Source organism: Anabrus simplex, chromosome 4 (genome assembly GCF_040414725.1).
Source record: "Anabrus simplex isolate iqAnaSimp1 chromosome 4, ASM4041472v1, whole genome shotgun sequence".
Classification (NCBI taxonomy): domain Eukaryota; kingdom Metazoa; phylum Arthropoda; class Insecta; order Orthoptera; family Tettigoniidae; genus Anabrus; species Anabrus simplex.
In genome coordinates, this window is record NC_090268.1 from 448,038,154 (window position 1) to 448,110,242 (window position 72,089).

The 72,089-nt window shown below is 41.4% G+C and overlaps 1 pseudogene; it reads right to left on the minus strand.

Moving 5' to 3' along the window:
• Positions 1-22,750: 22,750 nt before the first annotated feature.
• Positions 22,751-43,817, minus strand: LOC137500520 (lactosylceramide 4-alpha-galactosyltransferase-like; annotated as a pseudogene).
• Positions 43,818-72,089: the final 28,272 nt, after the last annotated feature.

A 72,089-nucleotide genomic window follows, 5' to 3' on the forward strand; every position in this document is an offset into this window, starting at 1 on the left:
ACAAGAGCAATTGTCCATAAATAAGTTTTTGAGAGTTTCGGTGGTAATACAGAAAACACTAAATCACACTTACAATATGAAGATGAAGTTGGAATTCAAGAGGACAAATTGGGGTAAATTTTCGTTTATAGGAAGGGGAGTTAGGGATTGTAATAACTTGCCAAGGGAAATGTTCAATACATTTCTTATTTCTTTGCAATCATTTAAGAAAAGGCTAGGAAAACAACAGGCAGGTAATCTGCCATCTTGGCACCTGCCCTAAATGCAGATCAGTAATGATTGATTGATTGATTGATTGATTGATTGATTGATTGATCGATCGATCGATTGATTGATTGATTGATTGATTGATTGATTGATTTATTGATTGATTGATTGATTGATAGGTAGATAGATAGATAGATAGATAGATAGATAGATAGATAGATAGATAGATAGATAGATAGATAGATAGATAGATAGATAGATAGATAGATATTGATGCCGATCATGTCGCGTTGTATAGTGAATGGGAAGCACTGTGGGATCACGGTCCGGTCACGTCACTGCTAAGTGTAAACGGATCATAAATACAGTCTGATCTATCCCACTAGTTTAACACAGGAAGGCGCGAATACCAGTATTTCTTCAAGTGCAGTCATCGACGCACAATGTTCGCCGTCAGAGTGGCTGTAGCATTGTGTTATTGGCACATGTATGAGTGTGAGAAATTTAGTTATTTCGTAAAATGAGTAAACTTGCCTGTTCACTTCCGTTTGTACAATTCGTATTTTGTATCGAACTGTGAAATGAATTAATCATGTTATGCTTATAGATTTTTTAAAAGTTCTTTTAAATTGTACTTGTTTTCTCCCGTTTGTGCAAGTTATATATTTTTGTAGAACTGAAACTTCAGAATCCCCCCGAATTATTCAACTTCTGTGTATCATTTTGCAAATCTCGGCAAGGTGACTCGGAGCCAGAAGAAATACGATTCCGTGAAATGCTGTCTAGAAGGGATTTAAGATAAAAGTGCCTGTCGGGTGGATATGCTCAGATTACTTTCGGATCTGTGGCTTTACAACTTTATACCTTATTTCATAAAATGATTAAAGCCTTGGAGGATAGTGGATTCCTTGTAATAATAAATGTGATGGAAAATCACAAAGCAAACCTCATCATGTTTAGACATTAGAACAACCTCAAATATCCAAATGAAAATATCCCAATCAACCAAGAAACAGAAAATCAAATCCTAATTTTCGGGTATTTGGTTCTTGCTGTTGAAGAGAGGACGGAGTGTGACATTTGTGTCAGCAACATCTCATTGCCTAGAGCTTCGATACCACTAAATGAAACTAATTATGCATTAAGACTGAGGAGGACTTCGATAACCAAAACCTCGTTTTGTTTCTCTGATGAAACATCTGCAGGAGCTTGTTGAATCTGTTGTGCCCTGCTATTGGAACTCCTTCAAACTAACGTACGTAATACGATGACTTGCAACTTCTTCCCTTTCAGAATGTGTTTGGTTTCAATATGAGGTCAAAGAATATCAGCAAACTGTTAATGATATTTGTACCGGGCGGTACACCCCTACGCCCCAGTTTTAAATCTTGCGCCAATCAATCCTCCTCTACAGGAGAAACTCTGAACATTAAAAACTGGATTAATTCATAAGTTTCTCAGAAGATGTCACTACAGTAAAATTCGTGATTACAAAGTTGTCAATACTATGCGGATTTCAACGTGTTTTGTTCTCTGATGATAAAGAAGTGTGGACATTCTCTTCTAGATGTCTCTACTAAAAAAAATATGATCATGCACCCTGGTGCGAAGTGAATGAAATTTCTTGAAGAAATTTGTATTCATATGTTTTTGTCCTTGCTAAATTTCGTTCTTTCATTGATGGGTTGGCAATATTAATCCTTTCTTTCCGCCAGTTTTGAACCTAGCCAATTCAGAATTTCTTTAATTTTTGACCAATCATGTCTTTCTTCTTCGAATTTGATGTGTAACTTTCAGCGAGCCAATAAAATCTTGTGGGTGTGTCTTAATTATTCATGAAAGGTCTCGAACTTTCCCCGAGGGGATAAAAACTGCTGATTTTCTCGGCTCTTCGCCACTTCATCAACATCTAGTTTAGTGTTTGGACATGTAGCAGGAGGTGGGAAGCGCCTCTTTCTTCAGGCAGCAGCTCATCAGTAAGGTAATGGCCATTTAACATCTTTATTTCTTGCTAGCTCAGCAGTTCAGCCCGCAGGGAGGGTCCGAAACCTTTTACAAATGTAGCATATCCTTTCAACTTGTAAATTTCTTTCAGTCTATGTAAAAACTGCAGATATCTGTAACTGTAAATCGGAGATAGAGAGTGCTTTACCCTCTTGACCTCCCCTTCATTTTGTCTTGAGGTGACTACGTTTTGGTAACTGATTTTCTTCTCTTCCTTAATGTGTTAACATTTTTCTTATACGAGTCACGTCCATAGTTTGGGAATAGTCCCTGTTTCTTCGGCCTAGTGCCTCTTTGGTTTTAAAAAGGTTTCCTTTAGGAGAGCAAGTACACACCTCCATTCATCTTGGTGTTTTGTTCCATTTACTTAACATATTATTTTTCGGCTAAGAACCAGTATGTTGGGTAGAAGATACCCCTGCTTCATTGTAAGTTGTGCCTTGATGGCAATCATGTGTAATAGTCTGACATTGTCTTTAATAGGCATGAAAAATTGAGAAGGGGTCAGCTCTTTCTGGTGTTTGAAAAGCGCCTCTGGGAGGCTTGAGGTTAAAAATTGGGAGTAAGTGCTCCATGCATTGTGGGAATTTCTGCCCTTTTCTAAAATATGTGCTTGTGAGCTGAGAGCGCAGAAATTGTAAAACACCGGGCTCGAAGCCCAGATTGTTAATTTGTTGGCTTTTCCTGGTCTTCTACCTGATTTGTTGTCTTGTTGTTGTTTGTTAAAGGTTGGAATTCTATGTGAAAATTGTTTAGTTTTGCTGTTATCGGAAATATAACCTTTAATGGAATTTTAATTCATATTTCGGCCTTGTAGTTAGACTCATTCCAGCCCGCACCTTCTTTCACCTTTGCTGTTCCACAGATACTTCGGAGCAAGTGGTTGCAGAGCGTGGTTGAATGGGTCTCATTTAAGCCCCTTTTGACGGCTAAACATTGCTTTTATTTTGAACTCTAACTATTGTCTCAGTCGCTGGAATTTTTCCGATTTTCTAAATTTATAAACTTCTGTCGTCATGTCCGGCCGTCGCGAAGTCCTCCACCCCGGCTATTTGTGCAAGGAGGAATTAATTTATGATTATGAATGAACTATTAGAAATGTTCAGTCTGGAGCCACGGTTGCGGTAGACACAAACAAGCTTAAGGATTCCCTTGATTTGCCGATTACCATCCCAACCTTGGGAGAGAAAGATATTGATGACGCTCTCTCCACGATCACTGACAATACTACTGAGCTAGCATCTGTAGTTAGTTTTTTGAAGTAAGTGATCCATCTTCTAATCAACTTAAAAGAGTACAGGCTAGAAAGTACCATTTTTATAATAGGGTGAGCGATGTATTGTCTCTCAAGTTAAATGAACTTCAGGGTAAGGAGGAGAGTAAACTTGTAGAACATCTTTCTAGAATGTCCAGTAAGGTCAGTCAATTGTTATCTGGGTCTGTTCCTCCAAAAGGGAAGAAAGTAGTACATCTGCGGCTACTCAACGAACATCTGTCCAATTAGAAACCGAGTCCGGTCATTGCATATCCATTCCACCATTTATTTGAATAATGCAGTCTCGCCTTTACCTACTATGTCACCTGGGTTCAGTAGTTTGCCTCATCATTTAGCGATGTTGCTTAGGGGTACTTCTAAGTTTTCCGTTAACTCTACCACTGATGTCATTTCATTCTTAAGGTTTTTAGTTGAATTTCAAGATCATGCTGTAGTGTTTTCACTCTCTTCCTCTCAAATTCTTCAAATCATTTACCCCTACTCCATAGGTGTCCTCTCGGACAAGATCGTTAGGGCAATTGCTGAACAATCAACTATTGAATATTTTCATGCACACCTTCTGGCAAATTTTATTCCGGCTCGAGCAAGGTCGTCATTAATGCTAAAGTATTATTATAGAGTACAGCGACTGGATGAAAATCTGGCCGACTTCGTCCAAGACATTCAATTCTATACTAGGGTATTTGCCCTTCATTTCCCTGAAGACCAAATTGTGCAGGCCATTGTGGAAGGAATTTCACAACCCTATAGATCATACTTGTGTTTTGCGTCACGCCCGCACACGTTTGTTGAGTTAGAGGCTATGGCCGTCTCAGCCGAAAGCGTCAGGTATGCAGACACATTACGTGTTGCGAAGGAGTCCCCTCCATCTTCAAGTAATTTGCTGCCTCCACCCCGCCGACCCTTCCCTGCTCGCAAATGTTACGCTTGCGGGTCGACAGATCTTCTCCGGAACAAGTGCCCCTTGATCAAATCCAATGCGACAAGGAATGGAGCAGGGTCATCCCAAGGCTCGTTTTAACATATAGCCAAGAATTGCCCGAATGCTAATAGCACCCCTTACTGCTCAACTTCTGGCGCAACTTCCACCAACGCCAATAAGCAAAAGTGACTAGCGAGATCGGCTGAGTCGGCGTGCTCGTCTTATTCAGGCTCAGCCACCGTTACACCCGACGAAAGCTCAGGGAAATGTCAGGGCTCGTCTAATTTATCATTTGAAGGTCCCAAGGAATGTCTTAGGATTGCGGCGGATACCCCCGCACCTGTACCATTTCTCAAAATTGAATTGAATAATGAACCTGTTACAGCTCTATTAGTTTCTGGGAGTGTGTGCTCCATTATTTCGGCTGAATGGTACTCTAGATTAAAGTCTGTCTGTAGACTTTCTGATTATTGTTCGTCTTTGGTTCGATGCGTTTCGGCTAACTCCTCTCCATTAGAAATTCTAGGTCTCCTGTATGCCAAAATTAGAATTGCTAAATTTACTTGGAAAGTTAAACTGTTTGTGGCTAAGAACTTGTCTTGCCCCATTATATTGGGAGCGGACTTCATGTCGTTTTCTGGTCTAGTGCTCGACATGTGGAGCAAGTCGTGCAATTTCAAATTTGCTAGTAATTTCAAAATCCACTTACTTAAATGTGATTCTGTGTCATGTTCATCTGTTTCGCCTACCCAGGGTGAGATATAGTTAGACCTTAGACATCTACCTGAGCAGCAGGCTGAGAGTATTCGTAAGCTGTGTCAGTCGTTTCCAGGCTTTTTTCTGATACTCTTGGTGTTACTGATCTTATAGAATACAAGATTGAGGTTAAGGATTCGATTCCAGTCCGATTTCCACCTTATAGGTTATCTCCACCTAATTGAAGGCTCTGAAGGAGATCATATATCAGATGCTGAAAGATGCTATAATTCGACCCTCGCTAAGTCGGCGTATTCATCGCCTATTTTTCTAGTTCCGAAACCACAAGGTGGCTTCAGGCCTGTGATTGACTATAGGGCTTTAAATCGGAAGGTGGTGTTACAATCCGTGCCTCTTCCCTACCTTCACTCCTGTTTTTCATGGTTTTGAAAAGCTACGTTTTTCACCATCTTAGACCTTAATCAGGCGTATAACCAGATACCTGTAGCTGAAGAATCCAAACATCTTACAGCTTTCGCCACGGATTGGAACTTGTATGAGTACAACCGCGTGCCTTTCTTGCTCCCCACGGGAGCAGCTGTGCTTACGAGACTGCTAGATAGGGTTTTCTCTGACATCAAGTTTGAATATTTATACCATTATCTTGATGATGTCGTCGTGTTTTCTGATACCTTTGAAGAACATCTAGATCATCTGCGAGAAGTTCTCAATCGCCTTCGTAAGGCTGGGTTAACTGTCAAGTTGTCCAAGGTTGCCTTTGCTAAGCCCTCTATGTCATTCCTAGGGCATATTGTTTCGCCCGATGGTGTCGCAGTAGATCATTCTAGAACAAAGGCCTTCCGTGATTTTAAACCTCCCAAGGATATCAAAGGCATTGCCAGATTCATTGGAATGGTGAATTTCTTCAGGAAATTTATTCCTTACTTCGCTAACAGAGCGGCGCCCTTGAACATACTTCGTAGGAAAGGCGTCCAATTTGTGTGGGGGCCTTCTCAACAGGCCGCTTTCGAAGACCTCAAATTAGCTCTTTGTAACGCCCCTGTCCTTGCTATGCCCGATTTCTCGAAGAAATTCATCGTCCAAACCGACGCGTCGTCGTCGGCGGTGGCGGCACTTCTTCTTCAAGAGACTGAACTAAGGAGGCGACCCATCGCCTATGCGTCTAGGACTTTATCGTCTCAAGAAGCCAAGTATTCCATCTATGAACTTGAAGGTTTGGCAGTTTTATTTGCGCTAGAAAAGTTCCGCCTCTATCTGGAACATGTCAAGTTCGACTTGGAAACGGATAACCAAGAGTTAAGCTGGGTTTTAGCTGGGCCGCGTCGTACTGGTAGAATAGCCCGCTGGGCCATCAGATTTTCTGCCTTCCAATTTGATGTCAGTCATATAAGAGGAACGGAAAATGTTGTGGCCGATGGACTAAACCGTATGTTTTCTAATGATGTAGAGCCCTCTGAACAGGAAGACAGTTCTTCACTTTCCGAGCCCATACCTCCTGGGGTAAATACCATTCTAACTGATGCTCCCATGCTGTTTCGGGATATTGAAAAATACCAACGTGAAGATCAGACGCTGGCCTCGGTCATGGAAACCCTTTCTTCTGGGGAACATGTAGTCCCTTAAGTGCTGAAGAATGGTGTTTTATGTTGCCCGTCGAGGCATGATAAGAAAATGAAAGTTGTGGTTCTAGCCGTTCTTGAACCATGATCTTCAAGTACTACCATGATACCCCACTAGCGGGCATTTAGGCATCTTTAAAACCCGAGAAAAGATCAGAGAAATGTTCATTTGGAAAGGTATGAACGGTGCAATTCGTGAATTGGTAAAGGCTTGAAAATTTTTCTGCTTAGTAAACCCACCATGTCCACTAAGCAAGGGTTATTGTCTTCTCGTCAAGCGTCGCGCCCCATGGAACGCCTCTATATCGATTACGTATGACCCTTTCCCCAATCAAAGGGGAACTCCAACAAATTCATCCTTGTGTGTGTAAATGGGTTCACTGGTTTTCCCTGGTTATTCCCGACTTAGCTGGGTACCGCTCAGTCCACCATTTCTTGTTTAAATTCCATCTTTGCTTCTTTTGGTCCGTGTCAATACATCGTTTCTGATAACGCTAAAGCTTTTACCTCTAATTTCTTCCGTAAATTCTGTTTTGATCTATCGATCTCACATGTAACAACATCAGCGTATTATCCTCAAACATCGCTGGCTGAGCGGGTAAATCGTAATCTGAGATCGGCTCTTATTGCCTATCATCATGATGATCATTCTAGGTGGGATACGTCCCTGCATTGGTTAGCCTTCGCTTTGAACTCGGCGGTTCACGAATCCCATAAGTTCACTCCGGCTTCTTTGATGTTTAAGTTTGTACCCAACACGCCGCTCTCTAACCATTGGTCTCTTAGTGATATTCTACCGGAGACAATAGATCCAGATAATATTAGAGATCTTTGGAAGAAGGCTAAGGCCAATCTTAAAGTTTCTCATGAAACGGTTAGGGAAAAATATGATCGTGGACGGAGGCCCACCAATTTAAAAGTAGGAGATCAAGTCATGATTAAAAACTTTGTTCCCGCGGGCAAGCTTGCCCCCAGATTTCATGGGCCGTGCAACGTTTTTGATTTCTTAACTCCACTAACATTATTAGTGAGCAATCCAGCCACCGAGAGGATCTTTAGGGTTCACCTGTCTCAGGTGAAACCTGTGTAATGTCATTGTTAACTTAGCCATCTACGTTGTACAATAGGGGGAAAATTATATTATTTTAAAAGTCCTTCTGCCCCAATTTATTTTAATTGTTATAGAAATAGGCATTTCATGTGCGACCTTCCCCTCTGGTCACCCTGCTTTCCGATCCCTTATGGCCATTACCAAGCTCCCGTTTCCTGCTAAACCATACCAGTGGCAATAAAAATATCTCCACGACGCTGGCCCCTTAGCCTCACCGACAAGGTCGTACCCTAAAATCATAGGTCAACAACTTTCTGCCGCCGAGATTTTACTGATTCAGTGCCCCGCAGCCGTTCGTCGCCTTACCGCCACCGTGCTGGTGTAAGGGCCCACTCCACTCCCGTGATGTCTTCCTGTGTACGGCGGGCCGGAGCCTATCTCCCGGCAAAGGCTGATATGCTGCGCACCAACCGCCAGCTTATCTGGGGACTGTAAATACTCTTCGCATCTGCGGCGTCCTTCATCACGACCATCCCTCTCATAGTAGCGGGAGAGGTGTATCTCTGGGTACTCGAGGGGTCCGGGCGGACTCGACTGGACATTGGCAGCGGCGGCAAGTCTGAACGTCAAAATTAGGAACATGTATTTGGCAGTATACAACAAGAAAGACACTGTAAGTCTTGAATTTATCTAGTTATCCACAAAAAAGACTTTGAAATATTTTGTTTTCCTTCTTCAAAATTCTTCTTCTATTCAACGTTAAAAGACATTTCATCCATTAATGTTTCTTCCATGTACTTCAACCAATCTGTTTGCAAGGAAGTAGAAATTTTCTTCAATTGATGATTAAAGTTTGGTAAAACAAAAAATTATCTTCTGTGTCACCCTTTGGAAGGACTTTTTTTTTGGGGGGGGGGGGCTGTACCGGGGGTACACCCCTACGCCGCAGTTTTAAATCTTGCGCCAATAAATCCTTCTCTACAGGAAAAACTCTGAACTTTAAAAACTGGATTAACTCATAAGATTTTCAGATGATGTCACTACAGTAAAATTCGTGATTACAAAGTTGTCAATACTGTGTGGATTTCAACGTGTTGTCTTTTCTATTGATCATGAAGTGTGGACATTCTCTCATAGATGTCTCTACTAAAAACTGTGATCATGCACCCTGGTACAAAGTGAATGAACTTTCTTGAAGAAATCTTGTATTCATAAGTTTTTGTCCTTGCTAAATTTTGTTCTTTCATTGATGGGTTGGCAATATTAAACCTTTTATTCCGCCAGTTTTGAACTTAGCCAATCCACAATTTCTTTATTTTTTGACCAATCATGTCTTTCTTCTTCGATTTTGATGTGTAACTTTAAGCGAGCCAATAAAATCTTGTGGGTGTGTCTTAATTATTCATGAAAGGTCTCGAACTTTCCCCGAGGGGATAAAAACTGCTGATTTTCTCGGCTCTTCGCCACTTCATCAACATCTAGTTTAGTGTTTGGACATGTAGCAGGAGGCGGGAAGCGCCTCTTTCTTCAAGCAGCAGCTCATCAGTAAGGTAATGGCCATTTAACATCTTTATTTCTTGCTAGCTCAGCAGTGTAGCCCGCAGGGAGGGTCCGAAACCTTTTACAAATGTAGCATATCCTTTCAACTTGTAAATTTCTTTCAGTCTATGTAAAAACTGCAGATATCGTTAACTGTAAATCGGGGATAGAGAGTGCTTTACCCTCTTGACCTCCCCTTCATTTTGTCTTGAGGTGACTACGTTTTGGTAACTGTTTTTCTTCTCTTCCTTAATGTGTTAACATTTTTCTTATACGAGTCACCTCCATAGTTTGGGAATAGCCCCTGTTTCTTCGGCCTAGTGCCTCTTACGTTTTAAAACGGTTTCGTTTAGGAGAGCAAGTACACACCTCCATTCATCTTGGTGTTTTGGGCCATTTACTTAACATATTATTTTTCGGCTAAGGCCCAGTATGTTGGATAGAAGATACCCCTGCTTCATTGTATGTTGTGCCTTGATGGCAATCATGTGTAATAGTCTGACATTGCCTTTAATAGGCTTGAAAAATTGAGAGCGGGTCAGCTCTTTCTGGTGTTTGAAAAGCGCCTCTGGGAGGCTTGAGGTTAAAAATTGGGAGTAAGTGCACCAGGTATTTAGGGAATTTCTGTCCTTTTCTAAAATATGTGTTTGTGAGCTGAGAGCGCAGAAATTGTAGAACTTGGGGCTCGAAGCCCAGATTGTTAAATTGTTGGCTTTTTCTGGTCTTCTACCCGATTTGTTGACTTGTTGTTTGTTAAAACTTGGAATTCTATGTGAAAATTGTTTAGTTTTGCTGTTATCGGAAATATAACCTTTAATGAAATTTTAATTCATATTTCGGCCTTGTAGTTAGACCCATTCCAGCCCGCACCTTCTTTCACCTTTGCTGTTCCACAGATACCTCGGAACAATATTATCCTCACCAAGTTCGTAAGACTTGTATTAACTGATATTGCGTTGGCAAGGACACAAAATGTTAGCCGCCCGGTGTATTACTCCAAGCCTTCGTCCAGGTAAGTCTTTAAATTGCGACTTGAAGTGGCTAACTACGACTTCATACAGGTAATATTACCGTTATTTTATGTTATTGATTAAAATTACTGTAATTTACGAGCTTCAGTGAACGTATGACTTTACTACGTAGTGTTTTGTAGGCTGTCATAATAATGCGTTAAGAACTATATGCGTCTATGCCTGCCATCTAGCGGAGAAATTTTGTCGTGGTCTATTCGCAAAAAGCCTCGCATAGAGCAGGCAGTATAGGCGGTGATATAGACACACACGCTTACCACTCCCGTGGCAAGTTATTTTTGACGCCGAAGATAAGAGTACAATAGCCGCTGCAGCTGCACTTATTATTGCCGTAATTACTTGACGTCGCAGCAGAAGAACATTACGATGGTACAATAGAAGATGGCGGACTCGATCAGGAATTCAAAGGCGTAATGAAGATGGTAGTGAACTGCACAGCTTATTAAGTAACGAGCTACGACTTGAAGACTCAGAATCCTACAAAAAATGTACTGTTCGCAAAGCTTTTAAATTTGGTAGAACCCCGAATCATAAAGAAGAACATCAACATACGGGAAAGTATTTCAGCATCATGGAGGTACGTAGATGAATGGTACACGGTTCTTATTTAAAACACACTAGAGCTTATAGGCCGACATAACCTGAAACCTAAATAATAATACTATTTCCCCTTTCAACAGATTAGTGCTGACATTGAGGTTCCTGGCAAATGGAGAAAGCTACAAAAAATTGATGTATTCTTTCAGGATTTCAGGGAGTGCTATTTCAACAATAATTCCAGAAAATATAAAGCTATATAAGAAATCCTGAAGGATGAATACCTAGAGGTTTCCCTACAGATTTAATTATTCTCACATTATGTTGGTAGAGGCCAGCGTGCTTAGTAATTACAATATCAATCAATCAATCAATCAATCAATCAATCAATCAATCAATCAATCAATCAATCAATCAATCAATCAATCAATCAATCAATCAGTACTGATCTGCATTTAGGGCAGTCGCCCAGGTGGCAGATTCCCTACCTGTTGCTTTCCTAGCCTTTTCCTAAATGATTTCAAAGAAATTGGAAATTTATTGAACATCTCCCTTGGTAAGTTATTCCAATCCCTAACTCCCCTTCCTATAAATGAATATTTGCCCCAGTTTGTCCTCTTGAATTCCAACTTTATCTTCATATTGTGATCTTTCCTACTTTTATAATCGCCATTCATACTAATTCGTCTACTAATGTCATTCCACGCCATCTCTCCGCTGTCAGTTCGGAACATACCACTTAGACGAGCAGCTCTTCTTCTTTCTCTCAATTCTCAACTCTTCCCAACCAAAACATTGCAACATTTTTGTAACGCTACTCTTTTGTCGGAAATCACCCAGAACAAATCGAGCTGCTTTTCTTTGGATTTTTTCCAGTTCTTGAATCAGGTAATCCTGGTGAGGGTCCCATACACTGGAACCATACTCTAGTTGGGGTCTTACCAGAGACTTACATGCACTCTCCTTTTCATCCTTACTATAACCCCTTACTACAACCAGCTTACAAACTGATATCTTGGATATGTGCTATATTATCTATATTTTTTGTCAGTTTATTGCTACTGTGGCCTGCTATAGGCCTAATTTCTGCAACATCTAAAACATTTTTTCCAAAACAATTTCTGTTTTATTTAAACTGCGATTCGAATAAATGTTTGATGCTATGGTTAGTAGCATTATTTGTTGAGTTTATAGGCTCCATTATTATATTTATACTCTGCAGTGGGACTTATACGGAGACCTATTTTTTTAAATGCCATCAACAGATAATGGCACAAATATCCAAGAAGTATGGAGAAATGAGGAACTTTCCCGACTGCCTTGGTGCTCTAGGTGGAAAATATGCTGAATTTAGGCCACCAGGGTGTACGGTTTCGTACTATTTAAATACAAAGGAGGAAATAGCATAGTGTTACTTGCACTTGCTGGCCTCTCATTTAAATACCACTATGTGTAACACTGATTCAGATTTAAATGCCAGTGGAGAAGATGTTTGTGCAGCACTGCGAAAAATATGCTGCCCAAAAAAAAGAACTATACAAGGTGTTACTGGGTTACCCGTGGACCAGCAGAGGTGAAAGAAGGTGCCGCGGTGAATGGGTCTAACTACTATGTAAAGAAAGAATTTAAACTGAAATGGAAGGTTATATTTTCAAAAAGCAACAAGTTAACAAATTCTAAGTAAGAAATAGCAATTTAAAAACAAGACGTAGAAAGGTCTAAGATTTCAGAATTGTCACGCTCTTGGGCTACAAGCCCCTAGTTTTACAATTTTTGAGTTACCAGCTCAAAATTACAAATGAGTACAAATTTATATCACGGCAGAAATCCCTCAATACAATGAGCGCTGGTTCCCAACTCACAGCAGCAAGCCTTCAAAAGGCATTCAGCAATCTTACTTTGAAAAAGAGCTAACAGGCTCTCAGTTTTCACGCCTATTCAGGGCAACGCCACAAATATCTTACACCTTTTGGCCTTCCATGGCCCAGCTTACAAACTGATACAGGGGTACCTCGTACCCAACTTACAGGGCCTTCGTGTAAAAGATAAATGGCCCGAACACAAAATGAATGGAGGCGTGTACTTGCACTCCTAAATATGCATTCTTAAAACCTAAAGGGCACTAGGCCGAAGAAACAGGGGCTATGGTGACTCGTATTAGAATAAATTAAGACTTTACGGAAAGGAAGAAAACCAGTTACAAATCGTAGTCACCTTAAACCAATATGAAGTGGAGCTCGAGAGGGTACATCACTCTCTATCCCCAATTTACAGTTAAAGTGTTTATGAAGAAATGGCATAAACTGGCAGAAATTACATTTTCAGAGAAGTAGATTACATAGTTACGGTTTCGGACCTCCCCCTCGGGTTAAACCGCAGAGCTAGCAAGAAATAAAGATGTTAATAGGCCATTACCTTAGTGAAAAACTGCTGCCTGATGAAAGAGGCGCCTCCTGCTTGACACACGCACACTTAGATGTTGATCAAATGGCCAAGGGACGTGAAAATCCATAGTTTATAAAACCTCGGGGAACGTTCGAGACCTTTCACGAATAAAGCAGCCACACCCTCTCAATTTTATTGGACAATACAAAAGTTACACTGAAAATCGATGAAGAGGATGGCGATTGGTACAAAATTAATTACAGAAATTCTTGATTGGTTGGATTCAAAACTGGCGGAAAGAAAAGATCAATGTTGCCAACCCAAAAATGAATGAAAATAATTTAGTAAAAAAAACTTATGAATACAAAACTTCCTTCAATGAAAGTTCACCATTTCGCACCAGGGTGCATGATCATAGTTTTTTAGCAGTGACCTCTGTTGAAGAAAGTCCAAACTTCTCAATGACTGGTAAACAAAACACGTAGAATTTCATACAGTACATGAAACGTCACAATAAGAAAATTACGTCAAATTACTTCTGAGTAAAGGTTTAAGTAGGACTAGTTTCAAGTTCACTGTTTCTCCGGTAGAGGAGTTCTATTAGGCGCAACATTTAAATGTACGGCTTAGAGGTGTACCTCCCGGTACACAAGATATTAACCTTAAATTGTGTCGGTAGGTGAATGAATACATATACTTACGTTATATGATGTTTTGTCTGATAGATTACAAAGCAATCAGGGAGATGTAGTGGAATTTCGCACTTCGTGCATTGCCACCTTGTCCCACTTCTTTTCTTCTGTTTTGAGCACACAAAACATCGCATAGAGGAATTGTTCCTTTCTCCTGTAGCAGCGATGTGCATGGGAAAATGAGCCCGGTTCCTAGCTTGCAGCTTAAGTGGGTTGAAGGTGAAGGTCGTGCCCTGACCTTGTAATCAGGCAAGTAATCGAAGTAACTGTGTCTCTACGGCCACACGGAAATCTGTGTAGTAGGGATTCCTGCGCCTCGACTTTGAAAGAGTAGCGTTTGGTACTCACCTCTTTGTAGTACTGTTGATGAAATATCAGGCGGCATGATTTTTCTGTTGGGCCTGACAGTTCCTACAATATGTGTTTGTTTTTCATTAACCCTTTTACAAAGGTCTGGAGTTATGTGCCCGTTGTCAAGGTATAGAGTGGGACCTTCGTTGGACAAATGTCTACACATGCTCAAAAGAATATTAGTGCTTGCAGGTTAGGAAGGGTCAATCATATAATTTCCTGTATATATATATAAAAGTTGTTGCAGTAGCCTCTTTTTGCATATCTTTATGCCAAATCTAGCGATTGCATTGCATGTACGGCCGTCTACCACAAAATTTCATGATAGATTCGTGTAAGGCAATGTTCAAACAGCGAAGAAAATGTGTCCGAGAAGTACGAAATTATTATCCTAATGTTCCTCAGTTCGTCACTAGCATCACCAGAAACGTCATCAGTGAAGTGTAAGAAACAAGAAATGGGGAGAAATCGTTCGCTGCTCATTGTTTCTGAAAAGATAACTGTATACGCGGTTTCCCAAACTTGGACACCAGAATGCACAAAGCAAAGTACGCCTTTATTTCCGACCTCTATTCTGTTAAGCCAATTCTCGTTATGTTTTCGCTTTTCGTCTGTTCTCATCTGTAAGTTGGCCCTGAGCATAATTATTTGTCTCTGTAGCAATTACCGAAAGTAAAGAGTCATATGGTCTGAAAACACGGAGGATTCAGATGAACCTGTGGCCGTGCTCGCTGGCGGGAGTGCCTCGTCATCCGGGATGTAGTCCATGTGCTAGCAGGTTGGCGTGCCTCGTCATCCGAGTTGTAGTCCATGTGCTCGCAGTCGGGTGTGCCTCGTCATCCGAGATGTAGTCCATGTGCTCGCAGTCGGGCGTGCCTCGTCATCCGGGATGTAGTCCATGCGCTCGCAGTCGGGCGTCCCTCGTCATCTGAGTTGTAGTCCATGTGCTCGCAGTCGGGCGTGCCCCGTCATCCGAGATGTAGTCCATGCGCTCGCAGTCGGGTGTGCCTCGTCATCTGAGTTGTAGTCCATGTGCTCGCAGTCGGGCTGCCTCGTCATCTGAGTTGTAGTCCATGTGCTCGCAGTCGGGCGTGCCTCGTCATCTGAGTTGTAGTCCATGTGCTCGCAGTCGGGTGTGCCTCGTCATCCGAGATGTAGTCCATGTGCTCGCAGTCGGGTGTGCCTCGTCATCCGGGATGTAGTCCATGTGCTCGCAGTCGGGTGTGCCTCGTCATCCGAGTTGTAGTCCATGTGCTCGCAGTCGGGTGTGCCTCGTCATCTGAGTTGTAGTCCATGTGCTAGCAGGTTGGCGTGCCTCGTCATCCGAGTTGTAGTCCATGTGCTCGCAGTCGGGCGTGCCTCGTCATCGGGGAAGTAGTCCATGTGCTCGCAGTCGGGCTGCCTCGTCATCCGAGTTGTAGTCCATGTGCTCGCAGTCGGGTGTGCCTCGTCATCCGAGATGTAGTCCATGTGCTCGCAGTCGGGTGTGCCTCGCCATCCGGGATGTAGTCCATGTGCTCGCAGTCGGGCTGCCTCGTCATCCGAGTTGTAGTCCATGTGCTCGCAGTCGGGTGTGCCTCGTCATCGGGGAAGTAGTCCATGTGCTCGCAGTCGGGTGTGCCTCGCCATCCGGGATGTAGTCCATGTGCTCGCAGTCGGGCTGCCTCGTCATCCGAGTTGTAGTCCATGTGCTCGCAGTCGGGTGTGCCTCGTCATCCGGGATGTAGTCCATGTGCTCGCAGTCGGGTGTGCCTCGCCATCCGGGATGTAGTCCATGTGCTCGCAGTCGGGTGTGCCTCGTCATCTGAGTTGTAGTCCATGCGCTCGCAGGTGGGCGTGCCTCGTCATCCGAGATGTAGTCCATGTGCTCGCAGTCGGGCTGCCTCGTCATCCGAGATGTAGTCCATGTGCTCGCAGTTGGGCTGCCTCGTCATCCGAGATGTAGTCCATGTGCTCGCAGTCGGGCTGCCTCGTCATCCGAGATGTAGTCCATGTGCTCGCAGTCGGGCGTGCCTCGTCATCCGAGATGTAGTCCATGCGCTCGCAGTCGGGCTGCCTCGTCATCCGAGATGTAGTCCATGTGCTCGCAGTCGGGCTGCCTCGTCATCCGAGATGTAGTCCATGTGCTCGCAGTCGGGCTGCCTCGTCATCCGAGATGTATTCCATGTGCTCACAGGTGGGCGTGCCTCGTCATCCGAGATGTAGTCCATGTGCTCGCAGTCGGGCGTGCCTCGTCATCCGAGATGTAGTCCATGCGCTCGCAGTCGGGCTGCCTCGTCATCCGAGATGTAGTCCATGTGCTCGCAGTCGGGCTGCCTCGTCATCCGAGATGTAGTCCATGTGCTCGCAGTCGGGCTGCCTCGTCATCCGAGATGTAGTCCATGTGCTCGCAGTCGGGCGTGCCTCGTCATCCGAGATGTAGTCCATGTGCTCGCAGGTGGGCGTGCCTCGTCATCCGAGTTGTAGTCCATGTGCTCGCAATCGGGCGTGCCTCGTCATCCGAGTTGTAGTCCATGTGCTCGCAGTCGGGTGTGCCTCGTCATCCGAGTTGTAGTCCATGTGCTCGCAGTCGGGCGTGCCTCGTCATCCGAGATGTAGTCCATGTGCTCACAGTCGGGCGTGCCTCGTCATCCGAGATGTAGTCCATGTGCTCGCAGTCGGGTGTGCCTCGTCATCCGAGTTGTAGTCCATGTGCTCGCAGTCGGGCGTCCCTCGCCATCCGAGTTGTAGTCCATGTGCTCGCAGTCGGGCTGCCTCGTCATCTGAGTTGTAGTCCATGTGCTCGCAGTCGGGTGTGCCTCGTCATCCGAGATGTAGTCCATGTGCTCACAGTCGGGCGTCCCTCGCCATCCGAGTTGTAGTCCATGTGCTCGCAGTCGGGCTGCCTCGTCATCTGAGTTGTAGTCCATGTGCTCGCAGTCGGGTGTGCCTCGTCATCTGAGTTGTAGTCCATGCGCTCGCCGGCGGGTGTGCCTCGTCATCTGAGTTGTAGTCCATGTGCTCGCAGTCGGGCGTCCCTCGTCATCCGAGATGTAGTCCATGTGCTCGCAGTCGGGTGTGCCTCGTCATCCGAGTTGTAGTCCATGTGCTCACAGTCGGGCGTCCCTCGTCATCCGAGATGTAGTCCATGTGCTCGCAGTCGGGTGTGCCTCGTCATCTGAGTTGTAGTCCATGTGCTCGCAGTCGGGTGTGCCTCGTCATCCGAGATGTAGTCCATGCGCTCGCAGTCGGCTGTGCCTCGTCATCCGAGATGTAGTCCATGTGCTCGCAGTCGGGCGTCCCTCGTCATCTGAGATGTAGTCCATGTGCTAGCAGGTTGGCGTCCCTCGCCATCCGAGATGTAGTCCATGTGCTCGCAGTCGGGTGTGCCTCGCCATCCGAGATGTAGTCCATGTGCTCGCAGTCGGGTGTGCCTCGTCATCTGAGTTGTAGTCCATGTGCTCGCAGTCGGGCGTGCCTCGTCATCCGAGTTGTAGTCCATGTGCTCGCAGTCGGGCTGCCTCGTCATCCGAGTTGTAGTCCATGTGCTCGCAGTCGGGTGTGCCTCGTCATCTGAGTTGTAGTCCATGCGCTCGCAGTCGGGCGTGCCCCGTCATCCGAGTTCATTGGGTTGATGCAGGATATACATTTCTGTATGTAGGTGTAGGATGAAATGGACGAATAAGTGATGGTGGTGTGTTGAGAGATAGTGCATTACGTCATACAATAATGGACAAAAATTTAGCCAGCGTCCCTTCCTCAAAACAATTACTAGGGAGCACTGTCATAGTTCCCTGTGTGGCAGTTGCAGATGATGTTTTCCCTTTACAAGAACACATCATGAAACCTTATAAAGCAAATTTCACTCAGTAACAGAAATTATTTATCACTTGAGCGGGGCTAGGCGTACATCAGAAAATGCATTTGGCGTATTGTGGAAGAGATTTAGAATTTTACTGAAAAAATGGAGCTTCCTGTGTAGACAGTTGAAATAATAACGTATCTGCCTGTGCACTGCACAATTTTTTATTAGCTGCAGGTTATGAATGATATGTAGGGCAACTAGAAGAGAGGGAAGACGAAGAAGGGTGTCCAGTTGTTGCTGCGGATGGAGGAATGACAATATTGTAGGATTACAGAGGGTAGGGAGGCAACGGTCTGCACAGGATGCCAGGAAAGTAAGAGATACTGACCAAGAATATTTTAATATAACTGCCTTTTTGTCATAGCAGTGGTAGTCGATAAAGAATTGTAAATATTAACATAATTCAGAAGTATATATTGAAATATGAATAAAAGAAATTAAATTTAAACTATGTGGAATGTGATGTTCCTAGAAATTTGTCTACATACTCACAATGCTCAACTTTTTGCATTAACAAGCCTGGAAGTGTAAAGTGTATATTAATTCATAGATGAATGCAAGTTATTATATTTCTGACATTCCATAAGTATGTGCTGGTATTTTATTTGTTAAATTAGCTTTTACTGGGTTATGCTGTAACTGAAATACCAGTGTCAATTACAATAAATATATATATATATATACAGTAAGAATTTTATCTGTACATTCCTCAGAATTTTAAGAGAATGGTATTTTCCTATCGGACGTGCCCACAGTCACAACGAAATGCACTTTTTAAATTTCCGTCATTTCTGTCTGTCTGTCTGTCTGTATGTACACGCATTACGAGGAAATGGCTGAATAGAATTTAATGAGAATCAGTATGTAAAGTCGAAAAATGTGTCGCTAAACTCTAAGCTATAAATCATACTATTCACGTGAAGTGAAATGGTAGTTTAGGGTAAGGCCTAAAATGTAATCCTCAAATATTTATTAGTGGTGTCCTATCGATAAATACTACAAAACTAAAGTTATACAGAAATGAATGTTTCGATCATTTATGTCTCATACATTTTTACCGTACCGGCTATGATAACAGAGATATCCCTAAGTCCATATTATCGCCGAGCCACGAAAAAATGGGTACACAGAATTTAAAGAAAGTCGGTGTGTAGAGTGGGGGAATAAGAAACTACAGTATAGGCCACAAATAAATTTATTCATCTATATTAAATGGTAGTTTAGGGGAAGCCGTTTAAAATTAATTTCTTAACCCTGCGTCGGTCAGGCTTTAATTTCGACACTATAAGTCGCGCGGCATTTAGGGGGCGACGTGGTTTATTACTGAAATGAACGGACCCCTCTGGCTGTTTCCCTGGGTAAATTTCCAAATTATGCCAATAGAAAGGTTTTGCATCAACTAGGGCATATATTTTTATCCCGTATTTGGCTGGTTTTGATGGGCAACCATTCTCTATATAACACTAATCAGGGGAAAAAGAAATGGAAGGGGTCCGACACTTCGAAAGATGAAGATATCGGCCATAGGAAGACCAGGGCCACGGAGGCTTTCGAAGGGCGTGAAAAGGAAAGACTCCCTAGCCCTCCCTAGCGTCGGGGTCGGAAGAGAACAAGAGTTGACCAAGGGAGGTCAGATAGGATAGATGAAAGTGAGGAGCCTGGCACAAGTAAGTGGAAGCAATGCCAGGACTCAGCTAAGGGCCCCATGATCACCAACCCACCCTCCAAAGTGCAGAGCCCCTGGGACCGCTTTTAGTCGTCTCTTACGACAGGCAGGGGACACCGCGGGTGTTATTCTACCGTCCCCACCCACAGGAGGAGGCTGGTTTTGATGCGATATACTGTTTAAACCGGCATCTTCCACGAAAGGCTTGAAGCTTTTCATCTATTGTTACGAACGCCCCAAGGGAATAGTTTTTAGGCCTACAGTTGTCACCAATTGATTGAAATACTTCCCGGATAGCTGCTCAGTTGTCCACATTCTTACGCTTCTCCCTTGTAACCCTGTTGTCAAAACGAAGGCAACGAAGCAAAAATTTAAAACGCCTCAAATTCATAAAAAAGTCGGAATTTTTCCACTCAATTGCCGTCCGTGCCCCACATGTTCTCCAGCATTACTTTGTTGGCATGTAAAGTACAAGCAAATGTACAAGTCTTAAGAATGCCTATATTACAGTATCAGTCACTTTCGCATCTCTTTCCCTTTGAAAATGTCCTTTTACGTGTTCTATATATATTGATGTGTAACATTTCGTCAGTTGCAAACAATTTCCCCACTCACGTGACGTGGGGGTGTTTTCTTCCTACGATATGATTCAGGGTGCTTACCCCATTTTGTGTTTTCATCCTTCCCTGCATAAAACAGGATGTCCCCGCTCCACTTTCGTTCGTATCGGAGTTGTCTTCTCTGCGCTCAGCCGAAATATCTTCAGCGTCAGTATCACTGTCCTATTCATTATGTTGCTCTTCGTCAAGATTATCATCAGTAACTAAATTGTGCATTAATTTCAAATCACTAGGATTTATTACATTGAAGAACTGACGGTTACCGGCCACACTAAAAACACGGAAGGCTTAGGTCGCGTGTGCCAACGTTCAGTGTCCCAACACTGATGTTATCAACAATAACAATTTCTCAACTGTATTGTAAGACACTGGAAGCTATGAAGATACCGAGACTGCAGATTCACCAGACGCGTGTTATGCCAGGCTCCTCACTTTCATCTATCCTATCCGACCTCCCTTGGTCAACTCTTGTTCTTTTCCGACCCCGACGCTATTATTTTTGCGAGGGCTAGGGAGTCCTTCATTTTCACGCCGTTGTCTTTCTTTGACCGACATCTTCATTTTTCGAAGTGTCGGATCCCTTCTATTTTTCCCTCTGATTAGTGTTACATAGAGGATGGTTACCAAAAACAATAATCACCACCACTGGGAAGTAGGGCGCAGAAACCTATCATTTATGTCTCATACATTTTTACCGCACCGGCTATGATAACAGAGATATTCCTAAGTCCATATCATCGCCGAGCCACGAGAAAATGGGTACACAGAATTTAAAGAAAGTCGGTGTATAGAGTCGGGGAATAAGAAACTACAGTATAGGCCACAAATAACTATATTCAACTTGATGAAATGGTAGTTTAGGGGAAACCGTTTAAAATTATTTTTTAATGCCTATGTTATTGGCCCTATCGAGCAGTACTGCATAACAAAGTTTTTAAAGAATACAATTTGTGATAATTTATGTTTCATTCAGTTTAACCGTACCCACTATGATAAGAGTGGTATTTTACAGTCGGAGGAAAACTAACTGTGTAAGCCTACGATACTCAAAGCTCATAAAACAGATCAACAATAACATTACTTTGACCACTGTTTGTTGTAATGTACTTTGTCTATTCTCCTGCCGATAAATGGTATTACTGCTGTGTACAGAGTACCAGAGTATAACAGCCTGCCTGAATACTGGCGGGAAGTAGCATGCCATTCCTCTGGTTCGTATATTTTCTGATACTGCTGGTAAGTAACACACTAGCCCAGCTATTCGATCCCTACTCTGAGGCGCTCATTAGAATGTGCAGTGTGACATCAGTTGGAAAAACCTCTGAGGATGTAGAAAAAGCAGGTGGAGCGTGATAGTGATTGAGAACTCCTATCATTACAATGAAAATTTCCTAACTCAGTCTTCAGAAGAGAAAAGATATATGGTGACTTCCCCGTCGCTTTTCTGGGGTAACGTTAAGAGCTATGAAATTTAATAAAATCTTACTCACAGCGTATAGACTATCTAACCTAGAATTCCGTAGCAAAACACGCGTACATCAGCTAGTTAACATACTAAATAGGAAAGAGAGTAAGGCTGAAAAATGTACTATAATTCAGTTAATGTTTCTGTCGTGCCACATGTATGTGTTAATATTTTAATTTTAGTGTGTTGTATCGGAGAAATGAATACAATTTGAAATTACAAGAAAGTGACATAATAAAGAAAAAACTTGCAGTATTAAAAATCAATTAAACACTCATAAAACCGTCTTCCTTTAATACTCACTCAGCCTGACGTCTTCTCCTCAGTATAATATCGAATATTTATCTTCCCTATAATGACAAGGGCTTTGCTCTTTAATGGTTTTAATGCACTGGAAACAAACAAACCAACTGCATCGAGATCAGACTGCTACTGGTAAGAAGAGTCATTTATTTCCCAACAACACTGTGTCATCATTTCCGAAGGATATATTTTAACAATGAATTATAAGATAAAATTCGACAGTGTCAGCCAAATTCAAAACATAAAGATTTTCGGAATAATATTAATGTGCGTTTTACATTCTTATTTGCCTTAAAATAAAATAATAAAAACTCCCAGAAAATTCTTGAGTAGAAAACTTAGCTGTATAAAACAACAAACAAATGAAGAAGTCTATAGGCGCTGCATTGTAGCACCACTGATATGTGCAAACACTCATTCCTGGATCCGACATAGAATAGATGTGGAGGAATCTGAAAAACAGAACAACTTCGTAACGACGTATGTGCAATGTTTGAGGAACGGAAGTACCGCCGCCCACTTCAAAAGATTTTACCACAGTGCGAATACACTTTAGGACAATTTTTTTTCGCAATTTGGGCGTAAGGTTGCCGTGACCCGACAGTGATGTTCTCTGCCACACTGAATTTGTTCCACACGTGGATCGACAAACTCTCGTTCAGTTTGGACATCGTCCTGTCTGCGTCCTTCTCATCGAAGTACAGTCTCCACTTCTGCGAAGGGATCGGGTAGAACGCCGATGGTGGGTGAACGGTAAATCCCCGGCATCGCTCGGGGGTCATAGACGAAACTGGCGCACACCGCATACCTGTCGGAGTACCCGCATGATGACGCCTGGAGCATTATGACCCCAGCTGTCACCTCGAAATTGAGTTCGGAGATCCTCTAGACATGCTGTCACCGTCTCATGACCTACTCCATCATGAGCGAAGTTCAACACCCCTGCAGCAACACCCTCCAGCGATTCAGCGCCCGCGAAGTTGCTCATGCCACTCTGCGACCTGGTGACTAGGTACCGCTCAACTTCCAGAGGGTGAGATCTTCAAGCGGAGACCCTGCGATGTAGCGATCCGGGCCCACATGTCTGAGACGCACCAATCCACTGAGATACGCTCGAGTTCTTGATAGGGGATGCAAACAGTAAGTACACGTGCAAATCGGGATTCATCTTCGAGGCAGAATCCACCGCGCTTGCCTGGCGCGGCGTCAATACCAGTTTCCCTTTAATACTGGAAGCGCAAGAGGTTTCATGAAAAAATATGCTTTTCTCCTTATCCCCCTGTGGGTGGGGGCAGTAGAATACATCCACGGTATCCCCTGCCTGTCGTTCGAGGCGACAAAAATATGCCCCAGGGGCTCTGAACTTTGGAACGTGGGTTGGCGACCACGGGGCCCTCAGCTGAGTCCTAACATTGCTTCCACTTACGTGTGCCAGGCTCCCCACTTTCATCTATCCTATCCGACCTCTCTTGGTCAATTCTTGTTCTTTTCCGACCCCGACGCTATTAGGTTCGCTCGGGCTAGGGTGACTTTCATTTTCACGACCTTCGTGGCCCTAGCCTTCATCGTGCCGATAACTTCATTTTTCGAAGTGTCGGATCCCTTCCATTTTTTCTCTCTGATTGGTGTTATATAGAGGATGGTTGCCTAGTTAAAACAATAATCACCACCACCACAGTTTTCCCCTTAGCTGGCATATCACTAGACGAACTAACATCCTCCAAATTATTAATCTCGTCCCAGTAACATGATATGCCACTATTACTGTCACTGACAGTATCATTGACACCCACTAATAGCAAGATGTTACCAGCCTCGCGATAAAATGCATTATTGTCAATACTTGCCACCCCAAAAGTTATTTAAAGAGCCGTACCACTCACGCACAATGTACTTGCCACTGTCGTTCTACGCATTTTTCTAGTTGGACAGCGCACTCTCGGTATCCAGACGAGTCACAGAGTCCACAATTAGTTTCCTTTTCTGACCTCTTGATGTGCTCCTTTCGCGTAGTGATGTTTGATTTGGTGAAGGTGAAGCAATTAACAGTGGTGGTAGATCACTGTCGCCTCTTACCAGGAGGCCCCGGGTTCGATTACTGGCCAGGTCAGAGACTTTTACCTGGAAATGAGGGTTGATTCAAGCTCCAGTCAGCCTACGTGATTAGAATTGAGGAGCTATCTGGCTGTGAGGTAGAGGCCCCGGTCTAGAAAGACAAGAATAACAGCCGAGAGGATTCCATTCGACGTGCTAACCACACAGCACCTCGTAATCTGGAAGGCTGTCGCTTTGTAGGCCGAAACCAATCAAGAGCCATTCTTCCACATAGTTGAAATGAACATTAATTGAAGCGTATATTTTTCCAATACCTTCTTACTGTGATGTACGGCACTAAACCCCACGACGCAACCGCCCCGAAGGGCCAGCGCGTACCAAATGACCGCTGCCCCTGCCCGAAGGCCAGCAGTTTACGAGGTGTCGGAATTTCGTCCCGCAGGATATATTTTACGGTAAAATTATGCCCACAGTATTCGCTGCCTGTCATAAGAGGCGACTAAAGAAAGGACCCCAGGGCCTCTTAATTTGAGAGGGGGGTTGACGACTATGAGGCCGTTAGTTGAGCCCTGGGATTGTTTCCATTTACTTGGGCCAAGCTCCTTACTTTCTTCTACGATATACGACCTCCCTTGGGCAACTCTTTTTTTCCAACGCCCATGGCATTTAGTTTATGAAGCCTAGGGAGTTTTACAGTTACACTCACCGGGCGAGTTGGCAGTGCGGTTAGGGACGCGCAGCTTTGAGCTTGCATCCGGGAGATAGTAAGTTACGAACCCTACTGTCGGCAGCCCTGAAGATGGTTTTCTGTAGTTTCCCATTTTCACACCAGGCAAATGCTGGGGCTGTACTTTAATTAAGGCCACGGCCGATTTCTTCCCACTCCTACCCTTTACCTATCCTATCTGTGTCGGTGCGAAGTAAAAGAAATTCTTCATTTTCACGCCCTTCGGGGCCCTTTTCGGTCTGTGCCCTTTGATTTATCCCTCTGATTAATGTTAGTAGAGGAGGTTTTCCCCGTTGTACTTCCTCTAAAAACACAACCACCGCCTTTCTTTTACGTCGTAAGAGGCGACTAAAAGGGGACCCAGGGGATCAGAACTTTGGAGCGCTGGTTGGCGACCACGGGGCCCTCAGCTGATTTCTGACATTGCTTCCACTTACTTGTACCAGGTTCCTCACTTTCACCTATCCTATTCGACCTCTCTTGGCCAACTCTTGTTTTTCTCCGACCCCGACGCAATTAGGTTTGCGAGGGCTAGGGAGTCTTTCATTTTCATTCCCTTCGCGGCCCTTGTCTTCCTTTGGCCGATACCTTCATTTTTCGAAGTGTCGGACCCCTTCCATTTCTTCTCTCTAATTAGTCTTATATAGAGGATGGTTGCCTAGTTGTACTTCCTCTTAAAACAATAATCACCACCACCTCACCACAAGCATGACCGACGGAGCTGCCCTCTCTGGCACAATCATGGAAACACTTAAGTTAATTGAGGTGAGGCCAATACAAGCTCATTGCAATATGGGAAACATCATTTCTATGAACATGCATGGCCCATCATCACACTGCCCCCTTTTTTAATGTGTCTGTCCTTTTTGATCAGACGAGGAGGCACATTTTTAAGCAAGGTTCTAATCCTTGAACCTAAAGTGCGCGCACTGCTAAATGCTAAAGGACTTAAAATCTAACTAAAACTTGGGAAACACATATTACACCCATAAATACAAAAGTCTGTTATAACAATGCACTATAAAATGCAGTCCACCTCTACCTGAGGCCCTGTACGTTCATAAACAGTATCACGCTGAATCAATCAGTACATTTCAAGCAATTTATTTAATACTTCCATGAGTTGCGTCAGGTAACCGAGGGAAGGTTGTAATTAATCGTAACATCCTCACCTCTCCAAGGGATTCGCAACTTGTTTCGTCTCATCTTCAACCAATGACATCTATATTCCTTTCCATTCCCCTTGTTTTCCTCTATATTATTTTCCCTGAAGAAAAAGGATTTTAGGACACTGGTAATTATACAACAAGCGAAATAAGCACATGGTACTACTAAAATATAATGGAAAATAGATAAAGTTTTACTGGCTCCGTTGATGATATGGTTTCTGTTACGGAGATATCCGTGGTAGTTAGAGGTGAATGGAGGTGCGGGCTGGAATGGGTCTAACTACAAGTTCGAACGATGAATTAAAATTTCAACAAAGGTTATATTTTCTATTCAAAATCAACCAATAACAAGGTATAACAGGTACCAAGTAGCAGATCAACAAATTAAGAAATAACAAATTACAGTTCGTTACAAGATTTGGGCTTCGAGCCCCACAATCACAATCCTTGAGCTATTAGCCCAACTTTACCAAGGTACAAAATCGAACAAAGGGGCAGAAAACTCCATCATACCAAGGAGCACTTGCTCCAAATTACAAAGTTAAGCCTCCTAGAGGCACACAGAAATCAAATTTAGGGAAGAGCAGACCCGCTTTCAAAGTTCAAGCCTATCAAAAGGCCACAACGAATTTTACTTCTATCTGCCCTCAAGGCACACAAAGAAACATCAATGAAGCGGGGGTGAATTTATGAGATTCGTGAACCGCCGAGTTCAAAGCGAAGGCTAACCAATGCAGGGATGTATCCCACCTGGAATGATCGTCGTGATGATAGGCAATCAGCGCCGACCTCAGATTACGATTGACCCGTTCAGCCAGAGATGGTTGAGGATAGTAAGCAGAAGTTGTTACAGGTGAGATAGATAGATCAAAACAGAATTTACGAAAGAGATTAGAGGTAAATTATCAGATACAATATATTAGCACGGACCAAAAGAAGCAAAGATAGAATTTAAACAAGAAATGGTGGACTGAGCGGTAGCCAGCTTAGTCGGAAATAACCATGAAAATCTTGTGAAACCATCTACACACAACAAAATGAATTTGTTGGCGTTCCCCTTTGCCTGGGGGAAGGGTCCGACGTAGTCGATATAGAGTCGTTCCATGGGGCGCGACGCTTGGTGGGAAGACAAGAGCCCTTGCTTAGTGGACACGGTGGGTTTACTAAGCCAACAAGATTTACAAGCTTTTACTAATTCACGGATTTCTCCGTCCATACCCTTCCAAATGAATATTTCACGGATCTTTTCACGGGTTTTGAAGATGCCTAAATGCCCCCCTAGTGGGGTCTCATAGTAATACTTGAAGATCATAGGTACGAGAACAGCTGGAACCACAATTTTCATCTTCTTATTGTCCCACCAGTTAGGTTACCCGGTGTCAAACTAAACTGATTGGCAGTAAAAACACAACACAGGACAAAGATCCAGTAGAAAGGAACAAAACGGAAGCGTGATAAACACTACACACCCAGAAAACACCAAAAGAACATAGTAAAAGGCAAACTTACCTCCAGGTGGTAGAAAAAACAGGTGGATCAAGCTACCAACCGACAGTGTGTCAAATAAATGTTCGTGGAAATAAAGACCAAACTTTCTTTTTTTTAAAAAGAAAATATATAATTCATGAAACTCAGATTAACAAATGTTAAATAAATGACATCATCGTAGTTAGTAATATTTAAAAAAAACTAGGTACCAGAAACCAAATAAAATTAGGTGACATAGGTTTAAAATAATGAGGCCTTTAGAATATTAAAAGATTAATTTAAATTAGGTAAAATAAGGGAAACAGACCTCACTTAAAACCACAGGAAAAACACAGTTAAACTCAAGAAACACCAAAAGATAAAATTAAAGAAAAATCATTTAAAAACCGCCGGACGGTAAGAAAGTAATGGGAGTAAATAAATTGGTACCTAGAGCTTGAAAAAGACCAAAATTAAGGAATTAAAACACCAAACGCCAGTCGGCAAGAAAGATATAGTCTGCAGGAAGTATTACAAACACCTCAACCTGTTTACTTAGTAACAACCACCAAATCAATTATCAGTGGATTCCATATGGAAAGGATACCATGTTAAAAATTAGAAAATACAACCTTCTTGGTTCACCGTTATTCCATGAGAGATACCAACTCTCTATCCGTTTCACGTCAACAAACTGGTACCATTAATACGGTGGGAGTTCCAGTCATGGGATGCTAAGTGCTTTACGTAATAATTTACCCAGGGAAAGAAAGCCACAACAACAAACGTAGAAGGAAAAGGGAAAGAAAGCAACTGGGGTGCCCGAGAAACAGTAAATGCGCAACGGGGTGACAAAAATACTGAAACAACATCAGACAGGGTAGTCTCCCAACATAAAAATCATCACCAACATCATTCCTTTTCAAAAATCAACATCCATTACCCCGGCAACAAAAGCAATTGTTAAACCATCGGAGAACCAATCCCGAAGGAAGAAGCAACAATGGCACCAAAACAATGGAGGCCAGAAGGGCAAAGATCAAACGCAAAACACGATAAAGCCCCCCCCCCCCAAAAAATAAGGAAAATAAATTAAAATAAACCAGCATAGCACAAGTAATCCCTACTGGATCTCCCACGTATTACTCTACTTTTAACAAACCAAAATAAATTTCAGAGCAGCAGTAACATCTTTACGGAGTGATGATAATAATAATAATAATAATAATGAAAATTTTACACCACTGCTTTCCTTTGGAAATTACCCCAAGTAACACTTAAATTCCATTACAAGAAATGTTATACCCTAGGTAACTGAATTAACAAGGACTTTTCAACCCGGTACTTGGTTTTGGAAGAGCACAATAATTTTACCCAACAGTGAAAAGGTCCACATCATTATAATCGAAACGCACAAGTTGATAATTAATAAGTTTCCTCCGAAGAAATCACACGAACAGTTTTCGGTTGATGAAAATACCAAAATAACAAGGTTGACTTACGGTTGGTTGGTTCTTCAATCAGTAGAATGATAATTCATGGCTCGGCCATGTGTACTTTACCAAATTGGAGATCTTCCTTGCAGCTTTTTAAAACAATCACTCACTACGAGGTTACAAATAGAGGAAAAAGAAAATATTATTAGGGTGTGAAGCACATCCCCACATCGTTACGATTTACTATCCACCGTCCATGATGATATCCCAAAGCATCGCCTTGAGTACGGAACGCCAACGACCTTTAGCCATGTTTACCAAGCAGCAACTGCCTGCTCGCTTCGCTTCCCTCTCTCTCGCCCCAGAGAGAGTGACTACATCAAGATGGCTGACACCAAGCGCTGATTGGCCGGAGCAGCTTCAAGAAGAAAGCGACAAATAGTTCTCATCATAGCCGTAGATGGCGGTAACGATCAGAGCTCACATGCGCTCGCTGAGTTAAACATGAAATATTGTGAGAACACCGTTGAGAGCAGAAGAAAATTAGAATACAGTTTTCTACACCGTAATAGGCAAACTCAAAACGTTGGTGGAAAGGAGACAAACGAAACCTCGGTTTCAGCCTCCCCCCCTTTAAGGGTTACATATCTTCTTACATCACTCCATGACGAAGTCCAGTGTATGAAATTAAGCTAGATTTTAAGTGTTTCAGTCCACAACAAATAAAAGTCACTGGTACCAAGTCCATCTCCAGATTGTCATAGCATGCAGAAGTTAAAGCATTCCAAAACGGGCAATGTACATAGCTCAGCACCAATCAACCTTTAAGTTCATTAAACACAGTTCAAGGTCCGGAAGTTATAGGATACGATAAACTTACACAGCGCCACAACACGGTTTTTCTTTTGAAATTCACAATCTCCAAACAGTTTAAGGATTCAATTTTCCTACATGTTTTACACCAAGTTCGCTTTAGATTACCTTTCACATACAGTCTCATAGCAAACGCTTTACCATAACCATTCCTGAGTTCATGTGGAATCTGGAAGTTTTTAAAAATTTTCACATAACCAGAATCAATGTTCTTCGCTTGCAGACTTCAATCACCAAACACACCTTGTTTACAAGAGAAGTTCAATGGACCTTTAGAAACCAGTATTTTAAGTCCACTACAGTCCAGGGTAGATCACCTAACATTTCTTACAATACCCTTCCAACCTTTAAACCAATTTTCTTTATTAAATCGGGTTGCTAATAACGAAACGCACCATCAAGATTGTTTCAATTACAGTGAAATGGCCAGTAAAAGAAAAAACAAGGACCAAAGGGAGGGAAGAAAAATGCAACGTTGGTGAGTAATCATACATAAGGTGATAAAATCCAAAATATCCAGGTCACGTGATAAATTAGGTTGGCACTAGTGTATATCTTAGGCTTGAGAAGGTACCAAGAGCAAGGAAAAGGAAAAAAGGTAAAGAAAAGGAAGGGAACCTTACTAAACAGAATATACTCCCCCAAAAAAATAGCAAGGAGCAAAATTACAATAACAGAAAAGTCACATGCATACAATCGGAGCACAATCAAAGTTTCCGATATCAGAAGGAAACCACCTTAAATAAGGTCAATTAAAATTTACACAAATCAATTAAGGGGAATTAAAGCCCTCAACGAAGGAGCACACTTACACATTAAATACAACACGGTAGTAGGCTACGCACAGACACAGCTTAACCTAGGAAAGGAAAACTAAACGAACCCCAATTACTCACATTAGGGAGTTTCAACAAGAAGAGGAGACAGTAGATACATGATTGCAAAAAAAAAGAAAGTACCACGTACCTCGAAAAATACAGTTTAGGAAATAGGCAACATGACCATGCAATTCCACAGAACTGCCACAGAAACGCCGCAGAACCACCCATAGTGGGGCCAACTAAAGGCTAGCTTACTAAATATACTACAGAAATCTTCCCAAAAATTAGTAATACTCAGGTTTACAGTGCCACACAAGAAATAACATACATAACCCAGTAGAAGGAAAATATGAAACAGTATAGCGATCAGAATAAGTACACCAGAATGACAAGTTTAGCAAAAACAAATCCATGGCTACAGGGTAAAGGTTTACTCAGGAAGAGCAAATTGATAGAACGGACGGAGACATCTAGAGCTCAAATAGATGGAGGGCACGCGTTCAAGTTGGTCATCAACGACCAAACTATCAACAGCATCCAGCAACGAGAAACCGGGACGGACAGAATTAAATTTCACAAGACCAAGGCAGTACCATGGAAAAAACATAACAGGAAAGGTTTTGAGAAAATAAAATTTCATGAGTTCAGACACAAGCACAACCCAAAGACCAACCAACGTCCGCAAACTTCAGTTATTTCCCACCCGGAAAGCTAATCAAATTAAAAGGAACGTGAAATACGCCTCAGATCAGTTGACCAGCAGGAAGAAGAGGAACCATGTCCTACACAACATAACCTACCAGTAGCCCGTCAGGACCTCGACACAAATCGGACTAAAGATAAGTGACATCACCCTGTTGCTCAACAGCAGACAGGTACCTATCTCCATTTCCCAAGGAGATGAGGTAAATAAAAGAATAAATGGCAGAGGCGAGGCAGGACGATAGAAAAAATATTCCATAAGACTAGGAAGAAGGAAGGAAGGCTACCCACAAACCTCATGATCCTTTAGCGGAAGGACGCTAGCATACATCCAGAGTTTCCTCAAATAATCCCATACTATTCGGAGAAACACCGAACGATAGATGTTAAAACGACCATATCGACAAGCATCGAAATCCACCAAGCAACACCTAGAGCGGTAGGTCGACATTAAATGAACTTATAGCAATAATAAAGGAATACATGATGACGTCAGAGAACCAGGTTATGCATGAAAACAAGGGAATGGCCGAAACAAAATACAACAGGAAACCAGTTACCTAAATCTACCTTCATACAATACTACAAGAGTTGCGTGCAACCCAAAAACAACAATCCCCAAATCTACCAGGACACAGGAGAAATCAGAAGGCCGTACAATCTTCCATCAAGTGTCATAACTACCCAATAACGACTACACAACATCAAAACGACAATAACTTCCAAAAACATGTGCCAGCCCATCAGGGATAAAAGATTTCACAATCTTCAACACCATGCTAAGAAGTCAACATGCGACCATCAAAATTTTACACATCAAACAACACTTCGGTACCGAAATAACACCACCAGATACAGGCCCAACACCAAACCTATCGCGGCTAAAGAAGTAGAATTCTCAGGTTAAGGACCTTACTTTGACAACCAAACGCTACAACAACAGGTAGATAAGGTAGGATACTCGACATACTACAAGAGCACACAACTCCCATAGAACAGCACAGAACAGGAAACAGACCAAATAATTTGAAACAAAGAACCTGGCGAAGAAAGCTTCCAGAGGAGCACAGAACTAAAAGATGATCGTGGGGCAACAGAAAACAATAATGAAAAGGGAATTTCCAACAGTTATCAAATTGAGTACGAAGAACTATTAGGAACAACGAGCTAGCTACGAGCCAATCTCAAAAGGAATTCACAACTCCCAAAGACATGGGAATAGTAAGGAACAGGACATTAGATGAATTAGCAAGGGAGGAGCACCTATTACCAACCGTCAGGCAGTGGAGAACCAGGAAGACGCAAGTCCATGCACAAGGCAAACAGGTTACCACTCTCAACACCAATCAACAGAGCTCCTTCACAACTAATCACATCCGCCAAAGATTTAACATAAAGAAGGCTTCACTGACATTAGAAGGGTTTTTCAACCTACACCATTTAACAAATGATATTACAAGGGAAACCAAGTCTTGGGATGACACCTTACTATCAGCAGGAAAGAGCAATCTTACAGTAGAAATGAAACAAACAACCCAGAGACAGAAGAACCAGCGAAACCAGAGATAATGATAATGTACAACATCTCGAAAGGGAGCCCTAACCCCACATTGCATAGGCAAATCACGATGAAAATCAATAGCTACAGATTATGCAGACTTAATTTTTTTTTTTTTGGGAGAACAATCCAGGGTAGTAGACAAACCCAAGCTACCCTAGAATGGGAACAAGAAATAGAACCTAGCAGGGCACAGAAAGATAGCACAAGCAGGACGATTTTAACCAACAAGTTTTAACTTAACACGGGTAGATAGACTAGAAATTCACCATATAGCGGAGCTACAAGGTCTGCATAAGATAATAAGCTTCACATGCCAAGTCCGTTTCATCACGAAAAATCAACAAGAGACCTTACAGGATAATTTTCCCAGACCTATCAAAGGAAAAGCTCACACAGGAAACCATCATAAGCCAGGGAATCAATACAGAGATTAAAAATCAGAAAATATTACACGGTTTACACACCACCCATGATTTAACCCTAATTAGCCCACTAAAGGTAGTTCTTAGGCGCATCTTTAAACCGTACACCACATCCTACCAAAGGTTGTACCAAACACCAAAATTAAAGGGAAACCAAAAGGGAAACTACACCTTAACCAGATTTGATTTGAGACAGATGAACCCGCCTAATTCTCTTAGCGATGGGATCACTAACTAACACTGATACAGGGGACAAGAACTGCAAAATGGTACAAGGTCCTTGGTACCTGGGAGCCAGTTTAGCAGTAAATTTTTTGATAGCTTTACTAATTGGGTAGCATTTAATGAAGACTTGGTCTCCAACCTTCAACCTTGTTGTTTTTCTACCCTTGTTGTACCGTTTCTTAGCCTTCTCGTACGATACAGACAGATTTTTCCTCGCTTCATCCCAAATTTTCTGAAGATCATTGGGCTTAGACAGGTCAGGAAGAAGGTCATCGATTCCAAGTAGGTTGGACATGGGCGAATACGGAGGGTAACCAAACATCAGAGACATAGGCGTCTTACCATGAGTTTCGTGTAAGGCTGAGTTGAACGCATGGGCCAACCAGTGCAGGCAAGAATCCCACTTGGACTGATTGTTATGATGAAACGCAATCAAGGCGGACTTTAGATTCCTGTTCATTCTCTCAGCGTAAGATGGGTTAGGATAGTATGGAGTAGTAGTTACATGTGAGATGCACAACTCAAATAAATATTTCCTGAATGAATGGCTGGTGAAAGAACTGGCATTGTCGGAAACTAAAAACTTGGGAGGACCAAAGGATGCAAAGATAGAGTTCAAACAACTGATAGTCGTTCGAGTGTCAGTAGATCTCGTAGGGATAATCCAGCTGAATCGAGAAAAGGCATCAATGCACACGAAGATGTGGGTGTTTCCTAAGGTAGAACGGGGGAGCGGACCCAAGAAATCGATGAAGAGCCGTTCCATTGGGCGAGAGGCTTGAGAAGAAGATAAAAATCCCACACGGTTGTTCAAACTCGGTTTGCTAATAGCACAGGCTTGACAAGATTTCACCATGTTTCTAATGTCATTATCCATCTTTTTCCAAATGAAGATCTGTCTAATCTTTTCCCTAGTCTTGAACGTACCCAAATGTCCCCCAATGGGAGAGCAGTGATAATATTTGAAAATTTCCGGGACAAGGACCCTAGGGACAACAATTTTGAAATTCCGACTCTTTCGACCTTTACAACAAAGAACACCCTTAACAAGAGAGTATGGCTTTACTACAGATCCTCCGTTAAGCTTATCAATGATATCCTTCAAATCTGGATCAGTTTTCTGATGATCAGCAATTTCATGATATAGTAGAGGAAGATCCGAAAGAATGGCATTAACTCCAAAGACGTTAGTTACAACTTCTTTATCATCAGGATTTACATCGGTGCCAAAATTATCTTCAAACATCCTACTTAGGCCGTCGGCGATGACGTTCTCAGAACCCCTGATATGCCTGACATTGAAATTGAAAGATGAAATCCTCAAAGCCCATCTAGTGATACGACCAGTTCTCTTGGGTCGGTTCAATACCCAAGAAAGAGCTTGGTTGTCTGTCTCGAGATCAAAATTAACATGCTCGATGAAGGGTCTGAATTTTTCCAGGGCAAACAACACGGCCAGAGATTCCAACTCATAAATGGAGTACTTGTTTTCTAAGTTGGTAAGAGTCCTGGACACGTAAGCTACGGGCCTACGCCCATCCTCGTACTCTTGTATAAGAACACCAGCAACCGCTTTGCCAGAAGCGTCGGTTTGCACAATGAACCTTTTATTAAAATTTGGAATAGCCAAAACGGGAGCATTCATCAGAGCGGATTTCAAAGCTTCAAAGGCTTCTTGCTGAGGACGACCCCAGAAGAACTTCACGTCTTTACGTCTAAGATGATTTAACGGAGCAGCTATCTCTGCAAAATTAGGAATGAACTTCCTGAAAAAATTGACCATGCCTACGAACCGTGCGATGCCTTTGACATCTTTAGGGGGTCGAAAGTCCCTAATAGCCTGAGTCCTAGAGTGGTCGATGGAGATACCATCGGAGGAAACTACATGTCCAAGGAAAGACATACTCGGCTTAGCAAACGCTACCTTTGACAACTTGACAGTCAGTCCAGCTTTCCTCAAGCGATCCAGGACTTCTCTAACATGTTCGACATGTTCTTCGAAGGTTTTTGAGAATATAACCAGGTCGTCAAGGTAATTAAAGACGAACCTAAACTTAATGTCAGAGAGAATGGTGTCTAACAGCCTCGTGAGAACAGCCGCGCCACAAGATATGCCAAACGGAAGTCTCAGAAATTCATAGAGGTTCCAATCAGTGATGAAGGCGGTCAGTGGAATGGAAGACTTAGACAATGGGACTTGGTAATATGCCTGATTGAGATCTAACACGGTGAAAAACTTGGCACCCGAGAACCACCCAAAACAAGTGTGCAGATCGGGTAAAGGGATGGATTGCAAGATGACCTTGCGGTTTAAAGCCCTGTAATCGATAACAGCCCTGAAACCTCCAGAGGGTTTAGGTACCAGGAAGACCGGGGATGCACAGGGAGAGGTAGATGGACGGATCACTCCGTCAGCTAACATTTGGTCAATAATCTTTTTAAGTTCGAGCATACGAGGAGGTGAGAGGCGGTAAGGAGGGGATCTGACAGGAGTGTTATCTGATAACTCAATCTGATACTCGAGAACATCAGTAACTCCTAGCTTGCTAGTAAACACATCGGGGAAATCGTTACATAGAACACGAATACATTCAGCTTCCTCCTCACTCAAATGGCTAAGATCCAATTTATCAATTTCACCAACTCCTTCCGGCACTGACTCGTCTACACAGGAAACCTTGATTGCACACGAGGAAAGATCCCTAAAATTAAATTTAGAATCAGGAGAAAATTTAAAGAAAAACATTCTAGCTTGAAGATCCATAACTAGTCCCGTTTTCGACAAGAAACCTGTCCCTAAAATCATGTTGCAAGACAGGTTAGGTGCCACAAGGCACGTGATTTTCCAGGTGAAATTCCCAATTCTTACTTTTACCTTTACAGCCCCCAGAATTTCCAACTTGTTCCCATTAGCAGCCACACACTTCACACCAACAGGTAATAATTCATCCAGTTTACAAGCACTCTTCAGCTTGGAATACCATCCAAAATTGATCACGTTGACAATACTGCCAGAATCAATCAAAGCTAACAGGGGTTCGTTATTTACTTCCACTTCAGCAAAGGTACCCTGGGAAACACCACAGGTAGAAATCTTATTACACCTTTGGGGACAGATAACCTTAGCAGAGCCCGGAGACCTTCCAAAATTAGAATTTTTATACTTTATTTGGGAAACTCCTAGTCATTGACCTGAATTTGGAGCAGACAAGGGGCAATTATTCTTAAGATGCTGAGCAGATCCACAAGTATAGCAACAACCCCTAGAGTTGCGCTTAACTACAGTACAAGCATTCCTGAGGTGATTCCTAGAACCACAGTTAAAACACTTCTTGGCATTGGCATCATTATACATAGAAGAGTGGACAGGAGGAACAGGTTTGGCAGGTGGAGGTAAACTTACAGTTCTGGAGGCATCTCCATGCTTGACGTCTTCAGCGAAGGAGCATGCAACCTCCAGTTCATCAAAATTAGTGGGGCACTTACTCAGGGAAAGGTAGGACCTGTATGAAGGAGAGATCCCTTTTAAAATTCTTGCCACCATTTCTTCCTCGGGAACAGTAATTTTGAAAACTTTACAGAAAAATCTGAGGTCAAGGATATAAGAAAGTAAATTTTCATGAAGGAACTGCATCCGAAAACAATGTTGAGGAATTAAGCTCTGTAACGCCAAGGAGGGAATAAATTTTTTCAACACCGATTCATGAAATTCATCAACCTTAAGTTTTGATGAAATGGCCTCTGAGATTTCCCGTTTCAGAATACCTTCACAATGGGAGAAAAGAGCACGAAAGATACCCAAATCATCGATAGAATAAACTTTACCGGAATCCTTCATATCTACTAGAAACCGCAGAAAACGAATGCTTTCCTCAATCGAATCTACTGAGAAATTTTTCACCCCATGGAAAAGCTCCTTTAAAGGGTTGTAGGTGGGAGTAAGGCTCATCTTAGACAACAAACTTTCCAGGACGGGAAAGGCAGCACAACATAAGCCTTGGTTATTAGGAGGGGTAACTACATGGTTTGAGGAACACTGAGGAATAGGGTCAGAAGGATTACATTTTTGACTGATTTTTAGGTTATCCATATCTCTGCTGGCAATCATCAGGTCCAGCTCAGCGGAAATGCTAGAGGCAATAGCCAACAATTTGGTGCAGTGGGAGATAAACTCGGGTTCAGGTTTAAGCGACAACAAATCATGGATCCTTCCCAAGTAGTGATATACTCTGGCCTTTAAACGGTCAATTTGTGCTTTAGAAGGAGACAATTCCAAGAACTCTTCCCTTATTACTTCTATCTCAGTCAAGGCCTCAGTGATAAAATGAAGTGACTCACCAACATTGCTGGGGCGAACACGGGATGGATTAATGGGCACCTGAATAAGCTCGGAAAGAAGATTAGCACAATCAGCAACAGAACCAGCAGGACTAGCTCCACGTATCGCTAGCTCATAGGTTAACTCTGCCTTACGGAGCTTGTGGGGAAACAGGACCGCTCGAGACATGGTGGAGGTACATGAAACAAAATTCCAACGAATTAATCAAGATAAATGCGCTTCTTTTCACAAAAGTAAGTAACCTTTAAGACCATTGGGCTTTTTTCCACCACTCAACTATGTGACACACTGTACAGTTTTCAGGAAAGGGGGATACGACCTACCTACAGGAAATTAACACTAGCACGAGCGTAGTCAACTTAGTAACCACGCTCTGAAGCTACCACTTACTGTCCCACCAGTTAGGTTACCCGGTGTCAAACTAAACTGATTGGCAGTAAAAACACAACACAGGACAAAGATCCAGTAGAAAGGAACAAAACGGAAGCGTGATAAACACTACACACCCAGAAAACACCAAAAGAACATAGTAAAAGGCAAACTTACCTCCAGGTGGTAGAAAAAACAGGTGGATCAAGCTACCAACCGACAGTGTGTCAAATAAATGTTGCGTGGAAATAAAGACCAAACTTTCTTTTTTTAAAAAGAAAATATATAATTCATGAAACTCAGATTAACAAATGTTAAATAAATGACATCCTCGTAGTTAGTAATATTTAAAAAAAAACTAGGTACCAGAAACCAAATAAAATTAGGTGACATAGGTTTAAAATAATGAGGCCTTTAGAATATTAAAAGATTAATTTAAATTAGGTAAAATAAGGGAAACAGACCTCACTTAAAACCACAGGAAAAACACAGTTAAACTCAAGAAACACCAAAAGATAAAAATTAAAGAAAAATCATTTAAAAACCGCCGGACGGTAAGAAAGTAATGGGAGTAAACAAATTGGTACCTAGAGCTTGAAAAAGACCAAAATTAAGGAATTAAAACACCAAACGCCAGTCGGCAAGAAAGATATAGTCTGCAGGAAGTATTACAAACACCTCAACCTGTTTACTTAGTAACAACCACCAAATCAATTATCAGTGGATTCCATATGGAAAGGATACCATGTTAAAAATTAGAAAATACAACCTTCTTGGTTCACCGTTATTCCATGAGAGATACCAACTCTCTATCCGTTTCACGTCAACAAACTGGTACCATTAATACGGTGGGAGTTCCAGTCATGGGATGCTAAGTGCTTTACGTAATAATTTACCCAGGGAAAGAAAGCCACAACAACAAACGTAGAAGGAAAAGGGAAAGAAAGCAACTGGGGTGCCCGAGAAACAGTAAATGCGCAACGGGGTGACAAAAATACTGAAACAACATCAGACAGGGTAGTCTCCCAACATAAAAATCATCACCAACATCATTCCTTTTCAAAAATCAACATCCATTACCCCGGCAACAAAAGCAATTGTTAAACCATCGGAGAACCAATCCCGAAGGAAGAAGCAACAATGGCACCAAAACAATGGAGGCCAGAAGGGCAAAGATCAAACGCAAAACACGATAAAGCCCCCCCCCCAAAAAATAAGGAAAATAAATTAAAATAAACCAGCATAGCACAAGTAATCCCTACTGGATCTCCCACGTATTACTCTACTTTTAACAAACCAAAATAAATTTCAGAGCAGCAGTAACATCTTTACGGAGTGATGATAATAATAATAATAATAATAATGAAAATTTTACACCACTGCTTTCCTTTGGAAATTACCCCAAGTAACACTTAAATTCCATTACAAGAAATGTTATACCCTAGGTAACTGAATTAACAAGGACTTTTCAACCCGGTACTTGGTTTTGGAAGAGCACAATAATTTTACCCAACAGTGAAAAGGTCCACATCATTATAATCGAAACGCACAAGTTGATAATTAATAAGTTTCCTCCGAAGAAATCACACGAACAGTTTTCGGTTGATGAAAATACCAAAATAACAAGGTTGACTTACGGTTGGTTGGTTCTTCAATCAGTAGAATGATAATTCATGGCTCGGCCATGTGTACTTTACCAAATTGGAGATCTTCCTTGCAGCTTTTTAAAACAATCACTCACTACGAGGTTACAAATAGAGGAAAAAGAAAATATTATTAGGGTGTGAAGCACATCCCCACATCGTTACGATTTACTATCCACCGTCCATGATGATATCCCAAAGCATCGCCTTGAGTACGGAACGCCAACGACCTTTAGCCATGTTTACCAAGCAGCAACTGCCTGCTCGCTTCGCTTCCCTCTCTCTCGCCCCAGAGAGAGTGACTACATCAAGATGGCTGACACCAAGCGCTGATTGGCCGGAGCAGCTTCAAGAAGAAAGCGACAAATAGTTCTCATCATAGCCGTAGATGGCGGTAACGATCAGAGCTCACATGCGCTCGCTGAGTTAAACATGAAATATTGTGAGAACACCGTTGAGAGCAGAAGAAAATTAGAATACAGTTTTCTACGCCGTAATAGGCAAACTCAAAACGTTGGTGGAAAGGGTTTACTAAGCCAACAAGATTTACAAGCTTTTACTAATTCACGGATTTCTCCGTCCATACCCTTCCAAATGAATATTTCACGGATCTTTTCACGGGTTTTGAAGATGCCTAAATGCCCCCCTAGTGGGGTCTCATAGTAATACTTGAAGATCATAGGTACGAGAACAGCTGGAACCACAATTTTCATCTTCTTATCATGCCCCGACGGGCAACATAAAACACCATTCCTCGATGCATAAGGGACTACATGTTCCACTGAAGAAAGGGTTTCCATGGTAGGGGCCAGCGTCGGATCTTCACGTTGATATTTTTCAATAACCCTAAAGAGCATAGGAGCATCAGTTAGAATGGCATTAACCTCAGGAGGTATGGACTCGGGAGGTGAAAAACTATCAACCTGTTCAGGTGTCTCTATATCATTGGCAAACATACGGCTTAGACCATCCGTTCCTCTTATATGCCTGACATCAAATTGGAAGGCAGAAATTCCGATGGCCCAGCGGGCTATGCGACCAGTACGACGCGGCCTAGCTAAGACTCAGCTTAAGGCTTGGTTATCAGTCTCCAAGTCGAACTTGACATGTTCCAGATAGAGGCGGAACTTTTCTAGAGCAAACAAGACAGCCAAACCCTCAAGTTCATGGATGGAATACTTGAATTCTTGGGCCAATAATGTCCTAGATGAAGAGGCGATTGGTCGCCTCCCTAGTTCAGTCTCTTGAACCAGGACTGCTGCCACCGCCGAGGACGACGCGTCGGTTTGGACGATAAATTTCTTCGAGAAATCAGGCATGGCCAGAACAGGGGCATTACACAGAGCTAATTTGAGATCTTCAAAAGCGGCTTGTTGAGAAGGTCCCCACTCAAATTTGACGCCTTTCCTACGAAGTAAGTTCAAGTGTTCCGCTCTATTGGCGAAATTTGGAATAAATTTCCTGAAGAAATTCACCATACCGAACAAATCAGAAAGGTTTTCGAGAACAATACTAGCTTCCTTCCTTTGAATGTCATTCAACCTTAGAGACAACAGATCGTTAACTCTATTAGAAAAATGAAACAATCTAGCTTGCACACGTTTAAGTTGATTCGGTGATGGATCATTTTCTACAAAAAAGCTAACTACAGATGCTAGCTCAGTAGTATTATCAGTGATCGTCGGGAGAGCGTTGTCAATCTCTTTCTCTCCCAAGGTGGGAATAGAAATGGGCAAATCAAGGGACTCTTTAAGCTTGTTGGTATCTACTGCAACCGTGCCTCCAGATTGCAAATTTCTAATTGTTAATTCATAAATTAATTCCTCGTTGCGCATATAGCCGGGATGGAGGACATCGCAGGGCCGGGCATGATGGCAGAACTTTACAAATTTAGAAAAATCGAAGAACTCCAGCGACGGAGAAAATTGTTAGAGTTCGAACCAAAAGCAACGTTTAGCCGTCAAAAGGGGCTAAATTGAGACCCGTTCAACCACGCTCTGCTACCACTTGTTACGGAGATATCCGTGGTAGTTAGAGGTGAAAAAAGGTGCGGGCTGGAATGGCTCTAACTACAAGTTCGAACGATGAATTAAAATTTCAACATAGGTTATATTTTCTTTTCAAAATCAACCAATAACAAGGTATAACAGGTACCAAGTAGCAGATCAACAAGTTAAGAAATAACAAATTACAGCTCGTTACAAGATTTGGGCTTCGAGCCCCACAATCACAATCCTTGAGCTATTAGCCCGACTTTACCAAGGTACCAAATCGAACAAAGGGGCAGAAAACCCCATCATACCAAGGAGCACTTGCTCCAAATTACAATGTTAAGCCTCCTAGAGGCACACAGAAATCAAATTTAGGGAAGAGCAGACCCGCTCTCAAAGTTCAAGCCTATCAAAAGGCCACAAAGAATTTTACTTCTATCTGCCCTCAAGGCACACAAAGAAACAGGGGTATTTAATACCCAAACTACAGGGCCTTCGCAATGAAAATAAAACAAGAGGTTAAGTTACTGGCCCAAAGTGCAGAGAGGACTGGAGGCGTGAACTTGCACTCCAAATACACTTTTTAAACCTAAATGGCTCTAGGCCGATACACAGGGGCTAGTCCCAAGCTAGGGAGGTGACCCGTATGAGAAAACTTTAATACATTAAGGAAGAGAAGAAACGGTTATAAAAACGTGGTCACCTCAATTTCAAAATAGGGTGCGAGAGGGAAAAGCACTCTCTATCCCCGCTTTACAGTGAAAGAGATTTGTAGTTTTTACATAGACAGAAGAGGAATTTACATTAAAAAATGGTAGGTTACATATTAAAAGGTTTCGAACCCTCCCCTAGGGTTAAACTGCTGAGGTAGCGAGAAATAAAGATGTTAAAAGGCCATTACCTTGTTGAAGAGCTGCTGCTTAAAGAAAGAGGCGCTTCCCGCCCCCTGTTACATATCCACACACTAAGTTAGATGTTACTGAAGTGGCCCCGAGACAAGAAAATCAGCAGTTTTTATACCCTCGTGGAAAATTTGAGACCTTTTAAGAATGAATAGACACACCCCCCAACTTTATTGGATAGCTTAGAGCTACATATCCATATCGAAGAAGACATACACTATTGGTCAAAAATTAATTAAAGAAATTCGGGACTGGCTGAGTTCAAAACTGGCGGACAGAAGATTAATATTGCCAACCCAAAAAATAAAAGAACAAAATGTAGTAAAGACAAAACTTAAGAATGCGAAATTTCTTCAAGAAAGTTCATTCCTTCGCACCAGAGTGCGTAATCATAGTTTTTAGTAGAGACAAGTGGTAGAGAACGTCCACACTTCTTGATCAATTAGAAACAAAAACACACCAAAATTCACACAGAGCCATCTTCGGAGAAATTGTTCAGTTGATACAGTTTTTTTTAAGTTCAGACTTCCTCCTGTATAGGAGTTTCAACTGGCGCAATATTTGAACTAGCGGCGTGGAGGTGTACCGCCCGGTACAGTTTCAATAAAGACACATAAGCCTACGATAACCTCTTACTCGACAGATCCTCCGATCCTACAGTTACAGGTCCTAGGAACCTTACTATTCTCTTGTGGTTGGACCATTTATGGCAGAGTTTGGCGGTGATTTGTTTGGCTGTCGAGCTTATAGGGGACATTTTTACCACAACCAGGTCTCCAACTTCCAGGGTGACCTTTTTTTTCCCTGGTTGAATGATTTTTGCCACCCGGTCTCGGGCTCTGACCAATTGTGCAACGGCTTCCTTCCATTTTGTCTCAATATTCATGTTTGTCGATGGCTCGGACAGGTTACCCAATGCCCCATTTCAACTGGAGCGGGTCAGCAAGGCTTCTCGCTGGGGTGAGATTCGTGTACACCACTGTTGAAGGCTAAAACAAACAATTCCAAATTATCATTCCGGATGCGCTGACCAGCGCTATGGAAAGCACTCAGACAGGATTTCAGATCACGGTGAAATCTATCAACGTGAGAAGGTTTGGTGTAGTGGGGGCTCAGTAAAACGTGCTTCACTCGCTACCCAAAACTCAGGTGACGAAATTTACGGCAGCTGATTGTAAACGCATTGTCCGTCCCATAAACTATACAAATATGCAGAGATAAAACATGGACGCGCTGTTCGAGTTTATAGTGCGGACTGGGAACAACAATACAAATTTAGAAAAGGCGTCGACGGCGGACAGGATTCCAACGTTGCCATTCTTGGATTTCGTGAGAGGACCAAAATAATCGGCAAATAACTTTTCCCCGGGGTACGACGCGACGTCAGCGGAGTGGAGTCCAATTTGAGAGGATTGGGCAGGTTTACACCGTTAATACACGTCGCAACTTTTCACATACCCTAACATTTCCTTTTTGAGTTTAGATCAGAAAGCATCACGAGAGATACGATGCAAGATTATGTATTGACCTAGATGAGCACCCAGGTAAGAATCATGATAATAGTCTAACAGCATGGATCTTAATTTGAGAGGAACGTAAATTTTGTCTTTACCATTTTTACGGTTACGACGAACCAACCACCGCCGTTTGATTCTAAGCGACTTGTCTAGAAGAGACCCATTAGCGATGGCTTTCAGCAGTTCTTGACAATCGGTGTCATCTTTTTGGTGCTCAGAAATGTCCGTGAAGGACCAAGGGTAATTTTGCCAAATATTGATACTTTCAACACTATCAGACTGACGAGAGCTCTCCTCGAACTCGACCTCACACTCATTTAATCCGTCGAACATATGCGACAGACAGTCGGCCACATCATTCTTCTTTCCACGAGCATGCACAACTGTGAATTTATAGGCCGATAGCCGGAGGATCTACCTAGCTGTCCTGCCAAGTCACTTGACGTTGGCGCTTATCAACGGTAGGGCTTGATCCACCAAGACTCCGTAACAAGTGGTAGCAAAGCGTGGTTGAATGGGTCTCATTTAGCGCCTTTCGACGGTTAAATAGTCTTTCGAACTCTAAGTATTTTCTCAGTCGCTTGGATTTTTTGATTTTTCTAAATTTGTAAGGTTCTGTCATGTCTGGCCGTCGCGATGTCCTCCATCCCGGCTACTTGCGCAAGGAGGAATTTTTCTATAAACTCCCCATTACGAAGGTCGAATCTAGTGGCATGCTTGTTCAAGGGACTGTGATACTTAAGGTTCCGTCTGTTGCCCCTTTCAAGTGGTTTCTTTTGAGTGATGATCATTGCTTTGGTCGTGTGACATCAACCTTGCCATTTGTTTCGAGTGCTTTTTAACTGCACCTTTCCTATCGGTTGCCCCTTTTAGATGTAGTTTTTGGGCGAGGTCGTTGGGTATGTTCATGGGCTAAATTCTTTGCGATAGACCTACTCTCATTGTCTAGGCACTATGTCTTCAGGCCAACCTCTCCTTATCTCTCCTGTTAAGCCTTGCTAGATGTCACTTCTGATGGTCGTCTGCTATGATAGAATGTGTATATTTTATTTGCTCGTCTTATTTTTCTTCCTGGGTCGGGCATTTCTCTGCCCAATTCTTCCCGTGTATCTGATGAGCTTTGTGGCGTTCAGGTGTCGCTTACGTCCTAGTTCTCTGTAATGGAATCCGACTATGTTGTGTGGAATCTAAGTTCCTTGGGACCTGTACCCTTCTCTAGGTAGGATCTGTATATCGTCTATTCCCTAAGCTTGATCGTTGGGTAGTCTAATTTTGTGGCACGTATTGGTTGGCAAGGTCGCGTGATTGCGAGGTATGCAAACGAAGTATGTTTTCCTTTCGCCCAACATTCCGTTGTGTCTTCACCTTATATATCCCTCCCGTCGGTGATGGGTCAGATGGGGTAAAGCTTCCAACATACTTAAAGTGGTCTCCGTCATGTTTATTGATCTTCCCTGTTTTCGTCCTTACGACTACACATTTCTCGGTCTCACTTCTCTATTTTTTACAGTGCCTACTCAGTTTAGGAATTTTGCTTTCATTTGAGATGTGCTTCTACTCTTTCGACCCGCTATCAGGTCCTCCTGCTCAAGTTCACCCATGATGTCTTTTGTATTTTGATGCTTTGTAGGGTCATATTTTTGTGTAATAGGGGATCTTGTATGGGAGTTATAGGCTCCTTTTGATATACCTTTTCCCTTTTGTGAATTAGGGTATTTATGATGTAAGAGAATGGGAGGATGTATTGGGAGTATGTTGCTCCTTTTGGGTACTGATGCACCTTCTCGTGGTATTTCTTGTCTGTATAGTGAGGTCATGGTGTTACCTCTTTTCATGTGTAATTTGTATAGGGTAATTTGTCTTTTTACATGGGTGTAACGAAGTCTCTCCCGAGTGATTATACCCGGTAGGACGTTTATATCGGTATGTATGTATGTATGTATGTATGTTTAGTCCTCAGCCCGTAGGCTGGTTGGATCCTCAACAGTTCCGCCATCAGCTGTCATAGAAAGCCTAGGCATCACTGAAGAGGCGTACTAGGGAAATGAGGAGTGAGATAGTTTCCCGTTGCTTTCCTCACCGAGCCAGCAGTTGCTATTACACATCAGGCTAACAAGCCCACTGAAATGCATGCACCAACTGACCCTATGAGCAATATTTTCACACCATTCATAGCAGGGACTGGCTACAGAAGGAATGGCATTACTAGCATCACTCATACCTCAGCCACTTTCATTTTGTCAAAGCCAAGGATAAAGCTGAGACAGATCAATGAAAGTAACAAAATTGTTCTAGCCCATACCAGACGACATAGTGCACTGTAAACACTAGGTCCCGCCAGCAAAGGCACTTTATATCGGTATGAGGCGTGTTTCGGCCTTTGGATTTATCGATGAGGTTCTACACATTAATTACTCCTGGGAGTTGTGACTTTTCTTTGGGGTAGGCTCTTATACGGTAGTGAACCATCTGCATCGTTAATTTGAGGTTCATCCCTGTAAAGTCCTCGATACTTTTTTAATGTTTTTTTTGTTTTGTTTTTTGTTTTACCATCTCAAGAATTCCTCCCGGGAAGTAGGTGCCATTCATTTTTTTCAGTTAAATTATTTCGGGAGTGTATCATAACAGTATTCCCTCATAGAATGTTACCGAAATTCTATGTCCCCCTATTTTTTGGATTCGGTGTTTTTATATCGTAAAGTGAGTTGCTCTTTCTTCCTTTTGTACCCTGGTAAGAACTAGATATGAGCATGGACGCATGTCCACCCATTTAAAGGTCGGAAATCAATTCATGTTTAAAAGGGTGTGTTCCCGCGGGCAAGCTTGCCCCCAGATTTCATGGGCCGTGTGTCATTTTAGTTTTTTGACACTTGTTACATTCTTAGTGAGTAACCCAGCCACCGAGAGGATCTTTAGGGTTCACCTGTCTCAGGTGAAACCTGTGTAAATTACTTGCTCATTGGATCTATAACTCGTTGTAAGAACTGTAAAGGCTATATTTTTGGGTTTTATTCTTAAGGCCTTCTGCCCTGTGTTTTCCCATCTACCTTGTACAACTATGTAAAACCTTCCCCATGGTTACTCTGCTGTCCTTGCCCAACGGCCATTACCAAGCTTCCGCCTCCTGCTAAGCCGCACCTATGGCAAATAAAATTTCCACGCCGTTGGCTCCTCAGCCTCTCCAATATGATAGTACCCTAAAGCAAATTTCCAACAAAAGTCTGTCGCGGAGATCTTACTGTTTCAGTGCCCCCTCAGCCATCAACCGCCGCGCAGCAACTTGAACGGAATCTGGGCCCCTTCGTTCCCGTGAAGACTCTCTAAGAACGGCGAGCCCGAGTTCAGCTCCCCGCGCACCAACCGCAAGCTACTCGAGGACTGCAAAAAAATTCGCATCAGCGGCGTGCTTCACCACGACTACCCCTCTCATAGTGCGGGAGAGCGATATCTCAGGGTACGGGAGGAGTCCCGGAGACTCGTATGAACATCGGCTGAGGCGGCAGGTCTGGCCGTCAAGCATTAGTAGCGTGTAGTGGTTTCACCTATCTCTAAATTTGAATTTAAATTAATAACCACAAAAAGACTTTGACATTTTTTTCTTTCTTCAAGATTCATCGGCTATTCAGCAAAAAGTACTTTTCCATCTATTAATGTTCCGTCAATATTTTCTCACCCATCTAATTGCAAGGAAGCTGGAATTCAATTAATTTTTAAATTCTTAAATATGGATTTTTTTCCCTTGTTAAAGAATTTCTTTTCTGTGTCACCCCTTGGAGGACTTTTGGCGGGGGGGGGGGTGAGGTCTGTACCGGGCGGTACACCTCCACGCCGCTTGTTCAAACATTGCGCCAATTGAAACTCCTCTACAGGAGAAAGCCTGAACCTTGAAAAACTGTATTAACTCAACAGTTTCTCCGAAGATGGCTCTGTGTGAATTTTGATGTGTTTTTGTTTATCATTGATCAAGAAGTGTGGACATTCTCTTACAGATGTATGTACCAAAAACTATGGTAATATACTCTGGTGCAGTGGAATTAACCTTCGAGAAATAATTTTGTATTCAAAAGTTGTTGTCTTAACTAAATTTTGTTATTTTATTTTTTGGGATGGCAATATTAATCCTTCCTTCCGCCAGGTTTGAACTTAGCCAATCCCAAATTTCTTCAATTAATTCTCAGCCAATCATGTATGTCTTCTTCGATATGGATATGTAGCTCTAAGCTATCCAATAAATTTGAGGGGGTGTGTCTACTCATTCTTGAAAGGTCTCGAATTTTCCACGAGGGTATAAAAACTGCTGATTTTCTTGTCTCCGCGCCACTTCAGTAACATCTAGAGTAGTGTGTGAATATGTAGCATTTGGCGGGAAGCGACTCTTTCTTCGGGCAGCAGCTCTTCAACAAGGTAATGGCCTGTTAACATCTTTATTTCTTGCTAGCTCAGCAGTTTAACTCTCTGGGAGGGTTCGAAACCTTTAATATGTAACCTACCACTTTAAAATGTAAATTCCTCTTCTGTCTATGTAAAAACTACAAATACCTTTTACGGTAAAGCGGGGATAGAGAGTGCTGTACCCTCTCGAGCTCCCCTTAATTTCGAAATTGAGGCAACTACGTATTATAACCGTTTCTTCTCTTCCTTAATGTATTAAAGTTTTCTCATACGAGTCACGTCCCTAGCTTGGGATTGGCCCCTGTATTATCGGCCTAGCGCCACATAGGTTTAAAAAAAACTTTAGTGCATGAGTGCAAGTAATCGCCTCCATTCAATTTTGTATTTTGGGCCATTGATTTAACTCGTTTTGTTTTCCTTCCTGAGAGGACCCAGTAGATTGGGTACGAGGTACCCCTGTACCATTATATGTATGCCTTGAGTGCAGTTAGTGTGAAGTCTGCTTATGGCCTCCTGATAGGCTTGAACTTTGAGAGCGGGTCTGCTCTTTCCTCAATTTGATCTCTGTGTGCCTCTAGGAGGCTTAACATTGTAATTTGGAGCAAGTGCTCCTTGGCATGATGGGGTTTTCTGCCCCTTTGTTCGATTTTGTACCTTGGTAAAGTTGGGCTAATAGCTCAAGGATTGTGATTGTGGGGCTCGAAGCCCAAATTTTATAACGAACTGTAATTTGTAATTTCTTAATTTGTTGATCTGCTACTTGGTACCCGTTATACCTTGTTATTGGTTGATTTTGGAAAGAAAATATAACCTTTGTTAAAGTTTTAAATTAACTTTAATTTTGTAGTTGAGACCTATTCCAGCCCGCACCTTCTTTCACCTCTGCTGATCCATCAAGACTCCGTAACAATTATTATTAGTAACTTGGGAGTTATGACGTATCGTATTCCTGCCATGTTGCGTGGGCGTACGATTGCCATTGTTCCCTTATTTACTGAATTTCGCGCAGCATTCAGGATGTATTTACGGGCGTTTCACATCTTATTAGTAAAATGCTCCACGCCCGGGCAGTATCATCCCGGCTGTTGATGACGAAAATTTTTAATTTTTTTTGACATGCCAAGTAAACATTTTGTAATCTAAAGATGAGTTCAACAATGGTGAATGTGTCTCAGATAACCTAACCCAAGTAAGATGAAAAAGGAGGGTTCATGGCCGGAATTTAATTCTCTAGGCACTGTAAAAATCAATAGGATAATTGTAACATTTTGTCACTGCAACATCAATGACATCAGGGCGCGAGGCATTACTGGGATAGATGGTAGGTTCAGTTGGGGCAAAGACGCCGACATCATTCTCTCTCATGTACTGATGTAGCGTTCTTTCCTTAGGATTTGTCACTCGTGAATTCAAACTGGATGCTTGGCATTTAAGTTACCAATGATGAAAGAGGAGATTTTGGACGAGTTATTTAATAATAAATCTAATTCTGCTGTATGCAGCGAAGCCTTGGGAGGTAAATAGGTCTCCAAAATACGATAATGATAATTGTTGTGTCTAACCTCAATGCCGAGGGACTCAATAACACCGTGAGGAAGGGGGTCAATAACGTTGTGCGTAAGTTTAGAATCAGCACGCCTACACCCCCCCCCCCCCCGTGATCATCGTGGAGTCTGTCCTTACAATAGACAGTAAAATTGTTAATTTTGAGGGGCATATTTGGTTTTTATCCATGTCTCTCCTAACAGCATTAAATCAACATTGTGGTCAGCAGTATAAGCTTCAAGCTCATAATTCGCACCAACAACACTCTGACAGTTCCTAGCACAGATTGTTAAGTCCATGTCAGAACAGAATGAACCTTAAAATTGGGGCTCAGAGAAATTCTGCATAGCAGCATTAATCAAAACCATAATCTTTTCCATTGTTGTCGGACATGATCTTAATTTTGTCGCTGTGTCGTTTACAATTGGTATTGATTTAGGGAAATTAATTTGCCTTCAGAGGTCTACGATATATTTTAGTCCAGAAAGATCGGACATAAAAGATGGTGCCGATCGAGGGGCAGGGTCTACTGATGTGGCGGTGGTGGGGTCCTCGTAACGCTTGAGCGTGCACCCGCTCTTGCAGCGGTCAGTGCAAGATTATCCCGGTAGCTCATTATTTCTTCTCAGGGTATCCTTTTTCCGCCCATAAAATCTGAGATTTTATATGTAATTGTTTAACGTGGTTTCTGAAGAGATTCCGACCGCTTGGGTACGCAACATGTAAGTATCAGTATGCACGAGAACGACGACCGATAACTTAAAAGTATCTCGCATTTCATTTGTGAGAAGATATTAATTGCTTACATCTAGTAAACTTATCAACTAACTTAACTCTAAACGTTGCCAGAACAGAAATCATTACACAGTCACATACTAAAGAAAATATATAAGATTATTTATTGAGAAAAATTAATGTTCGAGATATAGTGAAATCTGGGTAGTAATAATTCCGTATTATCTCATCATTTGAAAATAAGTTAGAGTCAGCGCTGGCTCATTTAAGATAAAATAGTGGAACTTAAAAAAAAATGCTAACACTTTCTCATTAATAAAGTTCAAATTCCAATAAATACACATCTGTACCTTCGTAGCCATGTTCCGAAAGTATTACATCTTTTTTTTAAATAATATTTACGATCATTGAGCATTCAAAGAATCAAATAAAATTTTCATATTGTAAATACAGCTCTGTTAATTATTAAAGTTATCCTCACAACATATAAGACATGTTTCCCAAGTATACACTTTCGCGTGTATTAAATTGTGGCAGTGTTCACCGACCTTCCATTCATAAGTTAAAGTCTTTCATAGGTTTGAACTCCGAGTGTTAGGTAACATCTTTCAAGTACGAACAAGTAACGACTTACGAGCTAAAGCAATACCACCCTCGTGCCTACGATATCTGGCTCCTAACTAACCATTGTAATCTTCTTCATTTTTATATACTAAGTTAAAATCATATTTATCTGAGTAGAAATAAATAAAATCTAACTAACTCTTCGAATAGTTTCTAATCTACACACTCATCTATTAGTGGCTCAATGTACTCTTGAAATCTGCACTGTCTCAATATTTCATTTATATACGTGCTACTGACCGTGTATGGATAGTATAGAATGTAGGTATTTCATATCAACCTGTAAGATCACCGCTCCACGAAATACTAGATATATAATCAATTATGAGTCTATTGCATCATATATATGAACACTCTCATTTACGCAGTACCTGTTATTCACACAAGTCAAACACAATATCACTGTCACGATACACAATTCTACATAATTCATATTTACCTTACCTTGAAATGGTCATCTGCGCGGAATTCTCTTCTTGACGTATATTTTCAAACATGGCATATAAACTCACCTTATATTACTAATAAATCATTAGCACGTCAAATTGCAATTCTTACACTTCCCGTAGAACATTTCTAAATCTCTTCACTTAAACCATTCATCAATATATAATCACTTTTCAATACAATACCGTCGTCACATTAACATACTATCGGCTTCCATTTAGCCGCATGCATATAGCCATAACTCCAAAACCATATGCTAAATATTCAAGAATTGCTTAGCAAAATACGCAGTCAATAACCTCTATTTTTAATAACAGTAATACGAATTCATATGCCCTCTTTCTCTGACGAAAGGAATACTTAATTTGTCAATGATCATCGTATTGCGCAGGTATTTCGTGACGTAAACTATACTCAGGTAAAACGAGATTAATCGAACCTTTACTAGTGACTTAGACTCATTGATTCTAGCTCTACACAAGTAACACACCTTTCTCTTATCGGATATTAGTTCCACTGTCAATGTGCTAGAGCGGTATCCAGTATATGTCATATTATCATTCTAACTCATCACTTCCATTTAATCTTAAAATCTTAAGTATTTCACACATTACTTATATTACACACGCGTTCTTAATTACTTCATAAATCACCAAATTCTCAGCACATGCCAAAATAGATTGAGGGTGCAGATTACAAGAAACTACTCTACTATAGAAAAGTATGGACTTAGCTCGTCAGTTGCTACATCTGGTCTGGTGGTTGTTCCGTCCTTCTGTTGCTGCTAGACCCTCGGATCGGAACTGGATATCTGGCTGGGCTGGACGTTCATGGTCATCTGCTGGTCGTATAGCTCGTCAGACCACTCCATATCGTCCGGTCTTTTGGCTGGCCGATCCTCATCCAACGTCATCATCTCCACTGGTTGGCCTGTCCAATACTCTCCGGCTGGTCATCTGGTTCGACGGTACATATCCCCAGTTTAGTCCATCTTGATGAATTAGCAGACAGTCATCATCTTGTATCTGTAGACAATGAGAAGAATTCCTTGTGGGCAGTAATTAGTCATAGTATTCTGCATTTTTCTGTTATTTAAAATAATCGTCAAAGTTTTTCTTTCTGTGAAATATTTTCTCCGTAAATAATTATTATTTTTTACTGCTACGGAAATTATAATCTTCTCGTATGTAGATATTTAATATTTCACAAAAGTGAATTCCGATTCTTTCGATCGTTACGTTGCTGCTTATTAGCCCAATTCCGTCGTATATCACCAGTATTTTATATATTTACATTTTTTTTCTCAGCTCTTCTACTTGCATACAGCGATGAATACTTTAATTATATGCTGTCGCGAATATATATAATTAATATTCTTCTTCTATAGGTAAGTATATTCGTCGAATATGTAGATCCGCTTGCATCTGCGTCTTGTCTCCGTGAAGTAATTTTTTGAGAGTCTCGTTAAACAATTCACCCGCTGCTATATATTTTTTTGAACAATTCAAATGAGCCTCTACTGTTCTGCACTGTCTTCGAAACCTATCCTTTCCGTGACGTACATTGCCTCCTATACGTTGCATTGATACGAAGTTCATTGCCTTAGTAGATCGCATGGTCCATACCTTCCTACGCCGCCATTTTGTTGTTGGTCTACGAGATGCGAACGGGCACATTTAATCCCCCTGGCACAAAGAAAATATATTGGTCACGATATATTTTCTCATTGTTAACTTGAATCTCAAATGTGACTTTGCATCTCGTATATTCTCTGCCATTGCGATATTATCTATTCGATTATCGAATATCAGCAGATTGATATCAATTTCGTCCTAGTTGCATTAATTTGTTTACATGTCCCGTAACCATGTATTCGGCAACTGCTTTTTCTTCATTCCAGTGGTCGTAATAAAGATATTTGTTCCTTCCTCTTTGCGCATTTCACAATGGTAGGTCATTTAATGGCTTTAGACTTTCTTATCTCTTAAGTTCTTATTACATTTGCTGATTCTCTTGGAAGTACAACTTGATATTGCATGCATTATGTACGTTACGATATTTGCCATTTAAACTTGCTATTTCGTACGCATTATTCCCAAGTACGCGTTCGATTCTGTAGGGACCATTGTATAACGGCAGAAATTTAGCACATATTTTTGCTGGTGCATTTGATATTGGTGCAGTCTTAACCAGAACTAGATCTCCTTGTTTGAAATGTGGATGGAATTTCTTATTCCGTAGTCTTCTTAACCGTTTTTGAGACTGATCCTTGAGTCTCTGTTGGATCTTTAGATTTATTTCTTGAGGATCTGGCTTTCTCTCTAGCTGCATAGTGAAAATGCTGTCCCATGTTCTCTGTGGGTGAACATTTTTATGAGCTACGCTAGGAATTTGGGCTATTGATTGATTAACCGTGTTGTTTAAACTTTCTGCTATGATATCTAGCATATCTACCCATTTCCAATGTTGTTGACCACAATATATTCTCCCGAATTTAGCGATCTCCTTCATATATCTCTCTACGGGATTAGCTGCTGGATGACGAACTGAACATAACGTATGCTTGATGCCCTCATTTCTTATTCGTTCGCGGAACATAACTGAAGTAAATTGTGTTCCTCTATCAGTAAGGATCCTCTCAGGTTTTCCCATTTCAGGAAATGTCTTATTAATGAGGCCGTGTAAAATTTGTTTAGTATTAGCTCTCTGTATGGCTTGCAATGAAATATATTTAGAGAATACGTCGATAACCACTAGTATATATTTCTTTCCCTTCCTAGCAGTGGGCAACTTTCCAAAAATATCTATTGCATAAATTTCCTGAGCTCTAGATGGTATAATTGGGATCGGTTTATGTCCGCATGTGTAATTGTTATGCTTTACTCTCTGACACTCATCGCATGTTTTCGCTATGTTTCTTACTGATCTTCGTAATCCATTCCACGTGAATTTCTCCATTATCGTCCCTATAACCTTGTCTATACCAGCATGTCCTGTCATCTTATGAGTATGCCAGATTAATTCTCTTTGTAGCCCTTCCGGTATTACAATTCTTTTGCTGTTACTGATCTTGTCCACTACTTTCAATAGTATTCCGTCTACGATTTCATATTTCTTTGTGAGTTCTGGCGTTGATTCCCTGTTAACCAAATTATCGATAATGATCTTTAATTTCTGGTCAGATTCTTGAAATTCTCTCAGATTCTCTAACTTTCTTAGTAGTTGTTCGTCTTGTGTATCCAGTTCGATTGCTAGTACATGTTCTTCACCTTCATGTGGGTTTCTACTTAACGCATCAGCTAAGATGTTTTCCTTTCCACTGCAATGTTCAATCTTTAAGTCAAACTGTTGCGTGAATAACATCCATCGCGTTATCCTTTCGCTGATCATGACGGCTTTTAACCCAAAAGTCAACGCCTTTTGGTCTGTCCGTATTGTTACTGGGTAGCCATAAATTATACGTCTCCAATGTTGTAATGCGTGCACTATTGCGAGTAGTTCAAGCTCAGTAGTAGTATAATGTTGCTCATGTTTTCTAAGTTTCCTACTGGTAAATGCCAAATAAGTTCGTCTTTTGGTTTCATTATCTTCTTGATATAGGCATGCTCCTACACCAACGTGTGATGCATCAGCTTGAATTATGAATCTCTGTTGATAATCAGGATATCCCAGTTTAATACTTTTCTTCATCAGCTCTTTCATGTTGATGAATGCTTCTTCTGCCTCATCATTCCACTTCCATTTATTGTTGACCTTTAGCAAGTTCTGTAACGGTGCAGCCGTATCTGTGTAACCTTCACAATGGTCTGAGAAGAATCCAGTCAACCCAAGAAATTGCCTTATGTGCTTTACTTTAGTCGGCCTAGGGAAATCGCATATTGCCTTTATTTTTACGGGATTTGGTCTTATCCCTTCTCCATCGATCACGTGACCTACAAAAAGTACTTGGCTTTGGCAAAATTTAGATTTTGATAAATTTATTTTGAAGCCAGTTCTCTGTAAATTACTTAATAGCTTTTCCAATTTGACACAATGTTCTTCGAAGGTAGTGCTCGCAAAGACTAGATCGTCAACATAACAATTTACAAAGTCCTTTACTTCACTCGTTAGGCTTCTATCTAGTGCCCTTATCAATACTGCCGAACTGACTTTTAATCCGAAAGGCAACCGACAATAGGCATATGTTTGGTTATTAAACATAAAACCTGTTAATAACCGTGACTTTTCTTCAAGTACAATATGGTGAAATGAAACTGTACAGTCCATACTCGTAAAATATTTCTGACCTCGAAATCTCTTCACAATGTCCTTAATTTTGGGGGCCTGACTATACTCTGGAATCAGTCTGGAATTTAGGACTCGTGCATCAAGGCACAAACGAAGTTTTCCGTTATTTTTCTTTACAATTACTATAGGGTTCAGAAATGGAGTGGTAGTCTTCACGATCAATCCATCAGCTAACATTTCCTCGATGATTTGTTTTACTTCAGTGAAATACTTCTCTGGCACATCATATATTTTTCCCTTATATGGCGTCCAGTCAGTAACTATCAGTTTGTACTTGTAGTTAGGAATCTGCCCAGGTTTATCACTAAAAACATCAATATATTTCTTTATGATGTTGTACAATATTCGTTTTTCTTCTGCAGATACCGCAGCTTGAATGATAGCCTCCCAAATTTCGGGTTTTTCGCAGCTTTCCTCTTCGATTGCAACTATCTCTTCAATTCTCATGACCATTTCCGGCTCTAATTCTGTGTTAAGATCTCTTTCTTCTAGTTCTTGGCTCTCTTCGTCCAATAGATCCACTTCTTTTCCCTCGATCTTTAACAATTCGTTCTCTTCAAGTGTGCTACTAATTTGAACTCTTTCTACAGTTCTATTTCCATTATTTTCTACCACTGGAAATCGAATTTCACCCTTATCCATATCAATTGTCATCCTAGAGCTTATCATGAAGTCTATTCCAAAAATGACGTTGTATTTTATTTTCTTCATAACCATGAATGGATGCTCAAATTCATATTTTCCGATCTTTATACTTAAGTAGGCTTGTATCTTGCATTCAACAGACTTGTCTGGAATTATGCCTCGGATTTTTACACCAGATACAGGTATGATTGGTATCTGTATTTTCTGATTTAGCTCTTGGAATAAGGTATATGACATTACACTTATACTAGCTCCAGAGTCCACTAAACAGTACAATCGGGTGTTGAACACTTTCACAACTATTACTGGTAACTTGAATTTAGGTTGAGTTTCGTGACAAGTATCTTCTTTTATTAAATCTTCAGGTTGAATGTCCCAATGATCTATTTGTGCTACTACCCAACTGCGAATTTTGACAATATTCAATAACGGTTTAATATTTACAATTTCGTGTTTAACTAGTTCGTCATCGGCGTTTTTTTTTTTCGCTCAGATGTTTGGGAAATTTCTGTGTTCCCATGATTTTCATGCTCCTTCCAGCCTTCTTCCTGTCTTCTTCGTTTATAATTCTGAAGTTCGAGACTTTCTGCGCCTTCGAGGTCGCCGTTTATATCCTTATTTTTGATGGCTTCCTCCCATCGGCTCCTATTCTGTCTCTCTTCTCTTAGCTCTTGAAGATATCGCCTATTCTCATCACTTTGATTATATTGGGCAGGTCTTCTCCTCTCATCGTATCGCCTTCTGTTCCTCTGATATGGTCGACTTCTATTGTTCCCATATCGAGTATTACTCCTATACTGGAAACTATTTCTATTTCCAATTTGCCCACATCTTCCGTGCTGTTGACCACTATACTGACAATAACATTTTCTTGGTTCTTTGTTTTGGGCTCTAACACAATCTTCTGTCCTAATTTCATGACCCTTATTTAGTCCTTGGTTAGTGATTCCGGAGCTAAGCGTATTGACTGCTTCTATTTGTCTTATATTTCTGGGGTTCCTCTCTATTAAGCAGGATGACGTTAGGTCGATCTGTCTTAACCGTCTCTCCATGTCAATAGCAGTTTGTATATCAGAGGCTGCTAATAATCTTTGTATTTCGAGTGGTAATTGCCTCTGAATAGTTTTAATTGCCTCCAGTTCGCTTGGTGGAGAATCTAAGTCCTGAAAACGATGAAATTGTAGGGAGAAGAAATCACTAAAGCGAGTTTGGCCTGCAGTCGAAAATTTCCTTGAGTACAGCTCTAATCTTAGCTGCTGCTGGATCTCAGGATCCCAGAACTTCCTCAGGAAAGCTATTTTAAACTCATCATAGTTATGGAATGTGTATTTGAAAGCCTGGAACCAAATATTTGGGTTCCCGTCCAGATGTTTTTCGATAATTCTCAATTTCTTTTCCTCCTGGATTTTTCCTTCCCTAAAATATTCCTCAATGTCCCTAAGGAATTGTTTTGGCGAGGTTTTAACCGAACCGTCAAAATGTTTTGGGTGGTCGTCGTAATTTTTAATGATATTAATTATCGTGCTTCCCTCACTTTGATTACTACCGTTTAATATTTCCAAATCTCCTCTACTTGGGTCGCTTATCCCTGAAGGTGTGTTCTCTCTCTCATTAATCTGTACCTCTACTGCTCTCTGCCTATCACTAGAGCTTGAGGCCATAGATTTCGCCGTGTGTGATTCCACCTTCATCTCCTGTATTTCCCTTCTGATCTGATTTACCACTTCTTCCGTCTTTTCGATTTTTCGTTCCGATTCCACCTTGTTATCTTCTATTTTCTGCTTCAATTCATCAATTTTCTGTGCTACTTTACTCGCAGCTTGGTCATATTTCTCATCTAAGTCTTGTTGTCTTAGATTTAATCCTTGCATACCAGCTGTTATATCATTTATTTTCTCTTCTTCCAATTTTCGGATTGTTTCCTGGCTCTCTGTTACCATCTCATTTATTTTATTTATTTCCTCGTGTATTTCCCTGTTTCTATTCTCCATGGTTTCAGTCAACCTCGTCTGCATGTTTTGGATTTCGTTCTTAACTTCATATACTTCCGACCGTGTTTTCGCTGTTTCTTCAGTCGCTTCTTCTTGTTTCTTGCGTAGCTCATCGATCATTCCTTTGTGTTCATCTTCTATTTTTCTAACGAATTCTTCTAAAGATTCTTTCTGTTTTAGCTGATCCTCTCTTCTTTCCTCTCTCATCTCAATGATGCATCTCTGGAATCTTGATTCCCGTTCCTGTTCTTTCTCTTCTTGTTTCTGTTGCCATTCTTCTTGTTTCTTTTCTTGTTCCTTTTGAAATTCTCTAAACAATTCTTGTAGTTTTCGTTCTTTTTCTATCCGTCTTCTTTCTTTTTCTTCTTCCAGCTTCCTCTCTTTCTCTTCACGCTCCTGTTTCTCCTTCTGTCTTTCTTCTTCCCGCTCCTGTTTCTCTTTCTGTTTTTCTTCTTCCAGTTTCCTCTCTTTTTCTTCCAGTTTCCTCTCTTTTTCTTGTTGTTGCTTCAAATATTCGAGAAACCATAATGGCGCTCCCTCTTGTTTCTCTTGAGCTCTTCTCATCTCCTCTTCTTGTTCTCTTCTTGTCTGAACTCTACCCTGTGTTGCCATTTTATGTCGTTTTCTATATATTCGTTATAATATCTCAAAGTTTATATTAAGCTCTCTATTTTGTTAAAAATCACTTATTTGCCTAACAGTCCTCTAAGTTCACAAAATATTAAATATTATATCACACACACCACAATAACTTAGCCTACAAGGTTTAAAAATAGTTCAAGGTTTGCACTATATGCACTAGTTTGAAGTTTTCTCTTCAGTAAATAATAATATTGATGGACCTTCCTGGAGATCGGCACCATCTCACCAGATAAACCAACAACAACCAGACCAAGAGTTCAAACCTATGACTTCGTTCACATTTCGGAACATGTTACGAAATAAATAAATCAAAATTCCGTTATGCTGCATTCCATATTTATATGTATGGCCATCAGCCTATACCATAATTAAAATTAACTAAGTTTCATTTCATATTGACTTATAATCACCTTATCCGAGCTTATTATTATTAAAGAAAAGCAATCGTCTAATAAATTCAATAATTCCTTATTAATATATCTTCACAGGTTCAGCCATGTGGTAATAAAGAAATGAATTACTCAACACATTAGTGACATGTTTTCAATGCCCGATACCTACATTTCGAGCTTCGTCACATGATTGCCTATTAAGTAATATAAATTATCATACTATATTCATACACTCCCGCGATGTGTTTCTCTTCAGTCGCCAACCATTAATGCGACATTTAATTTATTTCAAAGTGAGGACCGTTTCCAATATTTTTTTTCACTTCATTTGGCGTTCCCACGGTGTATTTCTCTTCACTTGCTCCACTATTGCGGCATTTTATTACATCCTTTGGCAACCAATATTCAATGATCCCGCGGTGTCTTTCTCTTCATATCGTCACACATTGCGGAGTCATTTTTATCACTTTCCCACGGTGTGTTTCTCTTCAATCGCCCCACAGTTGGGCAGCCATTTTATTTACTTGCACCCGCTCTTGCAGCGGTCAGTGCAAGATTATCCCGGTAGCTCATTATTTCTTCTCAGGGTATCCTTTTTCCGCCCATAAAATCTGAGATTTTATATGTAATTGTTTAACGTGGTTTCTGAAGAGATTCCGACCGCTTGGGTACGCAACATGTAAGTATCAGTATGCACGAGAACGACGACCGATAACTTAAAAGTATCTCGCATTTCATTTGTGAGAAGATATTAATTGCTTACATCTAGTAAACTTATCAACTAACTTAACTCTAAACGTTGCCAGAACAGAAATCATTACACAGTCACATACTAAAGAAAATATATAAGATTATTTATTGAGAAAAATTAATGTTCGAGATATAGTGAAATCTGGGTAGTAATAATTCCGTATTATCTCATCATTTGAAAATAAGTTAGAGTCAGCGCTGGCTCATTTAAGATAAAATAGTGGAACTTAAAAAAAATGCTAACACTTTCTCATTAATAAAGTTCAAATTCCAATAAATACACATCTGTACCTTCGTAGCCATGTTCCGAAAGTATTACATCTTTTTTTTAAATAATATTTACGATCATTGAGCATTCAAAGAATCAAATAAAATTTTCATATTGTAAATACAGCTCTGTTAATTATTAAAGTTATCCTCACAACATATAAGACATGTTTCCCAAGTATACACTTTCGCGTGTATTAAATTGTGGCAGTGTTCACCGACCTTCCATTCATAAGTTAAAGTCTTTCATAGGTTTGAACTCCGAGTGTTAGGTAACATCTTTCAAGTACGAACAAGTAACGACTTACGAGCTAAAGCAATACCACCCTCGTGCCTACGATATCTGGCTCCTAACTAACCATTGTAATCTTCTTCATTTTTATATACTAAGTTAAAATCATATTTATCTGAGTAGAAATAAATAAAATCTAACTAACTCTTCGAATAGTTTCTAATCTACACACTCATCTATTAGTGGCTCAATGTACTCTTGAAATCTGCACTGTCTCAATATTTCATTTATATACGTGCTACTGACCGTGTATGGATAGTATAGAATGTAGGTATTTCATATCAACCTGTAAGATCACCGCTCCACGAAATACTAGATATATAATCAATTATGAGTCTATTGCATCATATATATGAACACTCTCTCTTACGCAGTACCTGTTATTCACACAAGTCAAACACAATATCACTGTCACGATACACAATTCTACATAATTCATATTTACCTTACCTTGAAATGGTCATCTGCGCGGAATTCTCTTCTTGACGTATATTTTCAAACATGGCATATAAACTCACCTTATATTACTAATAAATCATTAGCACGTCAAATTGCAATTCTTACACTTCCCGTAGAACATTTCTAAATCTCTTCACTTAAACCATTCATCAATATATAATCACTTTTCAATACAATACCGTCGTCACATTAACATACTATCGGCTTCCATTTAGCCGCATGCATATAGCCATAACTCCAAAACCATATGCTAAATATTCAAGAATTGCTTAGCAAAATACGCAGTCAATAACCTCTATTTTTAATAACAGTAATACGAATTCATATGCCCTCTTTCTCTGACGAAAGGAATACTTAATTTGTCAATGATCATCGTATTGCGCAGGTATTTCGTGACGTAAACTATACTCAGGTAAAACGAGATTAATCGAACCTTTACTAGTGACTTAGACTCATTGATTCTAGCTCTACACAAGTAACACACCTTTCTCTTATCGGATATTAGTTCCACTGTCAATGTGCTAGAGCGGTATCCAGTATATGTCATATTATCATTCTAACTCATCACTTCCATTTAATCTTAAAATCTTAAGTATTTCACACATTACTTATATTACACACGCGTTCTTAATTACTTCATAAATCACCAAATTCTCAGCACATGCCAAAATAGATTGAGGGTGCAGATTACAAGAAACTACTCTACTATAGAAAAGTATGGACTTAGCTCGTCAGTTGCTACATCTGGTCTGGTGGTTGTTCCGTCCTTCTGTTGCTGCTAGACCCTCGGATCGGAACTGGATATCTGGCTGAGCTGGACGTTCATGGTCATCTGCTGGTCGTATAGCTCGTCAGACCACTCCATATCGTCCGGTCTTTTGGCTGGCCGATCCTCATCCAACGTCATCATCTCCACTGGTTGGCCTGTCCAATACTCTCCGGCTGGTCATCTGGTTCGACGGTACATATCCCCAGTTTAGTCCATCTTGATGAATTAGCAGACAGTCATCATCTTGTATCTGTAGACAATGAGAAGAATTCCTTGTGGGCAGTAATTAGTCATAGTATTCTGCATTTTTCTGTTATTTAAAATAATCGTCAAAGTTTTTCTTTCTGTGAAATATTTTCTCCGTAAATAATTATTATTTTTTACTGCTACGGAAATTATAATCTTCTCGTATGTAGATATTTAATATTTCACAAAAGTGAATTCCGATTCTTTCGATCGTTACGTTGCTGCTTATTAGCCCAATTCCGTCGTATATCACCAGTATTTTATATATTTATATATTTTTTCTCAGCTCTTCTACTTGCATACAGTGATGAATACTTTAATTATATGCTGTCGCGAATATATATAATTAATATTCTTCTTCTATAGGTAAGTATATTCGTCGAATATGTAGATCCGCTTGCATCTGCGTCTTGTCTCCGTGAAGTAATTTTTTGAGAGTCTCGTTAAACAATTCACCCGCTGCTATATTTTTTTTTAAACAATTCAAATGAGCCTCTACTGTTCTGCACTGTCTTCGAAACCTATCCTTTCCGTGACGTACATTGCCTCCTATACGTTGCATTGATACGAAGTTCATTGCCTTAGTAGATCGCATGGTCCATACCTTCCTACGCCGCCATTTTGTTGTTGGTCTACGAGATGCGAACGGGCACAAGCGTAAGGGAAGTTGGGGTATACTTCTCTCGTAGGCGGGACAGTTGTTTTCCTTGGCTTTTAAGACTTCTCTAGCCGTTTTCTGTTCCATAATGGAGAGGTGCATGGAACAGCCTCCACCTCCACCTAAAGCCCAATGTAAATTAAATTTAGAAAAGGTTAAGCAGATTAAGACGTGTCCTTGAGTAAGCCATCCTCGATTCATAACTAAATTTTTAAACAAACAGTTTACACAAGTATTATAATCGTACTATATTATTTTTATTGTGGTCGAGACGCGATGTATCAGAGGTTCAATTTAGAGTTCCGCAGAACGATCAATCCCTTTTCCTTCTTGAAAAGCACTTACATGAATGATATCACAAGGAAATAGGTAAACTTACAGTTTTCAGGGTGTGTGCCATACACGAGACCGAAGGACGCTACTTTCCTCTTGACGAAAACAGAAGAAATTTTCAGATAACCTGGCACTGATGAAACAAATTAAAGAAAGGACAACTCCGCAAACTCAATGGGCCACAATGCCCGACAAAGACCGGCTTCAACCTGGGTCTACATTAGAAACCCATGCCAACGTGCAGCAAAGCTCCATAACACACTTACACTTCATGGCAGCTCGGCGAGGACTGCTCGAAAGAAGTGCCTCAAATCAAGCGTTTTCCAGCTTGTGGGTTAACATAAAACACTGACGCCGCATTTAGAAGTTTTAACCTTTACCATAGAATTTCAGCGCACCAGAATTGCAATATTATGTCATTACAGGGCCATTGGTCTTAAGAGAGTTCCTATAAGTGGCGAATTATAAACGTTCCAGTCGGTCCATAATCAATTCTAGCCTGCAACTCTTCACAGACTGGCATAACAAATAATCATACCTGCATGCTGTTCAATTTACCATTTTGGTGAAATATAAAGGTGATCAACGCTAAAACAGAAAACTCCAGATAGGCTACGATTGGACGAACAAATTATTAAAGACTCGATTTACAAGTTCACCCCAAGCCGCTACGAAGGATCTGTGATTCGTCAGACATGTACTGTGCATGACCCCGTACAGTGTGGATGCATTGATCCCTACTTTCTAATTGGCTGTTATATAAACTTTGCTTACTGTTTTTCCTTGCAAGATTTAACAAACATCTGAGTATCGGTATCGAGGTAAAAATGAAATGAAATGGCTTATGGCTTTTAGTGCAGGGAGTATCTGAGGACATATTCGGTTCGTCAGTTGCAGGTTTTTTGAATTAACTCCCGTAGGCGACCTGCGTGTCGTGATGAGGATGAAACGTTGATGAAGACAGCACATACACCCAGACCCCATGCCAGCGAAATTAACCAATTATATTTGAAATTCTCGACCCTGCTGGGAATCGAACCCGGGAAACCTGTGACCAAAGGCCAGCACGCTAACCATTTAGCCATGGAGCCGAACAGTGAAAGAGATTACTTTTTGTATGCCGCATACTATATGTTTACTCCCATTGGTGCTGCAGCACATATCACCCAACCAACCAACCAACCAACCAACCAACCAACCAACCAACCAACCAACCAACCAACCAACCAACCAACCAACCAACCAACCAACCAACCAACCAACCAACCAACCAACCAACCAACCAACCAACCAATTAATTAAATAGCTCAATAAATAAACGAATCGATGATTATTTATTTATTTTGCTATGTTTCATTCGTCTTTTCCAGCGGAATAAGAAGTGATATTACTAAGTGGTAGTAGTAGTAGTAGTAGCAACAGGAGAGTTAGTGCAAAATGGGTACGGTAATATCCTTTCTGATATTTAACCACAGAATATGTAATGCCCAAATGCAAACCTTACGTAACGGGTTGGCGGAGTGGTAACTGGCAGCGTTCTGCTTCTCAGATTTATTACCTAATTCCTTAGTCGACACTTTGACACACATGCTTACCGAGAACACAACTTGCACTCGTGGCACATGGCACTCATTCACACAGTTCACGCTCCCTCTCGCCTATTTCTCACAGTCTATTCACACTAATTCACTCAGACATCGTTCGCTAGCACTACAATCACTCACTTCGTTGCCCTTTCAAAGTCCATTGATCACAGTTCAGGATGGTACTCGCTGTCCATACACTCCGGTCGGACTCTGCTCACAGCCAATACACGTTGTTATCTTCCACGCGGCACCAGAACCCGCAACAGCAGGCCCAAGGGAGACACATACACACACACGACGACAGGTGTACAGAAGGTGTCCTCAGCTCCAACAGGTGGACTCTCTCAACAGACTGGTACACTCAGCTCAGGTTGTAACTTACACTTGACCACTGACTGACGGAGCTCACTCGTGCTGAACGCGTGTCTGTAGAACTACGCTCACTGGATGAGCTTCAACTGAACTGAACCCTTCGCACTTCTTGGCCACCTTTATATAATGGCACCGTCCCTTCGAGATTCATCGGCAACTGGAAGCTCGTGTACACCTCCCGATATGGAAAGTTCTCAGTTCCTTGTGTGTCGCAGTATGTGATCCCCTCGAGGCCTCCAACAATTTAGCGGCCAATGACGGTACTCGCAGCGGTGTCTGGCCAATACGCGCGCCGGCCCTCTCATATCAAGTTTTGTGCTATTGGTAGCAATGCACTGGCACGGTGACACAACACAGCTTACTCTCGCTGGCTCCGCCCAGCTTCGGATGTCGAAACGGCGCGCTTAGGGGAAGCGCGCGCTGCACTATTAACCAAAAGCGAACGAAGTCAAAAATGTAGATTATCATACTGTATTACAATACTTATTGAATCAGTGACATTTATACGCTTAAAAAATTGCAAAAGAGTTATTTATTTCTAAAGCACGCACATATCACATTCCAGTAACAGATGGAATGTGCCAATTGGCTGGGGTTTGTTCCTCACCTTTATTTGTCGTGATTTGGTGAACTTGTGGCTCCGAACTACGAATATGACGATCTGGTTCCTTCGAAGTCATATCCAGCTGTCTTAATAGAGCTTCGGCCTGGATAGTACTTTGTGTGTTAGAGTCAATCATGATTCGTTGTACATCAGCAGGTAGTTTACTAACTCCTGCTCAGCTGGTGACGAGTCTAACTCTCTAAGCTTCCTTAGTTGCCTCGCGAAGAATTCTGAATATTTATTAGGCATAGATGATGCGTATCTTCGGACGTATAGTTCTGTTTTCAAATTGTGCTGAACGTCACTATTCCAGTACTTTTCTGGGGACGCTTTCTTGAATCATTCAAAATCGTCGAAAGAGAACCTGAATGCCACAAACCACGTGTGCACTGGTTTTTTCTAGTATCGTTCAGTGACTCTGAGCTGCCTTTCAGGAGGGATTATTGCGTCGCGAAAATAGTACTGTAATTCGTTCATAAAACTCTCGGGCGTGATTCCGTGAACATTATTATTCTTCTTCGGGTGGTCCACCTGAAGTCTAATGATACTGACCATTTCAGTTTGCCCAGTCGTGTTTAATTGAGATGTGTTGGAGACTATTCCTGGGGTTACATTGACCGGATTAGAAGTGTTTGTTTTTAACGTAAGGCAAGGAGTTGATGCCTGAGTAGTCCCGGTTATGCGCTTTTCTAATGAAGCCTGTTCTCAAGTAGTGAGTTCGTTAACATACTCGTACTCTCGCTCTGAATCTTCAGTAAACGCATTTCGTGGACTAACTCCTTAATCCCATCAGTGTATTCCTTCCTAATTCCTTCAGTGTCTGTCTTGGCATCGAGCTTAACCTTTTGGATCTCCTTGACAGGACTTTAGCTCCTGTTGGGTTCTCTCAAGTGCCTCATAAAAATAGTGAAGCCTTTGTGAATTATTATCTTGGGATGTTTTTATTTTGTAAAGAATACCCTTTTGAACTTTTTTAAGGTTTTCATTGATTCCGGTAAACCTATTCGTCCATATCAACTTCGTTGCTGGCAAGTTCGAGTTATTATCCTGTTGCTTATCTTCCATGTTGTGAAACGATTGCTTGTCTTCAGTCTTGTATTTATCTAATCCGCACAGAACAATGGCGGCAGTGAAGAAGTGCATGGGAGAGAGCTCCGTAAACCACCTAGCAAATCAGCAAGTTTAACTGCAATTCGTGTGTACTAGATCAAGTTTCCTAACTAAATAACACTCAGTGGCTACATACATTCATTCACAATGTCTCTAAAGTCATTGAACAAGCGGATTTCTTCATTCGAAGAAAAGCTAAACGACATCCAAGCTCGCTTCGAGAAAGCAACGCGCGCCGCCAACAGCAGTGCTACCAACCCCGGCGATGTTTCCCTAGACGCACTCGCCCTCGAGTTCCAGTCTTTCAGAGCTGCTGTCACCGAGGAGCTCAAGGAGGTGAAGTCCGAACTTACACAAATGCACAACCAGATCTCCAAACAGGACGACCTAATCGACGAAGCAGAGCAGTAAAGCAGGAGAAACTGCCTATTACTCCACGGGGTGGCAGAAGCTCCGAACGAGGACGTCTATGACAAGGTGTTCGGCGTTGTGAAATCCCACCTAGGAATAGACTTGACATTGGACAATTTAGATCGCTGTCACAGGATTGGGAAACCAAGGAGATCAACAGCTGAGGTAAAGACGGGAGGGAAGAGGCCCATCATAATACAGTTCACACGATATCACGAACGTGACCGTATCTGACGTGCAAAGAAATCGCTGAAGGGATCGGGTATGCTGATAACAGAATCGCTAACAGCAACGAGAAAGGACATACTAAACGCCGCGCGTGACCACTTCAGTCAGAAACCTGTATGGACTAAGGATGGACGTATCATTATTCTAAGCTCTGACGGGAAGAAAATTCAAGTGACCACACGAGCTGACCTTAACAATGTTAATCAAGCAGCTAGGGGGTGAAACAGTGTGAAGTAACGACAATGTGGATTAGTTTAAGTTTGTATTATAGTGTTTTATTATTGAGTGTGAATGTGATTGAGTGCATGAAAAGCCGGCGCGATATCAGAGGAAATACGCAGGTAAGAAGCATGTATTCTTCTTGGTATTCTGCTTTGTGTGATGAGTACTGTTATAACCACTACCAGCTGTGGACCCGACTGTCCCGCTACCGATAAACTCTCCTATCCGAGAACGGAGACGCCTCGCTGCCAAGGCTCATTAGTGAAAGTATTTCAGCCCAACGCACGTTCATTGAACTGCATTCATTTAAATTCTCAATCCCTAACTGCTCACCATGATGAGCTAACAGCTCTCCTTGAAAACAGTAATGTACACGTAGCTTGTATCAGTGAGAGGTGGTTACGCGCAACTATCCCTAGTAGTATGGTACACATAACGGGCTATAATATTTACAGGCATGACCGAATAGATAAAAAAGGTGGAGGAGTAGGCTTGTACTGTAGAGATGTTATTAAATGTAAAATCGTATGCACATCTGCCCACTGTGCTGATCCGAGACCTGAGTTCATTTTTACCGAGATAACTGTGACAACAGTTAAAGCCCTAATAGTTGTTGTTTATCGGCCACCACGGGTAGGTCACCTCTCAGACATTGAAGACATCCTGCAGAGACTATCACCTGCTTATGAACATATTTTAATATTTGGAGACTTCAATACTAATTTACTGGAACAGGCTGGAGATACAAAGCAACTCTTAAGTATTTTCCAGACGTGTGACAGGACAAAACTTCCACTAAAATCGACAAACCATACCTCATCTTAACATACACTAATTGACTTAATGGTCACTAACAACCCACAGAAAATAGTATCACATCGACAAAGTCCTACCCCTAGCATATCGACACATGACTTAATATCTTACTCGTTCAAAGTACCGAAGTATAAGTCCAGATACATCACATTCAGGGACATTAAACATATTAACTTGGATCATCTGAGAGTTGACGCATTGAATATTTCTTGGGATGACGTAAAAAATATAAACGTTATCGATAAGAAAGTTGTAACTGTAAGTTCACTTATACTTGGTCTCCTTGATAAACATGCACCTAAGCGTACGGCCAAAGTCTCCCGACCTCCTTCTCCATGGCTGACCGATGACATTAAACAAATTATGTCTCACCGTGACGCGTTACACCGGCTCTAAAGACGCACACACTCCTCCAGAGCGCTTAAACAGTATCGAACACTTCGGAATAGAATTAAAGTAATAATTCGAAATAAGAAATTTTCTTTTTACAATCACCTGGCTGGAAATTTAAATGTGTCAAACACTTGGAAACAAATTCGTTCCCTTGGAATTGGGAAAGCTTTGCCCCAGCCATGTAATCAAGACATCTCTCTGGAGAGATTGAATGCTCATTTTTCTGAAGTAGAAATTAAACCGGAAATACACAAAATATCACAGACTATAAAATCTCTTCTGAACCAGCCACCACCAAATAGGCCATTCTTTGAATTTCGCGAAGTCACAGAGATTGACGTGAAACGCGAGGTATTATCATTCACATCATCTGCTGTAGGACCTGATGAAATACCCATACTCATAATACAACAGATCATTGACATTATTCTTCCTGCCATTACTCACATATATAACACGTGCCTCACAAGTGGCCTCTTTCCAAAAATGTGGAAAAATGCCATTATAAATCCTGTTCCCAAAACTTCCTCACCTGTACTTATACCAGATTATCGACCTGTTTGCATACTTTCATCTCTCTCCAAGTCTCTTGAACGCATAGTACACGTGCAATTAACCGACTATTTAAATAAATACAAACTACTTGACCCTTTACAATCGGGTTTCAAAAAGGGACACAGTACGGCCACTGCCCTGCTGAAAGTTACAGACGACATGAGACGCGCTATGGACGAAAGGCAGGTGACGTTACTTACACTTCTTGATTTTAGCAGCGCCCTTGACACAGTAAATATAGACGTACTGGTTGCTAAATTGAAATCGCTTCACCTTGGTACACCCGCCCCTACCCTAATAAGGCACCGGCATTGGATCTACAGTTTCGCACATGGGTCAGAAGTATATTAAAATATGCGCTTATCTAACATTATCTTAAAGGCGTACAGGGTAGGATGACGGGCATAATTAACTACAATGAGAACACATTCGGATTAAATTTTAACTAACAAGACCGGTTTATTTAACCTTGATGGTGATGAGAATGACACATTAAGATACACTGATGAACTACATTAATATTTATAAGTGTTGTGAATTATTCTGTGGACGTTTGTCCATTATGCGTGATAGAAATGAGTGAGTATATCGCGACGCGATGTATCGTGACATGAAGCGAATGGAAAGTTTTACCGTAACACTGAGGCTATATTATATCACTAACACATAAAACTAACATGCACGCGACAACATGTCTGAGCAATCACTACTCTAATGAAAACCTAGATTTCCCAATGAAATGACGCAAAGGAAAATACACAAATATGAAACTACACCTGGGTTCGAACCGACCCTCACTAGAATAGACATTGCCAGGCCGATGGACAGAACCACCGCTGACCTTATTTACAATCAAACATGACACATAGAACACATGAAAATCATACATGATATGCAGCAAATACATGAGGCATTTCAATATTCTTATTGACACTGTAGGCTTCCAATGCCTACGTTGAGCATTGAACTGACAACCCCTTGCGATTAAGACATGGTCCTGCAATCCCTATCTATATTATATTCAAACAATTAACAATGATTCACTGACAAACATTAGCATTATCGGCCGGGTCTCTTGTTAATAAAAACACCACTTCTGACGTGTTGAATAATCACATATTTAGACGCTCAGACAGGCCAACTTCCCTTTTACTTAATGTCCCTCTTTCCTCGGTTACGGGAACCCGCACAAAAGACACAACTGGGAGCAAGGTCAGACGGCCACGTCCGCCACCCCAGGGGTCGATAGCCCTACATAACAGGCGTGACATTCCCTTTCAAAGGAACAAAAACACTTCACATTGACGTACATCCACAAAATAATCTAAGGGCTCATAACTCGCGCAAATCGCCTTGAATTCAACACATGTTTCCTCAACAGTATCACGTCACTTTTACAACGCGACGCCGGTATTACAATGCTAATATTTGCGTGACCATTGTTATTATTATTATTATTATTATTTCCATCTTTTGACTGTCATTCTACATGACTTACCTGGTGCTTTGAACATACCAGGTAATCTCGCGGGATCTACTTCGCAATTACAATATAATTATCACACGGCAATTAACACCTAATTAATAACTTCTAATTACTGATAGTTACACCCGGTCACTTCATCATCACAAATGCATTAATTATTTAATTAATTAATTAATTAATTTGATATTCACACGGATTAATATTTCACACGCGCATTATAATCACATCCTGATAAATTTGATCAAATAATCCAACTTAAATACAAGACTCTCTATCTAAATATATCAGTGGGGGCCTTGGGTTATCAGTTCCGCCGGCGCTTGTTGTTGCTCCATGCCTTCACACAATATAATACTTACCCCTTTTTACCTGTCATGCACTTAT